The 72089-nt window shown below is 48.7% G+C and overlaps 2 protein-coding genes across 5 annotated transcripts; both read right to left on the bottom strand.

Annotated features, from left to right (window-relative positions):
- Nucleotides 1-33700: 33700 nt before the first annotated feature.
- Nucleotides 33701-42632, bottom strand: LOC133355967 (uncharacterized). Of its 4 annotated transcripts, XM_061573429.1 has the most exons (9): nucleotides 42540-42632; nucleotides 41322-41650; nucleotides 39969-40058; nucleotides 38792-39151; nucleotides 38148-38227; nucleotides 37057-37096; nucleotides 36374-36514; nucleotides 34993-35096; nucleotides 33701-34095 (listed from the first exon to the last, which is right to left on the bottom strand). In XM_061573429.1, the coding sequence occupies exons 4-9, from the start codon at nucleotides 39051-39053 to the stop codon at nucleotides 34057-34059; spliced, it is 666 nt and encodes a 221-aa protein (XP_061429413.1). In that variant the 5' UTR covers nucleotides 39054-39151; nucleotides 39969-40058; nucleotides 41322-41650; nucleotides 42540-42632; the 3' UTR covers nucleotides 33701-34056. The 4 variants fall into 4 exon arrangements, with proteins under 4 accessions (XP_061429413.1, XP_061429414.1, XP_061429411.1 ...); XM_061573430.1 differs by lacking the exon at nucleotides 42540-42632 and having other exon boundaries at nucleotides 34993-35050; nucleotides 41322-41785; XM_061573427.1 differs by lacking the exon at nucleotides 42540-42632 and having other exon boundaries at nucleotides 41322-41785.
- A 7497-nt stretch (nucleotides 42633-50129) lies between these two features.
- RABIF (RAB interacting factor) lies at nucleotides 50130-56428 on the bottom strand. The gene is made up of 2 exons (XM_061573328.1): nucleotides 56143-56428; nucleotides 50130-52708 (listed from the first exon to the last, which is right to left on the bottom strand). Exons 1-2 carry the CDS (start codon nucleotides 56263-56265, stop codon nucleotides 52448-52450), a joined length of 384 nt encoding a protein of 127 aa, XP_061429312.1. The 5' UTR covers nucleotides 56266-56428; the 3' UTR covers nucleotides 50130-52447.
- Between the last annotated feature and the right edge of the window lie 15661 nt (nucleotides 56429-72089).

The following is a 72089-nucleotide window of genomic DNA, read 5'->3' on the forward strand; positions in this document are numbered from 1 at the left end:
CACTCATTTCCCCCCCCCCCCCATAGAGCTCCGATTATCGTAAACTGAACGCAGTCACGCTCGGCGACGCCTTCCCCATACCCCGCATCGACGACACTTTTGACAGCCTCGCCGGAGCGCGATATTTTTCCACCCTCGATCTCGCGTCCGGGTACTGGCAGGTGGAGATGGCGGAGGAGGATCGGCCGAAAACCGCATTCACCACCCCGATGGGACTATTCGAGTTTCGAGTACTCCCGTTCGGACTCACCAATGCACCCGCGACGTTCCAGCGGCTGATGGAGTTGGTGATGCGGGGTTTGCAATGGGAACAGTGCCTGATTTACTTGGACGATGTGATCGTGTTCAGTAGATCTTTGTCTGAGCATTGGTCCAGGCTACGAGAGGTGTTCCAGCGACTGCGAGCGGCTCATCTCAAGCTCAAGCCACGTAAGTGTTACATCGCACAACGCGAGGTGGGGTACCTCGGGCATCGCGTCAGCGAGGCAGGCGTGCGTACCGATCCGGAGAAGGTACGCGCCGTAGTGGAGTGGCCACGGCCAAGGAATCTGACGGAGATCAGATCATTTTTGGGGCTCGCCACCTATTATCGTCGATTTGTAAAGGGATTCAGCGAGATCGCACGCCCCCTCACCCAACTCACTTCCCCTAAGCACCCCTATCAGTGGACGGGGGCCTGCCAGACGGCCTTCACCACTCTCAAAGACCACCTCACCCACGCCCCCACCCTCGCTTTCCCCGATTTTACCACCGATTTTATTTTGGACACCGACGCCTGCAGCAGCGGGCTGGGCGCGGTGTTGTCACAGGTACAGGATGGGACGGAACGAGTCATCGCGTACGCCAGCCGGACCTTGAGTGGGGCCGAGCTGAACTATTGCGTGACCCGCCAAGAGTTGTACGCCGTGATTTTCGCATGTAAGCAGTTCCGGCCGTATTTGTACGGCAGGAGATGTCGCGTACGCACTGACCATTATGCTCTTCAGTTCCTTTTTACATTCAAGGAGCCGCGGGGGCAGGTGGCCCGTTGGTTGGCGCAGTTGCAGGAGTACAACCTGCAAATCGAGTATCGGGCTGGCCGGACGCATGCAAACGCGGACGCCTTGTCGAGGCGGCCCACGGTGTACGCCGAGACAAGGGCGGAGGAGGCCTGCCCCTGTTTCACGGGGGGACGCTGCCGGCAGGCAACGGACCCCCGAGAGGCCGCGGCCACTGACCCCCCCCCAGCGAGAGAGAGTGCAGTGTGCGCCACAGAGACCCTCACAGGTGGCACCGAGGATCCCGTCGACCGCCCGGCAAGCGCGGGACCCGCGGCTCGGGACCCGATCGGACGGATCCAGGAGGACGTCGGCTGCGCCTTCCCGGGCCTGAACGACGAGCAGCTGAGACAGACCCAGCAGCGAGATCCGGATCTGGCGGCCGTGGAGGCGGCACTGCGGGAGGAAAAGAGCGCCCTACCAGGACCCTGGAGCGGTTTGTATGCCCGGTTGTGTGTGCAGAACGGAGTGGTACGGGAGTTAACCGAGGCCGGCCAGCCGGGGTGCATCTGTGTTCCTGCCCAGGTGCGACCCCTGCTGCTACGGCTGGTGCATGACCACCCACTCGGGGGCCACGATGGGGAACGACGCACTCGAGAGACCCTGCGTCGCCAGTATCTCTGGCCCAAATTGGCACAAGACGTGGCGGCCTGGGTACAGGGCTGCCGCGCCTGTCAGCAGTGCGGGCCGAAACCGGCACGATACCAGGTACCCCTAAGGCCGTTCCGCGTCAGCCGCACGAATCAGCTGGTCGGGATCGATCTACAGGGGCCATTCCCACGATCCCATCGAGGCAACCGGTATATTCTAGTCGCAGTAGAGTATTTCACCCGCTACCCCGTGGCAGTGGCCATCCCTGATAAAACGGCCTTGGTGGTGGCCCGGGCATTCGTAGAACATTACGTACTCAAGCACGGGATCCCGGAACGAGTCCTCACCGACCAGGGTAGCGAGTTCGAGGCCGAGCTGTTCCAGGCACTGTGCCGAGAATTCGGAATCCAGAAGGACCGAACCACAGCGTATCACCCCCAAGCGAACGGTATGGTAGAGCGCATGAATCAGACCCTAGCGGGGAAACTCAAACGTATGGCGGCCGCAAATCAACGGGATTGGGACGAACACCTCCCCTACGCCCTTTTCGCCTACGCCACCACCGTACACACGTCGACGGGACAAACCCCGTTTTTAATGATGTTCGGCCGTGAGTCTCGTTTACCCGCAGATCTGCTATTCGGCGTCCCTTCCCCCCAGCCGGAGGAGGGAAGCCGCCCCGTGGAACACCTGTTGGAGACCCTGCGAGAAGCCCGAGGCCGAGCATACCCGCAAGGGGAAGCCGCGCATCGGCGGCAGGAACAGGGCACCCGACCCCGCATGGAACCCCCCTTATTCCTGACAGGCGCTAAGGTGTGGCTACACACCCCTCGCGTCGGGGCCGGGCAGGTGGGGAAACTGACGACCTACTGGCGGGGACCCTGGACCGTGGTGCGGCAGATATCCCCCTGGACGGTACTAATTTACGGCGGGGAGAGGGGTCGAGAGACGGTGGTCAATGTCCGCCGCTTAAAACCATGGAAAGCGGCCCCGGCGAGAGAGGACTCCGTCACCCGAAAGCCCCGAAATCCCAGAGTACCCGCACCCCTCGTGTTGGGGGGCCTCGCACACTACATGGGCCCCGCCGGGTCCCCGAGACGCCCCGATCCAGTCCGGAGACGGCGCGGACGACGGCCACTAAACCCTTCCGCTGCTGAGTTTGTGCCCCAGCCCACAGGTGCCGGGGGACGGGGAGAGCCGCTGGAGTGGAGGAGGAGACCGCCGCAGGAGCTACAGAGGACGGAACCACCCGCCCCGAGGCCAGCCACCAGGTCCGGACGGATCCCCCGGACCCCGCAACGTTTCCTCGTGGGCACGGCCCAAGCGAGGTGCTCCAGTCAACCCGGGACGGGGACTGGCACCTCGGGGGGCTATGTGATGCCGCCGCCATGAAGCCGTTCGGCAGGCACCAAATCCCCGACCTCGCCACCACCAAGCAACGGAGCCGACCCCGCGTCCCCCTCACCTCACCTCACATGAACACACCCGCACTCATTTCCCCCCCCCCCCCATAGAGCTCCGAGGGGAGGTCGCCTGGCCGACCGGTTTTTATCCGAGAGACCCTTATCGGGATTAATTCTCACGGTTTCCGGCGATCAGGGAATTGGATGACCTCCCTCGTGCTACGTGGCACCGCGGCGCTGCGGCCGGCCTTAATATGGTGTGGTCGCGGCGTGGGGCATTCGGCCACCGCGGTTGAGGCGCATTTCCCCCCACACACACTCCCACGGGTCGACGGGGCAAGCAGGGGAGGCACGGGACAGCATGAATAGCGGGGTCACAGGGGCTGTTGCGCATAGTCATGGAGGGTTGGGATAATTGCGCTTGAGCGCGCAGGCCCCATTGTTAGGAAGGGTAAGGGAGTAATTAGGATGTACGCCACCAACGTCGCTCACTGATTAGCATATCAACAGCGCCCGGGAACCGCCGTGCGCGGGCTTGGGGTGCACGAGCCCATTGTTCAGCGCAGCATCCCCTTTGAGGTAGGGAGGATAAATAGAGGAGCGCAGAGGGGAAATCGCTCTCTTCTCTCCAGCGCCAGGCGACAGGACGCTCTCCAGTCCAGCGACCCGATCGTCCGTGAGACGCATCGAGGTACGCTGCGAGCACGGGATCAACGAACCGCCGTGGGCATCCAGCAGGAAGTAAGTAGGTGAATTAGAATCATAGCAGATAAATCGGGAATAGGTATAAAGGTATCAGCGTAGGCCAGCCTCGTCGACTCACTGATTTAACATTAAATTACCAGGTATCAGATAATAAATCATTAATAGCGAAGCGTGGTCTCGCGTGATATTGTCGTGCAGTGTGAGCGTGTGGGTGCGCGTGTGTACACTGTGGTTCACCACGTGAGTGAGCGCTGCGTAGAGCGGCGCACGAGTGGGTGTCGCGTGTGTGCAGGTGTGTGCGCTCGTAGTGTGGGTGAAGGGGTCGGTGCGTCCGCAGGTCCCCGATCCGTCTGTCGCCGCCGGGACTCGCGCAGTGTGAGGGCAGCGTCGTTCGCCCCCGACCCCCGTTTAATAGCGCGTGATCCGTGGAGAGACAACGCAGCGTCTGCAGGTGAACGAGGGCGTGCGGCGAGCTATGCCTCTCACACGAGCTCGCGGAGGGACGGACCAGGGAGGGGAGCCGTCGGGCGATGAGCCCAGCGACGGCAGCAGCTGCTCGCAGAGCAGCGAGGGGTCGGCGCACGGCGGAGCCCCTGCCATAGGCACGGAGCAGGGAGGGACTCCGGGGACCAGCGGCCCCAACAACTTGGTGCCAGAAGTGGGACGAACCCTCACATCTTCACGGGAAGGTGGCGCGCTACTCCACGCAAAGGTAAGGCATGTGTTCACCGGCCAGGGGACCCCTACATGGAAAGCGTTTTCCCGTAATATCATAGGGGCTAAAGAGCTTAATGGCTGGTCGGACGCGCAGGCGTTGCGACATCTTACGTTAAACTTAGACGGGCGGGCAGCCGACTTTGTAGAGGCACTACCCGAAAGCGCGCAAACCCAACTAGAAGAACTAATGCGTAGATTAGACCTGCGTTTCGGCACGCGCAACGCGATACGGGCGAAGACCGCCTTAGAGGCGCGCCGACGCCAAACTGGCGAGGACTTCCGAGACTACGCTGAGGACGTGCGATCACTAACCCGGATCGCCCGTCCAGAGTTCTCGAAGGAGGTCATTGACGCGCTAGTTGCAGACAAGCTACTCAGGTACCTAGCTCGCACCGCGTGGTGGCAGCCCAAAAAGAGTAGCGCAGGCCTCCCTTTCGATACCCTAGTCGAGCAAGCGCTGGAGTGTGAGGAGCTCTCCAGCGAACGCGCGCAGCTCCGAGGGTCGGGACAGGAGTACACCGTGGCGAGCCTGATCCCTGACGAGAAGGAGGATGAGGATGAGCCCGCCAGCCCCATGGGGAGACGGGCAAGAGAGGCCCAGAAACCCCGCGAGACAACCCCGGGTTGGGTAGCTGGGTTACAGACCGGCATGGGAGATATTGCTGGCCGAGTAGACCGAATGGACGGTAAGGTAACCCAAGTAGGGGAGAGGGTAACCCACGTAGGTGAGAGGGTAACCCAGGTACGCGAGGAAGCGAATAAAAATATGAAGACCCTCCAGTCTGAGATGGGGGAACTACGCTCGACCGTAGGGGGGCTGGCCGGGAGAGTAGCCCAATTAGAGTCCGATGTGGGACAACTGCGTACTGGGGGAGGGAGAGGGAGCGGACAGGGGACCCGCTACGGAGCCGCCCCCCCTCCCCGGGCATGTTATATGTGCGACCGCCGAGGGCATCTAGTGAGAGACTGTCCTGAAATCACCCGAGCTAGGCAGACGCGGGGGTTAAACTCCAACGCCCCCTAGAAAGCGGACCAACTAGGGGTGCAATCGACGCGGTCCCGATACAAATAGACGATAATGAGAATAATGGCGAGCGAGTGATCTCCACACAGGTTCCAGCAACAACGCCCACAGAAACGGTGACTCCTGGCGACTGGCTACGGGAGCTGGTGGCGGGGATCACGGGGGCCACGTCGCTGGTGGAAGGGGAGGTAAACGGAGTGCGTACCCGAATCCTGCTGGACACGGGGGCGGTGGCCTCGCTCGTGAGCGCAGCGCACTGCAGCACGATCGGGGTCGACGTGCGTCACCTGCAGGCACCGGACCGCGCGCTGCACACGGCGAGCGGAGCCGGAATGGGGCTGCTGGGGAGAGCCACCTTAGAGGTCCGCATAGGCAGCCAGGGGTGCACCCAGGAGTTCTACGTGTCGAGTGCGTTGTGTCACGAGTGTATCGCAGGTACCGACCTCTTAGAACGGCTGGGACTCAACGTGCAACCCCGCCAGCGATGCGCCACCGTGGAGAGCAACGGCGAGCGGATACCGTTCCTGGGACGAGAACCGACGCGCCCCCGCTTCACACCTGTGGCCGCTATCCTGGCGACGGCAGTCACCATCGGGCCGCTCACCGAGATGCTGGTGCCGGTGGCAACATCCCCCACCGACCCCGCGCTCCGACCATCAGGGGAGGTAATGCTAACTCCTCACCCGGAGTTGGCAAAACGGTATGGGGTTGTGGGATCCGCCACGTTGGTAAACGCAGATGGGGACCGATTGTTTATGCGGATGTTTAACCCCCACAGTTCCCCAGCGATACTGCGACGGCGCACCCCGATAGCCACAGTACACCCCCTGCACGCACGCCACTCTAACGACTCGGTGTTCGCACTCTGGGCTGAGGACCCCGGTCGTCCTGAGGGTGAGCAGGACCTGGCCTGGCGAGTCGGCCCAACTCCCCGAGCCGAAGTCGTTCCCCTGCTCGACGCGTTACATGTACCATGGGCGGATTTACCTAAGGGAGAGGCCGATCGGCTGCGCGAGTTACTGCGGGAGTATGCCGACGTGTTCAGCGAACACGACTCGGACGTGGGTCGGACCGACCTTGTTAAGCACCAAATTGACACCGGTGCAGCCCGACCCATCAAACTCCCTGCATACCGAGTGGGCGCACCCGAACGCACCCAGATCAAAGAGGCGGTTGGGGACATGCTTCGCGATAACATAATTCAGCCCTCGGCGAGCCCCTGGTCAGCCCCGGTGGTACTAGTAACGAAAAAGGATGGGTCAACCCGGTTCTGCGTCGATTATCGTAAACTGAACGCAGTCACGCTCGGCGACGCCTTCCCCATACCCCGCATCGACGACACTTTTGACAGCCTCGCCGGAGCGCGATATTTTTCCACCCTCGATCTCGCGTCCGGGTACTGGCAGGTGGAGATGGCGGAGGAGGATCGGCCGAAAACCGCATTCACCACCCCGATGGGACTATTCGAGTTTCGAGTACTCCCGTTCGGACTCACCAATGCACCCGCGACGTTCCAGCGGCTGATGGAGTTGGTGATGCGGGGTTTGCAATGGGAACAGTGCCTGATTTACTTGGACGATGTGATCGTGTTCAGTAGATCTTTGTCTGAGCATTGGTCCAGGCTACGAGAGGTGTTCCAGCGACTGCGAGCGGCTCATCTCAAGCTCAAGCCACGTAAGTGTTACATCGCACAACGCGAGGTGGGGTACCTCGGGCATCGCGTCAGCGAGGCAGGCGTGCGTACCGATCCGGAGAAGGTACGCGCCGTAGTGGAGTGGCCACGGCCAAGGAATCTGACGGAGATCAGATCATTTTTGGGGCTCGCCACCTATTATCGTCGATTTGTAAAGGGATTCAGCGAGATCGCACGCCCCCTCACCCAACTCACTTCCCCTAAGCACCCCTATCAGTGGACGGGGGCCTGCCAGACGGCCTTCACCACTCTCAAAGACCACCTCACCCACGCCCCCACCCTCGCTTTCCCCGATTTTACCACCGATTTTATTTTGGACACCGACGCCTGCAGCAGCGGGCTGGGCGCGGTGTTGTCACAGGTACAGGATGGGACGGAACGAGTCATCGCGTACGCCAGCCGGACCTTGAGTGGGGCCGAGCTGAACTATTGCGTGACCCGCCAAGAGTTGTACGCCGTGATTTTCGCATGTAAGCAGTTCCGGCCGTATTTGTACGGCAGGAGATGTCGCGTACGCACTGACCATTATGCTCTTCAGTTCCTTTTTACATTCAAGGAGCCGCGGGGGCAGGTGGCCCGTTGGTTGGCGCAGTTGCAGGAGTACAACCTGCAAATCGAGTATCGGGCTGGCCGGACGCATGCAAACGCGGACGCCTTGTCGAGGCGGCCCACGGTGTACGCCGAGACAAGGGCGGAGGAGGCCTGCCCCTGTTTCACGGGGGGACGCTGCCGGCAGGCAACGGACCCCCGAGAGGCCGCGGCCACTGACCCCCCCCCAGCGAGAGAGAGTGCAGTGTGCGCCACAGAGACCCTCACAGGTGGCACCGAGGATCCCGTCGACCGCCCGGCAAGCGCGGGACCCGCGGCTCGGGACCCGATCGGACGGATCCAGGAGGACGTCGGCTGCGCCTTCCCGGGCCTGAACGACGAGCAGCTGAGACAGACCCAGCAGCGAGATCCGGATCTGGCGGCCGTGGAGGCGGCACTGCGGGAGGAAAAGAGCGCCCTACCAGGACCCTGGAGCGGTTTGTATGCCCGGTTGTGTGTGCAGAACGGAGTGGTACGGGAGTTAACCGAGGCCGGCCAGCCGGGGTGCATCTGTGTTCCTGCCCAGGTGCGACCCCTGCTGCTACGGCTGGTGCATGACCACCCACTCGGGGGCCACGATGGGGAACGACGCACTCGAGAGACCCTGCGTCGCCAGTATCTCTGGCCCAAATTGGCACAAGACGTGGCGGCCTGGGTACAGGGCTGCCGCGCCTGTCAGCAGTGCGGGCCGAAACCGGCACGATACCAGGTACCCCTAAGGCCGTTCCGCGTCAGCCGCACGAATCAGCTGGTCGGGATCGATCTACAGGGGCCATTCCCACGATCCCATCGAGGCAACCGGTATATTCTAGTCGCAGTAGAGTATTTCACCCGCTACCCCGTGGCAGTGGCCATCCCTGATAAAACGGCCTTGGTGGTGGCCCGGGCATTCGTAGAACATTACGTACTCAAGCACGGGATCCCGGAACGAGTCCTCACCGACCAGGGTAGCGAGTTCGAGGCCGAGCTGTTCCAGGCACTGTGCCGAGAATTCGGAATCCAGAAGGACCGAACCACAGCGTATCACCCCCAAGCGAACGGTATGGTAGAGCGCATGAATCAGACCCTAGCGGGGAAACTCAAACGTATGGCGGCCGCAAATCAACGGGATTGGGACGAACACCTCCCCTACGCCCTTTTCGCCTACGCCACCACCGTACACACGTCGACGGGACAAACCCCGTTTTTAATGATGTTCGGCCGTGAGTCTCGTTTACCCGCAGATCTGCTATTCGGCGTCCCTTCCCCCCAGCCGGAGGAGGGAAGCCGCCCCGTGGAACACCTGTTGGAGACCCTGCGAGAAGCCCGAGGCCGAGCATACCCGCAAGGGGAAGCCGCGCATCGGCGGCAGGAACAGGGCACCCGACCCCGCATGGAACCCCCCTTATTCCTGACAGGCGCTAAGGTGTGGCTACACACCCCTCGCGTCGGGGCCGGGCAGGTGGGGAAACTGACGACCTACTGGCGGGGACCCTGGACCGTGGTGCGGCAGATATCCCCCTGGACGGTACTAATTTACGGCGGGGAGAGGGGTCGAGAGACGGTGGTCAATGTCCGCCGCTTAAAACCATGGAAAGCGGCCCCGGCGAGAGAGGACTCCGTCACCCGAAAGCCCCGAAATCCCAGAGTACCCGCACCCCTCGTGTTGGGGGGCCTCGCACACTACATGGGCCCCGCCGGGTCCCCGAGACGCCCCGATCCAGTCCGGAGACGGCGCGGACGACGGCCACTAAACCCTTCCGCTGCTGAGTTTGTGCCCCAGCCCACAGGTGCCGGGGGACGGGGAGAGCCGCTGGAGTGGAGGAGGAGACCGCCGCAGGAGCTACAGAGGACGGAACCACCCGCCCCGAGGCCAGCCACCAGGTCCGGACGGATCCCCCGGACCCCGCAACGTTTCCTCGTGGGCACGGCCCAAGCGAGGTGCTCCAGTCAACCCGGGACGGGGACTGGCACCTCGGGGGGCTATGTGATGCCGCCGCCATGAAGCCGTTCGGCAGGCACCAAATCCCCGACCTCGCCACCACCAAGCAACGGAGCCGACCCCGCGTCCCCCTCACCTCACCTCACATGAACACACCCGCACTCATTTCCCCCCCCCCCCCATAGAGCTCCGAGGGGAGGTCGCCTGGCCGACCGGTTTTTATCCGAGAGACCCTTATCGGGATTAATTCTCACGGTTTCCGGCGATCAGGGAATTGGATGACCTCCCTCGTGCTACGTGGCACCGCGGCGCTGCGGCCGGCCTTAATATGGTGTGGTCGCGGCGTGGGGCATTCGGCCACCGCGGTTGAGGCGCATTTCCCCCCACACACACTCCCACGGGTCGACGGGGCAAGCAGGGGAGGCACGGGACAGCATGAATAGCGGGGTCACAGGGGCTGTTGCGCATAGTCATGGAGGGTTGGGATAATTGCGCTTGAGCGCGCAGGCCCCATTGTTAGGAAGGGTAAGGGAGTAATTAGGATGTACGCCGCCAACGTCGCTCACTGATTAGCATATCAACAGCGCCCGGGAACCGCCGTGCGCGGGCTTGGGGTGCACGAGCCCATTGTTCAGCGCAGCATCCCCTTTGAGGTAGGGAGGATAAATAGAGGAGCGCAGAGGGGAAATCGCTCTCTTCTCTCCAGCGCCAGGCGACAGGACGCTCTCCAGTCCAGCGACCCGATCGTCCGTGAGACGCATCGAGGTACGCTGCGAGCACGGGATCAACGAACCGCCGTGGGCATCCAGCAGGAAGTAAGTAGGTGAATTAGAATCATAGCAGATAAATCGGGAATAGGTATAAAGGTATCAGCGTAGGCCAGCCTCGTCGACTCACTGATTTAACATTAAATTACCAGGTATCAGATAATAAATCATTAATAGCGAAGCGTGGTCTCGCGTGATATTGTCGTGCAGTGTGAGCGTGTGGGTGCGCGTGTGTACACTGTGGTTCACCACGTGAGTGAGCGCTGCGTAGAGCGGCGCACGAGTGGGTGTCGCGTGTGTGCAGGTGTGTGCGCTCGTAGTGTGGGTGAAGGGGTTGGTGCGTCCGCAGGTCCCCGATCCGTCTGTCGCCGCCGGGACTCGCGCAGTGTGAGGGCAGCGTCGTTCGCCCCCGACCCCCGTTTAATAGCGCGTGATCCGTGGAGAGACAACGCAGCGTCTGCAGGTGAACGAGGGCGTGCGGCGAGCTATGCCTCTCACACGAGCTCGCGGAGGGACGGACCAGGGAGGGGAGCCGTCGGGCGATGAGCCCAGCGACGGCAGCAGCTGCTCGCAGAGCAGCGAGGGGTCGGCGCACGGCGGAGCCCCTGCCATAGGCACGGAGCAGGGAGGGACTCCGGGGACCAGCGGCCCCAACAAATACGCGACAACAAGAACAATTATCCTCGACCTGAACGTGTTTTGTCATTCTGGGATGACACGACCAGAAGGAAATATTCAACACGATTTGAAATTCCCCCGCCCCCCTTCCCGCCTCGAATATATCTCCCTATTCAACCCATACCTCCCTGAACTCAGCGTTCTCTTCACTGCAAGGCCCACGGGCCACTGGCGGCACCTGGTTGCCCTTCAGTGCGGCCCCATGACAATACACAAACGGCGAAAACAACCCCCATCGTCATGGAGCTGCTGTCAAACCCCCATTGGTTTCAAATGCGTGGCGGCACCCTCACACACTGATGAAGTCTTGTCGGCGAACGTGCCCCCCTCTGAAAATAAGTGAAGAACACTTCACATGCGTGAACGGATGTTTGCCCAACCACGTGTCTGACTACTCACGACGGTTCACAACTTGCAATGGCTCCGACACCCATGCCACGTGCACGCAATGGACAGCAAACTTAAACTGCCGTGACGCGGATGGTAAGTAAAAAACAATGGGACGGAAGCACGCATATTTGCCACTGACTTGTGGCCAGAGGCGTAACGAGCGTGGGGGCAGGTAGGGGGTGCCTTGCCCCCCCCCACCCTCCCACCAAAGCTACGAGTTGGGGCTCCCCTTGACAACCACCATGAGATTTGTTTTCAACAGCAGTGTTTAAAGAACCAAAACTGATTTAAAACGCGGTTTAATTGCAGCAGTGACGTAATATTGCAAAGAGATACTACAGAGCTGGAGTGGCGGCACTTTGCGAAGACGGAGCGCCCCTCTACAGCGTTAAATGTTCGAGACCGTGAGCGTAACGACGATGCGATTGGGCAGGAGGAGCCGCGATATAAAATAGCCTGGGTGCGACCGTGCAAAGAGACCAATCAAATATTGTGGCCCCACCTGACCGATTGTCGCACCCCCCTTGAGCTGATAATGTCGTTAGTCCGCTACTGTTTGCTGGGCATTAAAACTTAAACGAGACACAAATAGGAACACGTGCATCAGAGAACAAGCACCACTTGGATATACTTCACGTCGTATTAACCGCTCGCTACAGAAGTTGCCTCGGGCAGGACGCGTCGTCGCTGGCAGCAGGAATGGTGGCCGATGGAAAAAACTGGTGATGTTAACTACCTCGCCTGGTATACAGGAGGTCGTGGGTTCGATCCAGACCCTGACACCTGCTGTATATTTGGGATTGTTTGCTTAACACGTAGGCTTTCACGACCAATATTATCCATTATAGAGGTTTTTGGGCTACGTCACATAGATATAAATGTGTCATTAAACCCGCCACCACCCGATACAGCCAATTATGAAGGTTTATCACGCAAAAAAAACCGTGACAATTAGTTTGCTAGTTCAGCACACCGGTGTGTTGGAGAGTAAACCCACAACATTTACAATTTGAGTACGACGTGTTGCCACTTATTACAACTAGCATCATCAGGCGACAGCCAGAGTTGTGGATAAATCTTCCCGTTTTGGAGTTTGCGTATCTCCCTCCCCGTGGTCATGTGGATTTTTCTCCGGGTCCTCCGGTATTTCCCTCCACATTTAGAATCAACATCACACGTTTAGAGTATTTGGCTACTGCTATACATTTCTACGTGACAAGTACCTTCGTTGGGCTATAATTTGTGATCGTCAGGTCGCTTCTGAATAAGAGCTACACAGCTCAGTGGGCTTTACCTGGTAAAATAAAACAATTGATCACAGAACGGCAGCCAAAGGATGAAACGCGCCCGAGAGGCTGAACACGGCAGAGATGAAGCCACGGGGATCTTCCCACGCGCCGGCGGCGAGACGGATGATTTTGGCATCGGAGGATCACGAGATCTGACGGCGGCGTAGTAATTCATCCAAAATTGGATAGATGGCTGATGATCAGATTGAAAACCCATTTCTTCAGAACTTATTTTAGTGTTTAGTTTGTTGTCCTTCCCTCGCAACTCCGATTAGCACTGTTGGCTACGTACGGTGAGAAAAAAGTTCACCATATACATACATAGCCTCAAAAAGAGACCCATAGACTCACACAGAGACCCATCGTTTGTTGCCCCCCCCCCACACCTCCGATAAGTGCGGTTGGCCACGTACGCTGCGAAAGAAGTTCAACATACCCACGTGACGACGGCTCGCAAATGGCTGCGTGTAAAAGTGTGTGTGGGTTGCGCCTCAACAACTGCGACGTCTTAAAGAAACAGAACGTCCGTGCGGCTCAAGATGTTAGAATTAACTGCCAATCACTGGTGACAATACGAAGAGCGGTTGTTTCTGGGTTTGAGCCTGGACAGTGCTTGGATGGGCGACCACTATTCTCAACAGGTGCTGGAGGCTGCTTGGAGACTCCCGAGCGAGCAGCAGCCCCTCTAGGGCCGTCCCTCGGTGGGGGATGAGGGGCTCGGGGCAAACCCCACCGCGTGGGACCCCCCCCCACCACCACCACCACCAACGCCTTCAAACTAAACCGGAAGTATGACATCCATCTGGCACCGTGACGTCAAAGCGCGCCCCACACCTCCCCCCCCCCCCAAAGCGCGGGGCCCGGGGCAGTCTCCCCGATTCGCCGTACCCTCGAGACGGCCCTGCTCACCGACACGCGCTGACCGGTGTGGTGAAGCATGGTCTAATAACCCCGATTAAGACCCACGCTGGGGGTGTGGGGGGAAGCCCTCATCCAGCAGTGGATTGACAATAATGACAGTGCGTGGACGTGTAAACTTCAGCTACCATGCGCTTTTGCAAATAATAAAAGGCAACGCACTGCCCGTCGCAAACGAAGCCGAGTTATAGTAGAGCACGGAGCATTGAAGATTGTGAAGTTTGAAGGCTCGTCTGTCCGATCTGAGAGGCATTCACAGTCAACGCAGTGGACCTCCGCTGTGAATGGCAACTGTGAAATCGGAAGGATGATACGCGCACACGACAATCACGATTGCTTATTTACCCCCGAAAGCCGCACCGGGTGCCAAACACCCTTTTGCAGGAGGGCACTTGGATGGTTGGCCAGCACCATTCTCTTTGGTTCTTTCGGTAAAGTCACGTAGGTGAAATTTTTTTTAAATCACGACGTTTCGGAGGCAACACAAGCTTCCGTCATCAGGTGGGGCAACTACAGTTGTGTGTGTTTTTAGCTCTGAGAGGCAGACAGTGAACCCGGAGTAAACCCATGCTGAAGAGGAGGAGAGAGTTGCAGAAAAACGTAACGGCTGCCCCCGGTGAGGAATCGAACCCAGCTCCTTCTCGCTGTGCGGCACAAGCGTCGTACCCCACTGCAGCACACCGACGATGCCTCTGATGACGACGATCCATCTTTTTTTTTTTACAAGGGAGACTGATAATCACAAACAACAATTGCAATTCTCTTTGGTTCTTTCGGTAAAGTCACGTAGGTAGAAATAAAATAGAATAAATCACGACGATAGCTGGTATTCATCTTCTTGGTTCTTTCGGTAAAGTCACGTAGAATGGAAATAATAAAATAATAAAAATAAAACTTGCGTTGTGGCCGAAACGTCGTGAGAATAGTTTTATTATGTTTTATTTTTATTATTTTATTATTTCCATTCTACGTGACTTTACCGAAAGAACCAAGAAGATGAATCCCTGCAGTCACGAAAGCTTTACATCGAGATAGCTTGTATGTCTGCTGCAATGGTAAGTTGCTTTGGCGCGAGACACGAATAGCTACAAACAAGATAGAATTAAAGCACAAACGCTTGGAAGGACACGCTGCTTTGTTATTAAAGGAGAACAGAGCGCATTTCTAGCAACCATCAGGCCAATTACAGCGAAACGCCGGCCTCTTTAAACATTCATGACGCGCCATGTATTATCCATGCCGTTGCGAGGCTAATGCCTCCTGCTCCTCCTGCTGCTGCTGCCAGTGTAATTAGTTGGCCGAGTCCGCGACTCGTTCGTGTACGAGTCGTGACCCCCAGATTCTTCCGGTGCCGTCGGTATTCACGTTGATGCATTAAGAGAGGGCAAAGTGACCCCCCCCCTCCAACCGCTCCTCCTCCACTCCCCGGCGATCTCACGAGGCCTCTAACCCCCCACCCCCCCCCCCCCTTCGCAATCCACCCTTGCCGGCGTCAGACCCCATCACTGCTTTCTCATCTCGCAAATTGCGCTGTCGACATAAAGCGCTGAGTCGGACGCCCCCTCCCGCCCCCCCCCCCAAAGCAAATGCATTTGTTGCTCACCACCCACCCACTCACCCCCCCTCCTCGGCTTGTGTACCGAGTCCCATGGGCCTGACAGCATGAGTTAGACTCCAGTGTCAAGACAAGCCACTGGCACTTACTCCGGGGCCAAATTAGGCGAAATGAAATCAAAGGGGGGGGGGGGGTTCCCCCGTCCCCCTGGGCAGCAGGGGGTCCATCTCGGGGTCAACTCGGCCCAAATCGCCGCTCACGAGCCTCGCGACGTCTTCGGTCGAGAGATCGAAGCCAGCGCCGCTGAGAAGCCTCGGTTTGAGTCCGGGCCTCCAGCCACTCACCGCGTGATCGATCAAGGTCCTCAGCTGTCGGGAGTTTGCCCAGGCTCGGATACAAATGACAGTAGCGAGATAATGCAGATATGTTTTGTATTCTCTGGATGATGATTCCACTTTTTTCCCCCCAGTATTTTAAAAAAAATTAATGCGTCCCCTAAGCCGGTTGGTTGTGTGTGCGTGTCTGTGTGAGACCACCACATTCGTCTGTACCGCAGTTGTTGACAAGCATGCCGGCACAAGCTTCGGGTGCGTCTGCTGCGCTTCTGCGGTCGTCCAGAACGCTCTTCCTTCCGATAATGGGAAGTCACTGGTGCTCTGCACTTTTAAATCATCTAGTTTGACAAACTAATTTTTTTAGAACTGCTTTTTGTGTTTAGTTTGTCGTCCTTCTCCTGCACCTCCGATTAGCGCGGTTGACTACGTACGGTGCAAAAGAAGTTCAACATACGTACATATTTTCATGAGGGTCTAATAATCCGGAGAACACGGCATAAAGTTCAGTGCGAGGAATTACGCGGAAATAAAAGTGGCGTGAGCTGCAGTGTGGTGGTGGTGGTGGTGATGATAGAGTTGACATGCTGTGTGGTGGTGGTGGTGATGATAGAGTTGAGCTGCAGTGTGGTGGAGTTGAGCTGCAGTGTGGTGGTGGTGATGATGGAGTTGAGCTGCAGTGTGGTGGTGGTGATGGAGTTGACCTGCAGTGTGGTGGAGTTGAGCTGCAGTGTGGTGGTGGTGATGGAGTTGAACTGCAGTGTGGTGGTGGTGGTGGAGTTGAGCTGCAGTGTGGTGGTGGTGGTGGAATTGAGCTGCAGTGTGGTGGTGGTGGTGATGGAGTTGAACTGCAGTGTGGTGGTGGTGGTGATGGAGTTGAACTGCAGTGTGGTGGTGGTGGTGGTGATGGAGTTGATTGCAGTGTGGTGGAGTTGAGCTCCAGTGTGGTGGTGGTAGAGTTGAGTTGCAGTGTGGTGGTGGTGATGGAGTTGAGCTGCAGTGTAGTGGTAGTGGTGGTGATGGAGTTGAACCCAGCGCTGGATGAGGCGACACGGTCAGTGTCCGCTATGGACCGAGTCTTCTCAACATGGGAGGCGGTATTAACGATTGAAGTCGCTCAGTTCACGGGAACAGCGGTTTCGGGCGGTAGCGCCAGCCTGTTGTGGGGCTAAACCAGTCCCCGTAGAGCAGCGTTTATTAACCTTTACTGCAGCCTTGAACCCCTTTGCTTAGCAATCGTAAAAAAATGTGATGTTAATAAATAGGTAGGGTTTGATGAAACAAAGTAGTTGCATGATAATAGGTTTTTCCCCTTTTTCTGGCAACAAAACAGGTGTTAAGATGTTAAAACACCAAACTGAAACCTTTTACAAGGAATCATGTCTGCATTAACTACAATGCTTGTGGTCAGAATGCAAACAAAAAACGTACCCTGATAATATATTCATTGTCCTTCAAACTGATTGGTCCACACCAGAGACAGCTTTCTTTTGAGCCTCGTCTCAAACGCCTTTTGGCGACCTCTGGTCTAACACCATTTGAGACGAGGCTCAAAATAAAGCTGTCTCTGGTGTGGACCAATCAGTTTCAAGGACAATGCATATATTATCAGAGTTTTTTTTTTTTTATTGAATTCTGACCACAAGCATTGTGGTTAATGCAGACATGATTTCTTGTAAAAGGTTTCGGTTTGGTGTTTTAACATCTTAACACCTGTTTTGTTGCCAGAAAAAAGGGGAAAACCCTATTATCATATTTTGGTACTAGCAAAGGATGATGATGAAAGTAGTTGTACTTAATTTGTTTCCATGATTTACCTTCCAAAAAAAACCTGCCCATGTCTCGCACTCCCAGAAAGGGCATCTCGATCCCCGAGGGAGTGCTGCGTGCCCCCCAGGTGAAGAAGAACCACTGGTTTAGAGTAATTCAGACAATGTCGTGTACTGTTGCTGCCGAGTCTGTCGATATCAGAGTATATAGTTGTGCTGCAACGGGGGATTTGGCATAAGAGCAACTGATCTGCCTTCTTGCCGAAACACTGATAACAACAACGTGGAATCTAATTGACAAATGACATGGGTGCTTTGTGCTGCTTGTTAACCATGATCGGATTAAAGGTGAATGAATGAAAAGCACTTCAGGGACTCCTTTGGCAAGTGGCGTCCATGCAAAATGTTTTCTATGTAATCTGAACAATGGCTTTTGCCAAACAAAAATGTGTAATGCTATACTGTAGTGTTCAGTATTCGTTCGGTTACAAAGCAGTGCGATGACTAATGGCGTGCTATTTAAAGTGATCTTGCGAGTCACTGCCAAATGACTTATTATTTAAATTTCACTTTTTTTCTTTACCAGGCAAGGCCCACTGAGCTGCAACAGAGCTCTTTTTCAGTAGCGACCTGGCTATCACAGGCGAGAGCTCAACGAAGTGACATTTATAGCAGCCAATTTCTCTCTAAACGGTGATGATTCTAAATGTGTAGTGAGAAACCGGAGGACCCAGAGAAATCTCCACGCGACCACGGGGATAGAGACGCCGCAAACTCAAAAATATATAATAACTAGCTTCTTTGCCTGTCCTAGGACGGAAGCTGTAATATTTACGAAAATTTTTAGCAGAGTATAATTGTAGCTTGTGTAAATTTAATGGCAGTGAATCTTGCACGGAAGTATGTCATCAAACACTTCGCTGAATTTCACTGTAGCACTGTATTAATGGCAGTAAATCTACCACAAAAATACGTCATAAAACACCTCACTTCATTTCACTGTAGCACTGTATATAACTGACCTTCAATTTGTTCAAATTCACCGCTTTGATACTATATTCTCTTCTGCTTTCGGTCGCCGGGGTTGAAATAAATTGGAAATCGATATAATATCTGGAAAATCACCGAGAAATGTTTATTTTACCATAATGTAGAAGCATAAATTAGACTTACCTTTTGTCTCAAGTGCTGAATAAATAAATAAAGATACAAAATCCACTTTGTTGCTGCGTATAATTATTTATTAGATTCACTTTCAATAAAGAAACGTCAAACTTAAAGCGAATTTGCGAAAAAATGTATTTCCGCTCGACCTTCTTCTGCGTGAGTGTAAAAATCCACCCGCTCATGAATATTAATGAGGGGGGGGGGGTGTGCGGCATGTGGAGTGACGTCACGCGCGGGACACACAAACAGACATTTTTGGCTCATTATAGTAGTAACAGTACAGACTGTAATGATGACTTGACAAGTAGGCTTTCGCATGCAATATAATGATTCATAATTAATTATAGGTATATGTTTTGCTGAATTTTGTGAGATCATTCTCTGACACCACACCGGTGGTGCTGCCGAAGCAGTGAACCGTTCATAATCAACGTTTTTGGGTTTAGATCGCGTTATTTATAAATGTGTCGTAACCCTCCACCACCCGACACGGCCAATCAGTAAAAAAGTGTCACGTTGACAAAAGACAAATTAATTTAGCCCACCGGTGTGTTGAAGCGCGAAACCACAACATTTACAATTTGAGTACAACGTTCCGCTGGTAATTGCAACCAGCATCATCGGGCAATTCGCCAGAATGGTGAGGCTCTGCTGTGTCTCCCGTTCTTATCTTATATAAGAACGGGAGACACAGCAGAGCCTCACCATTCTGGCGAATTGCCCGATGATGCTGGTTGCAATTACCAGCGGAACGTTGTGTCTCCCGTTCTTATCTTATATAAGAACGGGAGACACAGCAGAGCCTCACCATTCTGGCGAATTGCCCGATGATGCTGGTTGCAATTACCAGCGAAACGTCGTACTCAAATTGTAAATGTTGTGGTTTCGCGCTTCAACACACCGGTGGGCTAAAGCAGTGAACTAATTTGTCTTTTGTCAACGTGACACTTTTTTACTGATTGGCCGTGTCGGGTGGTGGAGAGTTACGACACATTTTTAAATAACGCGATCTAAACCCAAAAACGTTGATTATGAATAATATTGGTCGCGAAAGCCTACATGTTAAACAGTGAACCGTTGCCCATGTCTGTCACTTTATGAACTGGCTTTGTCGGGTGGAGGAGGGTTCACGACACAATACATTTTACTTACACGGTGATCTGATCTAAACAGTGCCACATAAGAGTCCCAGATTAACTTTTCCAGGAGGGCCCTGCATTGGGATGTACGTATGTGTGCATGTTGAGGCTTCGTTCGCACTGTACGTAGCCAACTGCGCCAATCGGAGGTTTGCCCAACACCAATGACAATCTACAGGCGTTGTCCAGATGTCTTGTAACCCACCCAATAAATTTACCCCTTATCATTTGTTTGACCCTATGCATATTCATTTCTGTTTTAAATAAACCTTTTTTTTAAATGACGTAACGTTAAAGAGAAATAAATAGGGGGGAGGGTCACAAGACATCTGGACCACCTGTATACATTATATGTTTATAGCTGTAGGCCAGGAAAACAGAGAACACGGAGGACACCCATACAGAACAACGGGAAGGGGGGGGGGGCACATACAAAGTACACACACAAAAGTGCCCGAGTCAGGAATCGAACCCAGGTTTGTTTCTGCTGCGAAATTCGCGTGGGTACCACCGTGCCACCGATGTGCATCGATACCACTGATTCCTATTCACCTTTACTGGAACCTTGCACCCCTTTGGTTAACAATCGTTACAAAATGTATGTTAATAAATAGGTAGGTTTGATGACACAAAGTAGTTGTACTTAAGTGCCCGTGCTTAATTTGTATTTTCGATTATTTACCTTTAAAAAAAAATCTGCCCATGTCTTGCACCCCTAGAAAGGGCATCTCGCCCCCCCCCCCCCCCCAGGGGATCCGTACACCCCCGCTAAAGAAGAAGAGCCACTGCTCTACACTGTGCAACGGTTCTGTATCTCGAGATGAGCCAGACAGCAGTCGGAGCAGCAGCAGCAGCAGCCGGGGCTATTATCCAGAGCACGACAGCTGCCCGGCAACCGACGGACAAACACAAACACAGGCGAACGATTTTTTGTGTGCGGTGTGCAAAAACAAAGCCACTGAAGAGATACACAAATGCATAACAGCTCGGTTTATCATTTTTAAACGGCGTAAGTTTACACACACAAGGGCGCGCGCAAAACCTCCAGTGTAATGCTGTGCATTATCCGTAACTGTAATGTAGAAAACTAATAAAAATGTATACAATCACAGCTGTTATTGCAATCCACTTCTGGATAAAGGGGGCCTTTCCCACGCCTGCATGACTCCGATTAGCGCGGTTGGCTACGTGCGGTGCGAAAGAAGTTCAACATACACAGACTCATACAGAGACCCATAGACTCACAGAGACCCATAGACTCAGAGAGACCCATAGTTTGTCCTTCTCCTGCACCTCCGATTAGCAGGGTTGGCTACGTGCGGTGCGAAAGCGATTTGAAGCATGTTTTATTGGGGGGGGGGTGGGGGGCAGAGCTTTGTGATGTCATATTTGAGGGGGGTCTGACTTTTTGTGACGTCGTGTGACGAAGGGGGGGGGGGGGGTCAAAAATCGTCCAAAATCGCGTGACTTCATTTATGGACGGCCCTACTGTGATAGTACGCTCGCTCTATGCTCCGCTCCTTCGACAGAGCCACGCGTGATGGATTAAAGAGCCGCATGCAGCTCGGGAGATGCCAGCAGGCCACCGCTGTGACAGAGGGTCACCACCAGGTCGACGAGCAGAGCTGCAGTGGCTGCCTTTTGCCAAGACGGAGCGCCCCCTTACAGCGTTAAATGTTTGAGACCGTGAGCATAACGACGACGATGCGATTGGCCAAAGCGGAGCCACGATATACGAAGAGCCTCTCGGTGCGGCCGTGCGAGACAAATCAAATACCGGGGGCCCCATCTGACCTATTGCCGCACAACCCCCCCCCCCCCCCCCCCACCGAGCTGATAATGTGGTTACTACCCCACTGCAACTTGGCTTGCGAGATGCGACGAGACCGGCCGATGTGGTCACACACACAAAGACACAGAGAGGCTGGCGGCACACGCGCGTGCCACTCCGTGTATGAATTCGACGGGGATATTAGCGCGATGAGATGAAGTCACGAACGCTTGCTGTGAACAACAACAAAAACCCACATCCCCCCCTCCCCCATCAGAATCCACCGACCATAAACATCAATTCGCTCCCCCCCCCCTCTCTCATCTCTACATCACACATCACGGCCACTTTAATGTGACAGCCGCGATATTGACGTTGACGCGTTGGCAAGCACGCCAAGACGTGATAGCTCTTAATAGCTCCCCCTCCCCTCTCGCCACCACTCGTCCTGCACTCTCTCTACTCGCCATCGCATCGCCACAGTCTTGACCCCCACCCCGCCTCCCCCCATATACCCATCGCGTTTATGTAACTGCTGTACGAGAAACGCAATCTCAACTCAATAACATTAGCCGTATGAAGGCAATGATGTATTTATTTAGAACGCTCGGACGTGGAAATGGGCAAGGATTTATTTTTTATGTTGAGATCTGACACATTTATGACCTTTTAATTATGCAGTTATGGCACTCAAATAAAATGAGAATTTTTCTCTTCTACCCGGCCATAGACAGCTGCTGTGTAGCAATTCGCGTACAATCAAAATGTGAGCGAGGTTTACGATCAAGACTTAAACATGCCCAGGGATCGCTTATAGGAGGACACTATTGAAGAAAAAAACACATCCAATGATTGGATTTAATTTCCACAAGAAACGAACAGTAAGTATGACATTAACACGTACTTAAATGTCAATCGATCATTTGTGATGCGTTACGTTTCTGCATTCTCGGAACTAAACTTGGCGAGGCGCAAAGAGGAGCACGTGGATTCGAGAGCACGACGCATCAGGTCAAAGGCATCATTATAACCGTCGAGAAAAGTTCCACTCGCTCTGTGCGGGTTTGGTTTGTGCGATTTGGCGTATGAGCGGCTGACCGATTTCTACCCAAACTTCGTTCCAGTGGCGGCTCCTGCAAAATCTCTCAGGGGGGGCAAATGTCTGGATGATTGATAAGGATAAGGTCCACCCATGCAATGGATAATTTAACAGCTTAAGCATGTAAAGGCAACTTCACTTCTTTAATATTAATGAAAAATAAAGTGACTCTTACAATACATCTTGTTTGTTTCTATACTCACTATTAATACAATCCACTCAAGTTTCTTTTATTTAAGATTCCACTAGGTGGCGACAAATTATATTGTTGGATGAAACGTGCTTACGTATGATGACGTAAGCACATTAGGGCGAGCCGTCCCGGAAGCCATAGAGAATGCATTGCAGCGCCCCCCGGTCGAAAAAAAACATCTTTGAATGTAAGTCTATGGGGCCACTCGGGGCGATTCTCAGCCGGAGTGAAATCGCCCAAAAAGAGGCGGTACTCCACAGAACGTGACATGACGCTGATTGGACTATATCCAGAGGCACAGTGACGGCTAGCGTGACTCTGTGGTTGAATGACATTGGTGGTGCGTCGCCCAATCGCCCTAATGAAGAAACCGCCCCTGCTTCGTTCTATGAAGCGGGTTGAATTCACTCAACGTGCGCCTACTCCAGGGGCCGCCAACCAAAATAACAAGACACATTTTACTTTTCGAATTCTGTAGTAAAAACAACAACAACTCAAGTATTTCAAGAGCCACAATGCGTTGTGGTGGTGAATATGGTGAGACGGTGGTGGTCCTTCATGAATGACGTCACAAAGCAGCAGCCATTGAAGAGCCGCCGGCACGCGGCTCCGGAGCCGCAGGTTGCCTACCTCTGGGCTATGCGGTAGGAAGTAGGACAACATTGTGTACAGTGTGTGTGTACAGTGTGCTGTGTGTGTGTACTGTGCGTGCTGTGTGTGTACTGTGTTTGTGTACAGTGTAATGTGTGCGTACTGTGTGCATACTGTGTGTGTGTGTGTGTACTGTGCGTGTACTGTGTTTGTGTACAGTGTAATGTGTGTGTACTGTGTGCGTACTGTGTGTGTGTGTGTACTGTGTGCGTACTGTGTGTATACTGTGCGTGCTGTGTGTGTACTGTGTGTGTACTGTGTGTGTACTGTGTGTGTGTACTGTGTGTGTACTGTGTGCTATGTGTGTGTACTATGTGTGTGTGTACTGCGTGTGTACTGTGTGTGTACTGTGTGCTGTGTGTGTGTACTGCGTGTGTACTATGTGTGTACTGTGTGTGTACTGTGTGCTGTGTGTGTACTGTGTGCTGTGTGTGTGTACTGTGTGTGTACTGTGTGCGTACTGTGTGTGTGTACTGTGTGTGTACTGTGTGTGTACTGTGTGCTACTCGGCAGCCAGCTGTCCCCTCGTGCGGTCTCGCTTTGTGCGCCACCTTTTTTAGAACGCATCTACTACTTCTACTACCGCATCGCATAGAGCGAGGGGAACCTGTAAGTGCGCTTAGGCAAGACACAGCTCGGGATGGGACGATGGGCGGATGGTTCAAAAATCATCACAGTGACAGCCAAAGAATGGAACTCGTCCTATTATATCACATCCGCCGCGGATATCTATATATATAAAATCGTGCATGTCTGTCTGTCTGTGTATGTGTGTGTGGATTTCGGACCATACGCACTTTCATTGGACGGCGGTTGCCCCTGGCAACAGCTAACGACGCCTTCGCCGCTTTCATTGGACGGCGGTTGCCCCTGGCAACGAGTAGCAACTTTTCGCCGCGGGGTGGACGTCATTTTTAATAGCGCGGGGGGGGGGGGACCGGCACCCGTACCCAGCGTTCGCCGGGTGGGAAAATCAGGCAAGGCGTGAGGCTCTGCACGGTGCTAGGCCTCGACACCCAACACGCCACTCTGAGGTAAATTCATACAAATTTCACGTCCTCTACAGAGTGGCGAGGGAGGCAGAGTGGCGAGGGAGGGAGAGTGGCGAGGGAGGGACTCAGCCTCAAAACGAGTAACTGGTGTGGCGTATTAACATCGCCACTGGGGAGACAAAGGCGGCCGGGCGTGGTGGATACAAGTCCCGGGCAAAGCCGGGTCATGACTATGTGTGTATGTGTTTATGTGTATGTCTGTGTGTCTGTATGTATGTGTGTATGTATGTGTCTGTATGTGTTTGTGTGTATGTGTGTGTGTATTGTGTATGTGTTTGTGTGTATGTATGTGTGTGTTTGTATGTATGTGTATGTCTGTGTGTATGCATGTGTGTGTATGTGTTTGTGTGTATGTGCGTGTATGTATGTGTGTGTCTGCAGCAAGCGCGTGTATGTGTACCTATGGACGCGCGCGCGTGTGTTGTGTAGGGGGAACGGTAGTGTAGTGCTTAGCGTGCTGCCTGTGTCTGTGTGTCTGTGTGTGTGTGTCTGTGTGTGTGTGTCTGTCTGTGTGTCTGTGTGTGTGTGTCTGTGTGTGTGTCTGTGTGTATGCGCGTGTGTTGTGTAGGGGGAACGGTAGTGTAGTGCTTAGCGTGCTGCCTGTGTCTGTGTGTCTGTGTGTGTGTGTCTGTGTGTGTGTGTGTGTCTGTGTGTCTGTGTGTGTGTGTCTGTGTGTGTCTGTGTGTGTGCGCGTGTGTTGTGTAGGGGGAACGGTAGTGTAGTGCTTAGCGTGCTGCCTGTGTGTGTGTCTGTGTGTGTGCGTGTGTGGTGTGTGGGGAGCGGTAGTGTAGTGGTTAGCGTGCTGTCTGTGTGTCTGTGTGTGTGTGTCTGTGTGTGTGTGTCTGTGTGTGTGTCTGTGTGTGTGTCTGTGTGTGTGTCTGTGTGTGTGTGTCTGCGTGTGTGTCTGTGTGTGTGCGCGTGTGTTGTGTAGGGGGAACGGTAGTGTAGTGCTTAGCGTGCTGCCTGTGTCTGTGTGTGTGTGTCTGTGTGTGTGTGTCTGTGTGTGTGTCTGTGTGTGTGCGTGTGTGGTGTGTAGGGGGAACGGTAGTGTAGTGCTTAGCGTGCTGCCTGTGTGTGTGTCTGTGTATCTGTGTGTGTGTGTCTGTGTGTGTGTGTCTGTGTGTGTGTGTCTGTGTGTGTGTGTCTGTGTGTCTGTGTGTGTGTGTCTGTGTGTGTGTCTGTGTGTGTGTCTGTGTGTGTGCGTGTGTGGTGTGTAGGGGTAACGGTAGTGTAGTGCTTAGCGTGCTGCCTGTGTGTGTGTCTGTGTATGTGTGTCTGTGTGTGTGTCTGTGTGTGTGTCTGTGTGTGTGCGTGTGTGGTGTGTGGGGAGCGGTAGTACAATGGTTAGCGTGCTGTCTGTGTGTCTGTGTGTGTGTGTCTGTCTGTGTGTCTGTGTGTGTGTGTCTGTGTCTGTGTGTGTGCGTGTGTGGTGTGTGGGGAGCGGTAGTGTAGTGGTTAGCGTGCTGTCTGTGTGTCTGTGTGTCTGTCTGTGTCTGTCTGTGTGTGTCTGCGTGTGTCTGTGTGTGTCTGTGTGTGTGTCTGTGCGTCTGTGTGTGTGAGGAGCGGTGGGTGTAGTGGTTAACGCTACGCTGCGCTACCAACCCGGCGAACCGAGTTCGATTCCCGCTCATGGCCACCACCGGTCAAGATTATTTGAACCTCCCATAGGTCGACTCAGCCTCAAACGAGTAACTGGTGTGGCGTATTAACATCGCCACTGGGGAGACAAAGGCGGCCGGCCGTGGTGGATACAAGTCCCGGGCGAAGCCGGGTAGTACAGCTAGTGGAGTGATAAAAAGCGGCACGCGTGTAGGTGCTAGCCAGGGTTGGATGGATGTTCTTGTAGGTCCGAGACACTTCTGATTCATAGGCCTTTGGTGATAACGTTCTCCAGTTTGTCCTGCTGCACCATACCGCCGCTCTCACTCGCTCGTTTCACGCGTAGCACACCAACGCATTGTCTGACCTTGCACTACTCTCTATTGAGAATGAGATTGTGCGAAAGACGCATTTGTCCCTCGCCCCTTATCTTTCGCCCCACCCTTCCCATATAAAAAACGACGCTCCTGCTCGTAGTCCCGATGTGTGTGGGGCAGTAAAGCCAATATTGCCCCACGTGTGTGGAGCAGTGAGGCCAATTTCGTCCCACGTGTGCAGGGCAATGACCCCAATCTCCTCGTCATCCTTGGACCCAGGGAGTATCGAGTTCGGGACTGAGGGCCGTGGAGTTCCCGTCCCCTCCTCCCCCTCCCGACATCGCAGTTTGTGCTCTGGACGAGGTTCCTGATTTAAAAAATACGTGTTTTTATTATTTGGCGACGCCGCTGGTGCACAAATCCAACTAACAACGAGACTCAACACATCCGTCAACAAAAACTGTGTGGTCTTAAAATAAATATGTATAAAATAAGCGACGTTTCGGGCAATGGGCATTTATTTGTAGTTCCCTGATTTGGTTAAGAAGTATAAACAATAACACGAATTCTGGTCAACCTCACAGCGGCTTTTGGCTCAGCCATAGAACAAAGATGCACTTTTAAATAATCAAGATTGAAAAGTAATTTCTTAAGAACTCCTTTTTGTATTTAGTTTGTTGTCCTTCCCCCCGCACCTCCAATTAGCACGGTTGGCGACGTACGGTGCAAAAGAAGTTCAACATATGTACTGACGGCAAGGAGCCGAGATCTCCCGGCTGAATACAAACTATTAATTTAAACCAACCCCGCATGGAGCAGCTCTGCTTGTTTCTTCGATAACTTTTTCAAAACAAATGCCTCTTTTTCACTTCATTGACAGCAGATTTTTTTTTTTGGATGAACGAGCAGACGAAGCCATTTTTAAACGAAACCATATACAGTACGTACATACATTGCACATACGTGCACTACAAAAATGACATTTGCTCAAAAAAAATGACACAATTTATTTGTATATATCTTTGAAGGCCGCACAGTGTTATTCGCGAGTGCATTGAGAATGTTTTTTTTTCTTAAAAACGACTGGAAACCTCTTCACTCAGACCCCACAGCAAGAAGAACCACCTCCACGTGTTGTCCACGGCAACGGTTGCGAAGCGATGCAATTCAATTGCGCTGAATTCGATTCCTAGAAGCGGCTTTTTGCACAAACCCATCGCCGTTTAATTCCACTAACAGCGATTTCTCAAAACAACCCTCCATCCAATTTCGACCAAGATCAATTTATAGAAATCTATATATATTAAAAATTCAATCCCATTAGCATAACACTAACCTCTGTGACAAAAGGCGAGGGTCAGCGGAAAGGAATTGATTGGGTGAAGTGAATAGCTGAGGCCGTCCAAAATTGAGTGGTTTTGCTAATGCACACCACCAGATCGGCCCCCAAATTGCGTCGTAACACAAACACCCGGACATGTTTAGTGCTCGCACAGCCCTCTTGCCAATCCGCTGCTGGACAAGGGGCCTCCCAATGCCACGCAGGTCACGTGGGATATTTGACCTCACTTTAACCACGCTGGTTATCGTGGTGAAGAGTACCTTAAGGACGTTGGTGCATTCTGCAGTACAACATTGAAAACTCATTTCTTTCATCATCATCATCACGATCCATGGGCAGATAGTCCCGTTGGTGTGCTCTGCAACATTTCGTGATGTTTCCACTTTCCTCTCTGTCTTGTAGTGCCAATATGCTCAAGTAGTGGCCACATCTTTCTGGCACCAACCTCTTACGATGTCGTCGTCAAACCATTCTCTGCTAGGTCTCCCTCTCTTTGTGGTTCCTTCCATTTTTTCCGAACACATTTGATTTTTTTCTGTTGTTGTTGTCCATCCTACATATGTGTCCATTTCTTTAGACCTGCTGTTGGTGTATAGTTTGTCCTTACCACGCACCACCGATTATCACGGTTGGTTACGTACGGTGCAAAAGAAGGTCAACATACATACGTACATACACTTGATTTTACTTCACTGTCCTATGATGCCTATCCATCCTTGCGGTTGCAGCCGAAAGCGCCTCTGTTGTTATGGATGGTGGTCGCCCATCTGAGCACTATCCAGGCTCAAACCAGATGTAGGCCAATCATTTTCAAAGACAATGCATATATTATCAGGGCATGTTTGTTTGCATGTTCAGTTCTCGTACATGTGGTTAATGCAGTACTTAATTCCTTGCAAAAGGATTCTATTTTGGTGTTTGAACACCTCAACACCTCCTGTTTTACTGCTAGAAAGGGTAAAACACTTCTTATTTTTTTTAATACAGACGTGGTCCTGATGTCTTGTGACTCCCAATTGATCCCTAAATGTCGTTTTCCTTTGCTTATTAATTTATATTCTTGGTTCTTTCGGTAAAGAAAAAAAAATGTTTCGGTAAAGTCACGTAGAAGGGAAATCGTCATCAGGTGTGAAATCTTGCTGTGGATTTCACACCTGATGATGATTGCTTATGTTGCAGTCAAAACGTCGCGATAATTTTTTATTGTTTTATATTTATATTATTTTATTATTTCCCTTCTACGTGACTTTACCGAAAGAACCAATAATATGAATCCCTGCAGTCACGAAAGCTTTAAATAAAAATTTTTAATTTATGTTTTCACACCCATTGGTATACAAAACATATTTAAGTTTTAGAGAATTGGGCGGTCACGAGACATCTGGACCATCCTGTACATGTGTTCAGCGAAAATACGTGAGGCCTTAACTCGCCCGGTGTTGCATTTGTTGGAGGTTGCGATACGCGTTTGAATGCACGGCTTCAAAATGCAAAAGTTATCTCTCTGAAAGACCGTTGGCGAAACATGATCAACTCGGTGCACTGAAAAGTTAAATCGCCCCAAGGCTTTCAGAGATAAAGTGACAGCACAGATTGGGGCCACCTTGTACATGAATGAGAAAAATAGTATTTGGCAAGAGCAGGTTGTCGGCTTTAACAAATATATTATTAATACATTTATATTTGCATGATTAGGGTGCTTGATAAAACGTGCCGTTCATCTCGGCTCAGTAGTACAGCAGTAGAGGGGCCGTCCATAAATGACGTTACACGATTTTTGACCCCCCCCCCTCGTCACACGGCGTCACAAAAAGTCAGATCCCCCCTCAAATATGACGTCACAAAGCTCTGCCCCCCCCAAAAAAACATGCTTCAAATCGCTTTAAACTATTGTCATTGTAGTGCGTATTTAATGTGGTGCTGCACTCTGATGTTGTAGGAGAAAACATTTATTAAAAGTCTATTTCATTAAGTGGAACGTGTTGTCTATATTTATTAAAAGTTGATGTGACATCACATTTCTCAAACTCCCCCCCCCCTCGTCACAAACGTCTGACCCCCCCCTAGGTGCGTGACGTCATTTATGGACGGCCCCAGAGCAAGTAGGATCTCTGACCCATCAGTGTGATTTCTTGCCGCACACAGCACTGAAAAATAAATTAGAAAATTAAGACAGGAACCTGCAGAAAAAAATATTGCGAATGAGAGGATCTCCTTGGGGTAAAATCCGATTATCCGCAATGCTTAGGAATACAAGGTCGTGGATAAGGAGATTTGCGGATATGACAAATTGTGTGCACATTTAAAATGTGTTGCCCAATGTTTTGGTGAGGTGAAGGATGAGGCGCTCCTGAGCATCGGTCTTTGTTTTTTTTGTTACATCAGCGTGACCTCGCGTGACCCCACGATGCCGCAGAGGATGAGCAATGGAAGCTTCGTCTCAGTTCTGTCGCACGGGAGGAACGAGGGAATTGAACCAAGTACAGGCAGTCCCCGACTTACGATGGTCCGACTTACGCTATTTCGATCTTACGATGGCGATATGACAAAATTGTAAAATATTTAACATTTCGCGCTGCAGGCAAACGCAGCAGCGTACGAGGTACGATGCTGTACGTTTTTTTTATAGCAGATAGGATTGTTTCCTGAAAAAACTTTCTATTAAATTGCAGTTCACATAGGTAGGCTAAGAATTGACCTTGTTTTTTTTACTTTACATTTTACTGTGCAATACAGTATTGTAATTAATACATACAGTACTGTATATAGTTTATACAGTACGCTACTGTAAATTGCTGTTTTGATAAATGATCACCATTCTTTAAGACTCCTGGGTAGGCTAGGCCATCTTCGACTTATGATATTTTCGACTTACGATGGGGTCGTCGTAACGCAGCTCCATCGCAAGTCGGGGACTACCTGTATTTACGTGTGTTGAACTTCTTTCGCACCGCACGTAGCCAACCGTGCTAATCAGAGGTCTGGGGGCAGGACAACTATGGGTGTCTGTGTATATGGGTCTCTGTGAGTCGATCAGTCTCTGTGCTAGTCTATGTAGAACTTCTTTCGCATCGCACGTAGCCAACCGTGATAATCGGAGGTGCCGGGAATCTCCCTCAAAGCGGGAGATTAAAAAAAAGTAGAATGGGTTGAGGTGTAAAGTGCGAATAGTTCCACGTTCGAATCACTAAATTCAAATGCAACCCTTTCTGCAAATGATGAGGAAAATCCTATCCATCGCTACAGGAAAATTCGCCGTACAATGGCAGGCTGGAAAGAGAGAAATTTCACAACACGCAAAAGATGTGCTGCTGACAAACCGCAGGTCTGACTCACCCGTACGCCCCTTGCTGCATGCCATGAATTCGCCAGTGCTGCTCTCAGCCTTGTCCAGGCCACCGGTTCAGTAGAACTGGGCACGCAGCTGTATTTGGCTACAGACCCCCCCCCCCCCCATGCGTTATTGCCATAGGCAGCCCACAAATCAGCGCGATCATCGAGGTGAGACAGGGTTTTGTGAAGTCTGTGATCCCAGTTTGGTGTCCGACAGATTGGGGAGGTGAAGGAAACAGAAATGTGGATTGCAAAGAACCCATACACAATATAAAGAATTACAGTATTTATCTCGCAAATAAATTAACAAGGTAATGATGTATTAATACAATTGAATCCACGCATTCACTCACATAAGCAGTGTTACTGTTAATCTTGTAAGTTATTTTTAAACCTTGTGGTAAATTTGTTTCACATTGGCAAGTGTTTTAGTTAAGGAATTTTCTCGAGAAACATCATGAAGCTACCTTAACTATAATTTACTTTGTAGTAAAAAAAATGTGAAAAGTAGAAATATAATCACAGGGCCCTTATAAACAAATCTGGTAGATTAACACCCGATAGAAAGCCGCATCACGCACAAAGCTCCCCAGTATAGCCTTAGTAGACTGTTGGCGCAAGTGTGTTAGCAAACACCGATGTAGGCCAGCACGGTACACGAGGGGATGGATGGCCAGCACCACACCCGGCCACCTTTGTATCCCAAGTGCCGATTTTAACACACTGCACTAGTTACTGTACTCATTTGAGGCTGAGTCGACCTAGGGGACGCCCAGCACCGGTTCACTGGTGTGTTGGTGGCCGTGAGCAGGACCCGAACTCATGTCGCGGGAGTTGGTAGCACAGCACGCTCACCGCTCCCCACAACCCCGCCTTAAGCTACAGACAAAACCCAGCGTGCGTTCCGAACCTACATCAGCCCATCAGCTGGCTGCCTTAGAAAGCTGTGGCCCCATCTTGCGTCGGTCTCGCCAAAGTGCAGGCAACAAAGCCGTCTCGATCGAATGGTCCACTCTCCAGCATTTCCGCGAACGTATGTAGATGTTGCTCACGAACTACTCTACCCCACCGTATGAATAAAGTCGAGGACTTGCACACACCTTCAACATATCAAACCTCGGGCTCGGCAACGATGCTCGTGTGCACACGTGATCAGAGCAGAGTGCCGGGCGGTGATAACGCAGCAAGTTGGTACAATAGGGGGCACAGGTGGTGCATCCTCCAGTCATCTCAGTCAACCCATGGCACCTGAATCTGTCCCGTGACCTCCTGCCGGCAGCAAGCCTTCAACACTTCACGTGGCCTCACAGTGCACCGAGCCTGGCACAGACGCCATGTTGGCGTCACCGCCACTTAGGTGACAAATGGTGGTTGTTTTAAGATTAACTTAAATGTTTGTCACGTGAACTCCACTCTTCTACAGCTGTAATTCATCCCCTTCTTGCAGGCAGGATTGGTGGACTACACAGCGATGAGGCCATCGCTTGCGTGAGATGCACACCTCCAGGACAGTGATGTAGCACAAAGAGTAGGAGGGAGTACAGCAAGTAGGGTTGGATGCACCGTGGGAGGTTTTCCTGCCTAAAAGGACATTTAGAAGGTGCCTTGTCTCAAAGAAAATTGAGATTTTTTTAAGTGCAGTTGGTGGATAGAATTTTAGGTGCTGTCAGGGCAATATCGCACAGCATTAGTTTTAGGAACCGAGGGAGTTGAATCTCCCAACCCCCAAAAATATTCAAACGCAAAAATGCATACCATGTTATCAATATTCTTGGTTCTTTCGGTAAAGTCACGTAGAAGGGAAATAATAAAATAATAAAAATATAAAATTCTCACGTTTCGACTGCAACACAAGCAATCATCAACAGATTGCTTGTGTTGCATCAAACGTCGTGAGAATTTTTGTTGTATATTTGTTTTATTTTATTATTTCCCTTCTACGTGACTTTACCGAAAGAACCAAGAATATGAATCCCTGCAGCCACGAAAGCTTTAAATCAAAATGTTATCAATACTTGAAGCAATAATCAAATGGATCAAACATGTTTTTACAGAAGGAATGGAGCAGGGTTATTGGAGGATTAATGACACAAAATTAGAAATAAAAACTCAGATCCGTTGTAAAAACACTTCAAATTTACGTGCAGAAACCAATGTATCATACTATGAGAATAACGTTTTGCTGGCTGGCTGACTTCCCGGCTAGGGTGAGTGGAGGTCACCCACATCCCACAGCGGTGGGCCGGGTTCGATAATGGCACTGAAGTCGCACCTCCACCCCACCCACTCTCCACCCTAGCAGTGTCCGACATCATACTAGATGAGAAAAGTTTTGCTGACTGGCTGGCGAGCGGGTCACGTACAAAGGACGTGCAAGGCTGCTAGTCTAGTATAAAATAAGATATCTTTCTTCATTTTACAGCAAATTATCTAACACATTTCCTCACACAAGTCTTTTTTCTCAAGATTCACTTCACTCAGTAGTTTGTTTTTCGGCGACGAAACGCGAAATTCCGTGCCTGTGCAAATAGGCAGGGAAATACTTAAAAGTTACAAAATAACGCAGAACGCTCACCCGAATGTATGAAACGTACGCCGCAATTGAAACGAGAAAATAATTCTAAACTCAAGCAACGCATGCGGTTTTCACAAGTTTCAATATAAACCATTTATTATGTTTTGTCACTTCCATGAGGCATAAAACAATTGTGTTCCAACAAAAAAACACAAAGCAAGAACCACTACCAAAAAACTGTAGCTGTAAAACGAAAAAAACACGGCACTTTGTATTTCCAAGAAAAAATTAACTGTTGCAGCAAAGCATTCGGCAAACTTACGTTTTCAACAACAACTTCGTACATTTTCAGTTCTAAACTAGGATATGGGATTCGAACTAAACGGCACAAAAAAACGTGAGTCAATCTTATCCACAAAAAAGCTTCACCTTTACGGGAAAACGTGACAAAGCAAAGCGCCACACCGATGCACACTGGTGTGGACCAAACAGTGCAAGTGTTCAAGAGCTCGAGTCTTTGATCTTCAGTGCATGACCATGCTGTGTTGGAAGACATCATAAAAAATATATATATACACATCAATTACATCAACTTCAAGAAAGCCACACACTCTTATATCAGGAGTAAACTACAGCAAAACACGCTTTGTTATCTGTCACTTTACCATTCGGAACGCTCTAATAACCAGCATGTCATAGACGACAATACAATTCTTCCTTCACGTATCCGTAAAAATTCCAACAGCCATCCGACATCTTGCCGTGCGCTTATCGTAGATCTGTTGTTTACGGGATCTTCAGGATGCTGCAGGAGTGGTGGTGCTAGCGGCAGACTGTCCATACAGTACTGCACTACTGTATATACTGCACTTTAAACGACCCCACTGCTTCTCTGCAATCAACTTAGAATGCTCTACAACTCACCTTTGTAAAACAGTAGATTATTATTTCTTATATCATAGTTGAAACGTAGGCTTAGTTTATTTCTTGAAAAGTTGTATGTACTTGGTAAATGTATGTTGAACTTTTTTGCACTGTACGTATCCAACCGCGCTAATCGCAGGTGGGGGGGAAGGACAACAAATTAAACACAAAAAGCAGTGAAAAAAATAGTTTTCAATCTAGATTTAAAAGTGCATAGGTCTAGTGGCTTCTTAATAAAGGAAGAGCGTTCCAGACGGGCACAGAAGCGCATCTTGAAGCACGTGCTGCAGCGAATGCCTTTGTTCAATAGCCAAAAGCCGCTGCGAGGCTAACCGGAGTTCGCGTGATGGTTTATGCTCCTTAATGAGATGAGCAAGGTATTGTGGTTAATTTGCGGCAAGTACTTTGTGCATACTAAGCGAGACCTCATGTAATCTATTAGTTCGGCAACTGAAAGCCAACGCAGCGCGGCAGCATCATCGCATGACGACGGGACTCGATGACGACGCTCACCGGCTTGTCAAGCACCACGTCGTACTTGGGCAGGGAGCGCTTGACCCAGCAGAGGGGGCTGTACAGATAGTTAAGCAGAAGCTCACGCGAGTAGACGATCCTGCCTTGAGAAGGCAATCGCACAGGCACGCAGCAGCAACAGCAGCAGCAACACAGAAGGGTTTCAATAGAGAAGTTCGGTGAAAAATCTTTCCGCAGCCTCTTTTGCAAAAGCATAAGGCTCTATGCTGTGAGATTTCCAAATAGCACGATGCCAATAACACAACTAGCATAAATTGTGGGAGATGTTAACTACCCCGCCTGGTACTGTCATGGATTCAATCCCAATCCTGACGCCTGTGTAGTAAGTTGCAAGAGGCTTGGACGACGGGGTCGGAGGCACACTTATTTATTAACACCAACTTGTGCACAGTAACGGGTACACACAGCACTTAAAGGGGTATCGTCCCCTTCACTCGTCTAACAGGGAGACACAACGTCTAACCCCGCTAACCTACGCCCGAGTCCTCCACTACGGAGCTAGGGGAGGCTACCTATCCCAGCCCTGGTCAAGCTGGGATCCCGGCACCCTGAGTCTCCAGACAGGCTCTTATAAGAACGTCAGTCTGGGCTCTCGGGGCCACGCCACCGGCTTGCCCTGGTCGGCCCTGACAAGGACAGCGAGCCAGGGGAGCTCCGGGGCCTATTCTAGCAGGTCTTCACTCTTCGCTGGTTAAAGCTAACACTCGACCTCGAGCCCTCCGGCTCACCACCTTTTATAGCACTCGGCCCCCGGGAGGGGCCCGTGGGGGGGGATGCAGGTGCGGACGTCGGTTTGAGCACCTCCTCTGTGTACGGCCCTAACCACGCCCCTTGTGTTTGTTAGCTATCCGTGCCCATACACAATTACACCTCTACACCTGTATTATTGGAGTTTGTGTATTCTCCCCGTGGTCGTGAGGGCTTTTCTCCAGGTCCTCCGGTTTTTCTCTCCACATTTAGAATCAATGTGCGCTTAAGAGTATTTGGCTGCTGCTATACATTTCCACATGATAAGCCACTTCATTGAGCTATCACTTGTGGCCAGGTTGCTTCTGGAAAAGAGCCATTTAGCTCAGTGGGCCTTACCTGGTAAAATAAAAGAAGTTTTAGTTCATATATTAAAATAACAAGTGATCGCAAGGTCACATTGAAGCACATGCTGCTAGTCATCGCACTGCTTTGTAACACGAATAGACAGTAAAGTATCACAATTTTTGGCAAGAGCTATTGTTCAGATAACACAGAAAATATTTAGCAAAGTTTAGTTTTTAAAACATTTTGAAATAATCCTATGCTGTTGTTATTGCGTTGTTCTTTTTGGTGTTGTTAAACACGAGGACCTATAAGGAGGGAACTGTACCATTCTTTGTGGGAATGTCTTCCGGATCTGCAGCCTGCACCGGTGCCGTCGCCAGGCTCAAGCAGCCGTAAAGGGAGTGCAGCGGCGACGCGAGACCCGGCGTATTGCGGGACGCGCGGTGCTCACTGGGAATCGCAGCTCCTGTACGTCAACACACATTTACAAAACAGTAAAAATAAATAAAATTACAATGAATTCAGCAAGGGGGTTCACTGTGCTTTACATGATATGTAAAAACACACAATACACGTAGAACATGAGAATATATTCAGCATTCACTCATTATCCCATCAGCCCATCATCAACTCTGGTGATGACTAAACAAGTAACACTTTGTGGGTAGTCAACAGCCACTCTTCTTTACAGTATAACAGGAATAAAGTTAATCATTTTTACAATTAGCATAAGGCCAGCAACAGATATGAACACAACCGAATGCTTCGAGCTTTACCGATATTGAAAAAAACGAGACAAATGTTAAAACAAATTCGATCATATAAAAAGTGTAAAATAAACACATTCTGATTACCGTCACGTGAAATAAAACCCAATTGAAATGTAAAAAGTCACGTTTAAAGCAGAAACGTTTGTTTTTAATAAAATATATGGAACATTAGGAAAGCGTTTTGTAAAATTCAGCTTAGGCTTGTGTGTGTTATTGGCTTCAGATTTGTGTTAATTACCTTCCTGGGCATCTCTGAAGCAGTTATGGGGGACCAAGGCCTGTGAACGAAAAAAGATTCACGTAGTTTTGCCGCGAATGTGAATACAAACCATTTTTAACGTACGGTCCACGATGTCCCATAGATGTGGACTGATATTGGGATCCAAACGTACAGCTGGAGTCTTAAAGTGTATTTAATTTAACTTAGGAAAGCCTCATCGCTGAATCAAAACACTCCTTTAGGAGGGTCCTACCAAGTTTTTTTTGCAACAGGGGAACACGCAGGTAATTGTTCATCAATGGCAGGCTCTGGCCCATCAATGGCAGGCTCCGGCCCTTGCCAGAGACACTATATTGTTCTTTAGCTATGGGAGGAAATCCGGAGAAACCCATGCAGAACATGGGGGGGGGGGAGAGAATGTACACACTCCACACGGAAAGGCACCTATACAGGAATCCCTCGATTTACGGAAGGGATGCATTCTTCAAAAAGGACACGCGTAAAACAAAATGTCGTAAATCTTAACGACTTTTGCCATCCTCCGAGTACTGAAAACTAGGGATGTGTTTCAGACCATTATTCCAACTATACCCCTTGCCTAAAATTATAGACCTATATCACTTTTTACAATACAAAAATAACAATAATGAACAAATATTAAAATGATTGAATAATAGTTAATACTAAAAATCCTCTTCAGGGAACTCACCAAAAGATCAGCATTTTGGAATGACTGGCAAGGTGCTGTGGAGGTGTCGCTGTTGCACCGTGGGGACATCGTGACGCTGTGGCTGATCGATGCCGCAGCCTCCCAGGTGGTTCATTTAATGATCTCACGGCGCGTGGCCGCAGTGAAATTTCGTAAATGCAGAAATTCAATTTCGTTAATCGAAAAGTGTCTGTAATTTGTCAATTCGTTTACGCGAAATTTCCAAAACCCAACGTTCGGGAATCAAAGAATACCTGCATCGGGAATAGAACCCAGGTCCCTTCTGGCCGTGAGGCACAAGTGTTACCGCCACTGCGGCACACTGCCACCCATTGCGTTTCCTAAATGTGTAATGATTTGACAGAATATTTTTTTTCACAAGAACAATACTTTCAAGCACCTTAGCTTTTGCCTGCTGATCCATGAATATTTTCAGTCGAATGTCTTGCTTTGTGTAAACACATTCCTCCAAGGCTGTGTCTGTTGATTGGAAAAAAGCAAAATATCAAAACTAAATTCAAAATACTGACCACCACCATTCTTACACACTGTGCTGTGAGATTAGTGCTTCTTGCATGTAACCGTGAAAGTGATATTTTTAATGCTCAGAGCTGGAATTTACCCAACTTAAGCACGGAACCAAATTTGTAGGTTTTTTTTTTCGTGCAGTCATTCGTGACCCTCAACTTACGACAAATGAGAAGCGCGTTTTAATCACAAGTGGCTGGGACCCATATTTAAAGGTAGAATTTCAGCGCTGTTGGCTCAGCACTACGAGCCACCTCAGGAAATTACAAATTCCTACCACAGAGACCAGTTTCCATTGGATAACAGCTGTTGTTTTTCCACAAATTGGTAGCTATTTTATCGAAGCCAGAGGGGTTATGAGCATAGTTGAAACTTGAACCTGTCTGAAATTACAAGTCACATGGTCTCCCACAGCAGCAGTTGATCAGGCACGAACCGGAAATGTTGTCATGAATTGGAGAACAACATTTTTATCATTCCCAAAGACAATTCAAATGTCGATTGCCACACTCCTACCAGGGGACACTAGTGGTCCCTTGGCGTCTGCTGACGCGTTGTTCTTCACTCGAGAGCCGTCGGCAGACGATGGTGGCTGGCAGCCGCTTGTCTCTGGACGCGAGAGCAGCCGCTGGCGATCATCCGCGAAGTTCCCATTCCAGGGGCGGGAACACGGCAGCCGCTGGCGATCATCCGCGAAGTTCCTATTCCGTGGGCCGGAACACGGCAGCCGCTGGCGATCATCCGCAAAGTTCCCATTCCGGGGGCGGGAACACGCCATCGCCCGACGCAACAGGGACTTCGGCTAGCGCTCCGGCTAGAATTCCACGGATTGTTACTCCCCGATCGAGCGCTGCTGAGTAATTCACGTTAACCGTGCTAGGGACAACAAAACCAAAAAAAAAATTTGTCAGCTGATAACATCTCTTCGCTGATAATGAGTGGGCTGGTGTCTGTGTCAATTGAACCGGCAATGCAAATATCATGAGTTCTAATACTGGGATAAGTCGACGATTTTAAAGACACTGGCATTTTTTTTTTGCTTTGTTCACAATTACAAATACTTAGGGACCCTGCACTTATTGTCTGCAACATTGATATTTGTCTTTGTTTTGTTGTTGTTCTGTTCACAAGGAACCACGGATCTCCCTTGTAAAATAGCCAGGCAAGCTGGCTAAACAGGATCATCCGGCTAACAAATGAAATACAAGTCAAACTAACTCTCTGTCGTCTGCTAAAGTAGGGGGCACTTTCGTAAAGATGATTAAATTTCAACAAAACCTCACCGTGAAATTGTCGATATTTTGGGGAAAATGGGCCTAATTAATCGATGCGCCGTGTAAATAGCAAGTAAAACGTGGACAAAGGTGAAGATGAAAGGAAGTTATGAATGGCCAGATAAACTATAAGAATCACCCGTGACCGCACTGCCAATGACAATGTTAAGGCTTCACATGCATTGTATAAAATACATCAAACGTTACTTATATAAACACCCTTAAATGATAGGGTTCTTCAATGTTTATTTATGTGCCAATATCTACCTCAATAAAGTAGGCATTCAGTGCACATTCTTAATACGTTTAACGTTGCAGTAGTTTCATAACCGGTTTAAAAAACACACGTAAATTAAGGAATAAATAATACTATAAACCGATATCCTGTACTGCCATCGAAGGCACATTGTCAACATCACCCGGAATGTGGCCGATCTCGGAAGCGAAGCTGGGGCCGAGCCTGGACCGCGTGTGGATGTGCCACGCGCGTGCGTTCCAGGTGCTACAGGCTGCTGCGGGAACACGTGGGGGGGGGGGGGCGGGAACACGTGGGGGGGGGGGGGGCGGGAACACGTGGGGGGGGGGGCGGGAACACGGGGGGGGGTGGGAACACGTGGGGGGGGGAACACGTGGGGGGGGGGCGGGAACACGTGGGGGGGGGGGGCGGGAACACGTGGGGGGGGGGGCGGGAACACGTGGGGGGGGGGCGGGAACACGTGGGGGGGGGGCGGGAACACGTGGGGGGGGGGCGGGAACACGTGGGGGGGGGGGCGGGAACACGTGGGGGGGGGGGCGGGAACACGTGGGGGGGGGGGGGACCACGTGGGGGGCACCCACGGGGACAGTGCCGCAAAGCCATCATTCTACTGTACTCAACCTCTTAAAACTACCAACGCCAAAATGCGCCCGCAAATATATATACAGTATTTAAAAAAGATATCACACTCGACACATTCATCAAGAACACTTTGTGTGTGAGCTTCAAATAAATGGCGACGTTTCGGGCAATGACACTTCGTAGCACAAATGTTTCGCGGGTTTACTCTCCAACACACCGGTGTGCTAAACTAGTACCTGCCTATGGCGGGTTTAACGACACGTGCATATTTATATTTAACCACCCCCCCCCCCCCAAAAAAAACCTCATTAATATTACTATTTGGTTTTTTCGGTAAAGTCACGTAGGTAAAAAAGAAAATAAATTAAATCACGACGTTTCCGAGGCAACACAAGCTTCAGGTCACAGCAAAATTACTGATACAGTAATTGTACCGATACAGTAATTTTACCGATACAGTAATTTTGCTGATACAGTACCGATAGTCATTTTACTGATACAGTACCGATAGTCATTTTATTGATACAGTACTGATACAGCAAAATTACTGATACAGTACCGATACAGTAATTTTACTGATACAGTACCGATACAGTAATTTTACTGATACAGTACCGATACAGTAATTGTACTGATACAGTAATTTTGCTGTGACGGCTCCATCTGAAGACGGAGGCTTGTGTTGCCTCCGAAACGTCGTGATTGAATAAAAAAAATTACCTACGTGACTTTACCGAAAAAACAAAGAGTATGGACCCTTGCAGTCACGAAAACTTCAAATCTAGAACATGTATATTATTAGCGAAATCCCACGTGTTAAAACGAACAAACACAACAGTAGTTTGAACCCCAAGCGTAAACATTACAACCTTGTAATACATACAAAAAGTAACGTTTACACGTTTGTTTCGCAAAGAGTCGTTTCCTTACTCACACGTTTCACTATTCTCGCCTTCGACGTTAACAGCGAAGTCGTCCAGGAGATGGCGGTGCCACGTGGTCTGCCACGACGGCCGGCGTCGTTTCGCCGTTCCCGCTACGCGAGTTTGCAGGGCCACGGATCGCAGCTCTTGAGGCTCGCCTCGAACGTTTTCTCGACGAACTCATCCGTAAGCGTCTTCAAGAATGTTTCCCCTTTGCGAGTTTACGATGCTGGTGCAGAAGTTTGCAACGGTTGCGAGGCCAAAATTTTCGCACGAACGCGTCTCGACGTTTAACGTCTCCGTTGACTTCACTTTATACGGCTCCGCTGGTTGGGTTGCGCTGTCACAATTATACGGTAAAAACGTTATTAATTACTTTAAAATTCCGTTCACAATCAACACTCGGGAGGATAAATTCGTGCAGGCGGGAGCCTGAAAACACCGCGCGCCTCCAATTCAATAATGGCGGCAAATGTTTGCCCCCCTCAGACGTCACCCATTGGGTGAAGTCGCGTCACGTGATCGTTTTAAACTTGGGGAGGGGGAAATAATGGGGGGGGAGGAGGGGCGAGAAATGGCGGCGGCGGGGGGAGGGAGGGGGACAATGGGGGGGGAGGGGGAATTGGGGAGGGGTGAGAAATGGCGGCGGAGGGGGGCAATGGGGAGGGGGGGCGGGGAGGGGGGGAGGAGGGGGTTAAATGGGGGAGAGGAGGGGGGTAAATGGGGGGGAGGAGGGGGGTAAATGGGGGGGAGGAGGGGGGTAAATGGGGGGGAGGAGGGGGGTAAATGGGGGGGAGGAGGGGGTTAAATGGGGGGAGGAGGGGGGTAAATGGGGGGGAGGAGGGGGGTAAATGGGGGGGAGGAGGGGGTAAATGGGGGGAGGAGGGGAAAATCGGGGGGAGGGAGATAATGGGGGGGGAGTGGGTAAGGGGGGAGGAGGGGGAATATGGGGGAGGGGTGAGAAATGGCGGCGGAGGGGGGCAATGGGGGGGGGAGGGGGGCAATGGGGGGAGGAGGGGGGCAATGAGGGGGGGGGGAGGAGGGGGAAAAATCGGGGGGAGGGAGGCAATGGGAGGGGGGCAATGGGGGGGAGGAGGGAGCGGTGGCGCAGCGGTTAGCAACTCGGCCGACCCGAGTTCGATTCCCGGCTCGCGTGCCCAAACACCGGTGAACGATTGTCTGAACAGGTCGTGGGCCTCCCCTAGGTCGACTCAGCCTCAAATGAGCACCTGGTGCGGTGTGTAGTTCAAAAAAACATCGCCACTTGGGAGACAAAGGTGGTCCGGCGTGGCCTTCATAGGTGCTGGCTTACAGCACTTGCCCCAACAGTCTGTGAAGGCTATAACGGGGGATCTTTGTCGGGGGGGGGGGGGGGGGGGTCTGCTCTTCCTTTGCAGCGATTGGATTAACGGCGGCCGACTCTGAGCCAATCAGCGGCACGCACGCGCCGGCTGCACGTGCTGGCGCCCGCTATCAAATGGCGGTCATCTCCATGTTGGGCTCCCAGACGACGCTTGCGGTTTAGACTTTGGCGGCCAAACTGATCGCGGTAAGTTGGTCCATTGGCTTTAATGGCAATTGCCACCAAGGATGGTTGTCATCGCTGGGGATCGCCCTCAGCGTCTTAGAAGGCTGGGAAGGGAGTTGTAGACCTTCACCGTGGCTACTACATCGACGGCTCGCCTATAGGGAGTCGGCTATATAGTGAGCGTAGCAGCTCCATCGAGTCACCCAGTTGTATATCGTCAACCTGTGTCCACCTGATAACATGTCATCGAGTCGGGTGGACAACTTATATAATAAATATATATCTTAAGCAAAAATGCGTCTCTCTGAGTGCTACACTACACATACATCACCCCATGCAGAGTCTTCGAGATTGGAGTGTTAAGTACGGTGCACGAAACAGTGTAACTTTTTACAGTAGGATATTTATTGTTGTCTATTTGTATGTTCATGCTAATTTCATATAGTAAACAATTTTAAAACATATACACAACACCTAGAAAGATAACGTTATACAAGAATATGCAAAATAAGCTATTTTAAATAATGATGTAGTGATTATCAGGCGTTTTTGAAAATCCGGCAATCCCTTCCCTCCAAACCCACCGGATAATCGATGGTCTGTATTTTTATTTTACCTAGTAAGGCCCACTGAGCTATACAGCCATTTTTCATAAATGACCAGGCTACACGTGATAGCTCAACAAAGTGGCTTATCATGTGGAAATTTATAGCAGCTTCGGGGCCACTTCCTGGAATCGTAGAGTTTTGCCATTACTCGTACGGTACATTTCATTAAAGCGTGTTTAAAAAAAAGTATTTTAAAATATTACTTTTTGTGTGTTTAGCTTGTCCTTCTCCCGCACCTCCGATTAGCGCGGTTAGTCACGTATGGAGCAAAATAAGTTTAACATACCATTGGAACCTCATTTGCCAGTAGCAAAATATGATAATTGTTTTTTACCCTTTTAGCTGGAAACAAAACTGACACCTTTTTTACAAGGAGTCATGTTTGCATTGACCACAATACCTGCAGTGGAATGCAAACAAAAAACATAACTCTGATAATGCATGCACTGTCCTTGACATACACCCGTACAAGTGAAGCGAGTTGCTGGTCTCAGCCCCATCACGAGTGATTGCACTCAATAAAAAAACCATCACATTCAATTTTGTTCCGGCTAAATTCTGAATCAACTCTTAACAATTAAAATATCGAATTGTCATGTGAGGAGCCCTCCCTCTCGTGTACAGGGCAAGTGCTGCCCTCTACTGTGTGCGGACCAGAGTGTCACCGGAATAAGGGATCTGAGATGGAGCTCAGTTCAGTTTCATGTATTAGGTATAGCCCTGTGAGCCATTCGGCTCTTGAATCGGGTGCAAGCGCAACAAACAAAAACATGAACAAGAAACATCTTAAAGTGACTATGCGCAAACAGAAAAATCCAGGAAAAAATAGCAAAGTATCGATTCAAAGCTTTCGTGACTGCAGGGGATCATCTTCTTGGTTCTTTCGGTAAAGTCACGTAGAAGGGAAGTAATAAAATAATAAAAATAAAACATAATAAAATAAAATAATTCTCACGACGTTTCGGCTACAACGCAAGCAGCCGCCTTCAGGTGAAGAATGAGACACTACCAAGCTAGGAGCTTATATATAAGCTGGGTTGGAGGTGGAAGAGCGCCTTAACAAAAATAATGTGCATATGAAGAGGAATTTAGCATTTCCCATGAATATGCTAAATTCCTCTTCATATGCACATTCTTTTTGTTAAGGCGCTCTTCCACCTCCAACCCAGCTTATATATAAGCTCCTAGCTTGGTAGTGTCTCATTCTTCACCTGAAGACGGCTGCTTGCGTTGTAGCCGAAACGTCGTGAGAATTATTTTATTTTATTATGTTTTATTTTTATTATTTTATTACTTCCCTTCTACGTGACTTTACCGAAAGAACCAAGAAAAAAATAGCAAAGTCTTCTAGAAAAAGCACCGTATATCAATGCTGTGTGCAAAAATCCCAGTGGGATGCAAGTCAAACAATAACAACCATAAGACATTTTGATTTAAAGCTTTCGTGACTGATGATGATTGCTTGTGTTGCAGTCGAAACGTCGTGAGAAGTTTTTATTGTTTAATCTTTTATTATTTTATTATTTCCCTTCTACGTGACGTTACCGAAAGAACCAATAACAACCATAACTACCTCACTTGGTATGCAGTAGGTCGTGAAGTCGATCCCGATCTTGATGTGTGGATTCGCCACTGGGGAGACAAAGGCGGTCGGACGTGGTGCTGGCTACCCACCCTCTTGTGTGCCGTTGCCGGCTTTCATGAAGTGCTACTCGCTAATAGCACTTTCCCCAAGTCTGTCAAAGCTATATGGGGGATCTTTGAGTGTGTGTGGAAGTGTAAGAGTTTACTGATAATAAGTAGCGCTCTGCTCATCATAAAATCCTCGCGTTCGTTCCGCCGGTTCCTGACAGTAAATACATATTCTGACATTCTGATTCCTCACCTTGTTACACGAAATCAATCTGAGACTTGAACTCACTCATAAGCTCATTCAATGCTGTACTCGAACTTACCCAGTTACCCACCATCTCACTTGTTCATTCACTCACCATCTCATTCACCCACTCACGCACACCCGCGCATTCACTCACCATCTCATTCACCCACTCACTTATCCACTCACCATCTCATTCACCCACTCACTCATCCACTCACCATCTCATTCACCCACTCACCGACCCGCTCAGCCACTCATCATCTCATTACCCACTCACTCATCCACTCACCATCTCATTCACCCACTCACTCATCCACTCACCATCTCATTCACACACTCACCGACCCGTTCAGCCACTCATCATCTCATTACTCACTCATCCACTCACCATCTCATTCATCCACTCACTCATCCACTTACTATCTCATTTATCCACTCGCCCACCACTCATCCACTCACCATCTCATTCACCCACTCACCCACCTGTGGTGGACATTTCACGATCCTCTGACAGGATCGAGTCCACCTATCGGACAAGCACCGTTGACTTCCCCACAAAGTGGTACATATTTGATCGACCCCGGAGGAATGGTATTTTTTTTAAACAGGAACTGCACATTTAGTCCTTGAGCCAGACGAGATATCGGTACCACACAAGGTGGCACCACTTCAATGGTGCCATTTTATTTGTGACACCAACAGAAGTAAAATAATACACGATAACCTTTCCAAATGAGCAGCTGTTTAATTTTTCTCGCAGGAAACCTGTTTTTGCACCTATCGCAATCACGCCTATTTGCCCGGACGTTACAAATAAAACATTCCAACACCTCTGCTGTTAATTAAGACAATGAATAATTTACTAAATGGATGTTTATCCCCAAGGCATGTATGTCATACATATTCTTGCATTTATTCACACTTGTTCTTCAATTGCAGTGACTTAGTGAAGTCTGGAATAGATTGGCGCTATCTGTTTTCCTTCCGTTTCTAGCAGCTTGTTTGCTCATGATCATTTGCTGGCAGGTGAGGCAAGTACTGGTGGTTCTGTATATTTTCTGTTCAGTAAAGATAGCTAAAGTGATAACTTTACCCTCAATGTATTGTTAATGTACCTGTTGAGATTATTAGTTAAGGCCAGCTACTACAGGCAAATATGATTTTTGTTAAGTTTGTCAATTTTTATATTTTTTTATATTTGCTTCTATAAATTGTAAACTTTCGTTACATGCACACAATTATTAATTCATGATTAAAATAATAAAAACTAACTATTAATATTTTATAAATAGTTAGTTTTTACGATTTTATACAGATTTCGCCAAGTAAACAAAGCATTTTTTGCATCTTTCAGCGCAATTTTTCTCCGCATCTTAAGAAATAACCTAGTTGAATTGCCTATCATTGGCAAGCTTATTCTCTGGAGCAGATGCCTAGCTGAGTCATACATGGCTATTTACTTTGCTGTCATGGCAATAAGAGGGGGAACACACAGGTAGACCTCTCCAATCTCATTGCTACGAGCATCACAATGCCAGAACTGGCATTGCGATATTCTCAAACTGGCATTTTGCATGCCGAGTTTGACAACTCATGAATCATAATAGGTAAAGACACATAATTCTACATACTGCTTCCTACTTGGAATATCTCAGAGGGATTTTTTTGTCATTAAAATTTTATGTGGTATTATATCTAAAAAAATTGGCGAAAATCTGTTTTTAACATCTGTCAAATGTCCATAATCAACGTTTTTGGGTTTAGATCGCGTTATTTATAAATGTGTCGTAACCCTCCACCACCCGACACGGCCAATCAGTAAAAAAGTGTCATGTTGACAAAAGACAAATAGTTCACTGTTTTAGCCCACCGGTGTGTTGAAGCATGAAACCACAACATTTACAATTTGAGTACGACGTTTCGCTGGTAATTGCATCCAGCATCATCGGGCAATTCGCCAGGTAGAAACCTGTTCAGCCACATGATCCTGGTGACTGAAAGCAGGAACGTGAATATGAAGGATGTCCTTGCCCACCCACTGGGCCCACTGCCATGGGCACTGGCAAATGCTGATTGGTCCCTACGAAAAACAAGACTGCACTTGCCAGGGAGCTTGAAAAGAATGTGTCTCCTGCAGAAGACATCCCAACCCCATCTACTTCCATCATTGATGGGATGAGCCTGGTCCAAAAAAATGAATGGCAACAACAAAACCTTTGTATAGGTGGCAGAGTCAGCCTTGACCCAGGTCCTCCACGAGGGGGCACAGAGTGAGATTGATGTTGTTTTTGATGTCTACCTACAGACTTTGATCAAATATGCTGAACGACCGAACCGGGGTGCAGACACCACTCTCCAGTACAAGAACCTTGCAGGGGGACACCACGTCCAGCAGTGGAGAAAATTCCTGTGCAGTCCCTCCAACAAGACCAGTCTCATCAAGTTTCTGGTGGAAGAGTGGAAACTCCCACGAGACAGAGAGATGCTGCATGGAAAGGTGTTGTACATGACCTGTGAGGAAACCTGCTACAAGTTGACAGAAGATGAGTGTGAGGAAGTATCAGAGCTGCACTCCACGCATGAAGAAGCTGACACCCGTCTGCTCCTGCATGCATTGCATGCAGCAAATGTGGGCTCACAGGCAGTTATCATCACAGCTGAGGACACTGATGTCATGGTGCTTTATCTTGGCTTCCAGAAGGACATCACCTGTCCGATCTACCAGAAGTGTGGGACACAGAACCGCATACGATTTGTCGATATCAGCAAACTGGCAAGGTTACTTGGGAGACAGCATCTGTGACAGCCTAATTGGCTTACACGCCTCCACAGGCTGCGACACTGTCAGTGCATTTGCCGGTCGAGGGAAGCTGAATGCCCTCAAGATGGCGAGAAAGGACACTTCCTGCCAAGAGACTTTTAGTCGACTGGGGCAGTCATGGAATGTGAGTGATGAGCTGTTACAGAAAATTGAACAGTTCACCTGTCGCATGTATGTTGCTAATAGCAGCACTGATGAGGTGAACCAACTGCGCTACCAGCTCTTCTGCACCAAAAGGGGAGAAGTCGAGTCCAGCCAGCTGCCACCATGTAGAGACTGTATCTTCACGCAAGTTCAACGAGCAAACTATCAGGCAGCAATCTGGAAGTGCTGTCTGCAGGCTGACCCTGTGGTGCCAAGCCCTACTGAGTATGGATGGACAGACGATGATGGCAAGCTGGCCATTTACTGGATGCGCTCCCCACCGCAACCAGATGTGGTCTGGCAACGGCTAGCATGCAAGTGTGTGCGTTCATGTAAAATGCCAAGCTGCACGAGCCTGTCAACCTGTGCAGGTTACAGACCTGCAGTAACCAAAAACTGCAGGATGATCCAGAACCTGACTTTGAACTCGGTGAGTCAGATGGCGGGATAGACGAGCAGTTTGATGAGTGACACAGGGTGGGGGATTCTAATGGTATTACTATCTACTTAGTCAATGATACATGTAATCCATATATATCGTTAGTGATGGGTATATGTGAAGATTACATTATTGTTATCAAGCTCTGTGTGCACTTATATGGTGTTAACAAGGGTAACCAAGTCCAGAATCACCACACTGTGCATCAATTGTATAGCAGCTCCCAAGGTCGGTAGTTGATACAGATACACGTGTGTGCAGAAATGTGTAAAGTGCTTAACTAAATGTTTTATTTTGACCGGGCAAAGCCCACTGAGCTGTAGACCATTCAGAAGCGACCTGGCCTCGAAGGATGCCTCGACGAATTGTCGGCTTGTAATGTAGAGATTTAGAGCAGCCACAAACTCCAAACGCAAGTTGATTCTAAATGTGGAGAAAAATCCACGCGACCTACAGGGAGAGAGACATCGCAAACTCCAAATACACATCAGCAGCAGGCGTCAAGGGTCGGGATCGAACCCACGACCTCCTGCACACCAAGCGAGGTAGTCAACATCTCGCCATCGTTATCAATGCCAGTATCGTGGACACGCGCAGTGCAATCACTCCCCTCTTGTCCCACACTGCATTTAGACTCTTACTATGCACCGACATACTTCACCACGCCGGTCACGAGTGCGGCGGGTTGGTGAAGGGGGGGGGGGGCACACACGAGTACAGTACAACGCGTCTCGCGAGGAGCTACGCGGCGAGGGGCTTGAGGCTTGGCAGGGCGATCGGGTGGGCGAGAGACGCCGACTGGCGCCGCAGGAGTCGCGGTCAGTGATGATTTCCGCCACCCCAACGTGGCCGACCAGCGGCCAGGTCACGGCCAACCATCTCCCACGGCCTGCAAGGCGCGGTGTGGGGTGGGGGAAGAGGGCCCCTCATCCAGCAGTGGATTGACCAAAACAAACAAAACAATGAAACCACCTTGGCAGTGTCACCGGCGTGCGTCCTTTGCAAGAGTCCTCACTTGCGTATGGCTCTTAATCTGTGGACTGTGCCAAACCCAAGGGCCCTCATTGTTACTGCCCCAGCTTGGGTCACTCAGCCAACACTGCCATCGTCACAACCACCACCAAACCAGCGGCCACACCTCGCCAGCAAGTGTAATTATTTTCTTCTGAGTAGTCTTTTTCGACAGTGTTACATGCAAATGTACAATAATTATTCGTATTTACGTGTTTAACAATGCTTTCCCTTCGTCGTTGAACCGTAACATATTTCAATAACACTGGGAATTTAAATACAGTATTGTTCGTCAACAAGTAAAGCAGTCACCACCGATATCATAAATAAATCTTTGCCGTATAAACGTGCACCGACATCAGAACAATTTACTCCAACACAAAGGCGTATGTGTTTTTATTCAGCTTCGCTTAACTCACCGTTGCACTCTTACACGGTCAAGTTGGTGGCACGACTGTTTTCGCCGACAGGATTGAACTTCTCGCCTTTACGGGTAACCACCATGCGATCAAACAGGTGTTATAGGCTGCTTGCAGGGCTACGTCAACAGAGGGCAGTGCATAAATATTCATTGTTGTACCGTACTATGCTCCAACGTCTATGCACCATCCCACCACGCATTAACCAGCGTGGTGATGTATGGTCAAATGACCGCCGCTGCCCGCGTGGCATGGGCCAAGCCCATGCCAATCTCCCAGTGTCACCCAGTTGTATAACAGAAGGGATTACATATCAATAACATTGGGTGTATGTGTACACCTTTAAGATTCTGTTTTCAAAACAGTTTTAACTGTCCTTCATATACAGCATTATCATAAACACACCAGATTTCTTTAATACCGTGGTTTGCTCAGTGAGTAACGAAAAAGTACAAAACATTAATATATACCCTACTGTTTCAAATGAATACTGCAGAAGTTTCATTTTTTATGTAAAACAGCAGTCAGCTTTGTTAGTGCGCTCCAAAAAGTGGAAAGGGACTCCCCCCATTACACTCTGATGAACATCCCAGCCTGGGTTTTCCTTATAGTACCCACTTTAATAAATTAATCAACTGACCTGGCAGATGAAAAATGTGTCACTGGCAACAATCATGCCGTTGGAGGAGTTGCCAAGCCATACAAACCCCACATTACCCAGACTCCAGTTCTCACACGCCGACCTAAACAGAATGCAGGGTGAGCAATGTGTACGTAAAATAAAAACGTCCCAGTCTCCACTAATCTAACCAAGGGGAAGACCTGAGCAGATGGTGCGTGACAAGAAGGGCAGATCTTTGAGATTGCATGTCCACTGCGGTTCAGCAGCTGCGGTATCTGGTAGAGGGTAGAAAGCATTTGCTGTGGCATCAATGGCTTTGGCCTTGATGACATCTTGATGCTTGAACGGAGATAAGAGCACTTTGCTACATACATCAACCATTTCCCCGTACACACGTTGAACTTCTTTCGCGCCGTGCGTGTGCAAGGGTCGTTCCACGCTGCAGATATAGCGCGATTTGGTAAACACGGCAGTGTGCGTCGAGATGGGGAGGAGCGACTGGAGTTACTGGAAGACCTGCCACACAATCCTACGCGTCTTAGATGTTCCGTTTCAAAAATGCACACAACCAAGAAAAAGTTAAATAACCACCCTTCATGTACGAGTCGGCGAATCTTCCCTTTAAGAAGGGATAGTCAACTCCAACGGGGTGTTTTTCACGGTTAAATGAAAGCTGACGCAGATTCTAACTGGCGGGGAGGGGGGTGGAAGATGAATTTGCATGACTGTGTTGGGCACAGATATGCTCACACGTGCGCATCATTAAAAATTAAAAACATTATCACGAACATTCGTGTTCTTCTTGTCACGTGTCACGTTGTTACACTTCATCTGAAACTCTCACAGCACGTCGTCTTAACATCACATTGTGCCAGGAAATGGCCCCAGAGGAGGAGGTGTCAGTCACTGCAGTCTCCCTCCCACATATCGTCAGAGCGCTCTTGTATGCCCTTTTCAATGATGCAACAATAAAACTTCACTTTCAGTCTCCAGCTCGGGAATATGATGACGTTAAACCCCATTTTTATTCCCCCCCACGTCAATATATCCTTTTCGTGCTCTCGGCACAACGTCACAAGACAAAGTATCCATTGAAATTTCATACAAAGCAATGCCACCCTTCATTTTGGGAGAAAGGCCCGTGGAAGCGGATACCACAGAACTATTTCCAAGATCCCTTCAAGTGGACCTTTGGTCAGCACTTTTCCCCACCCACCCTGCTACAAAGAGCAATGTTTGTTTCATGAGTTAATCTGAAACTTTAATCTTCAGGAAATGTAGTCAAATCGAGTACGGAACCAATTTAGCCTTTTTTTCCCGTGCAGTCACTCATGCTCGAGCAGAGCCCATCAACTCACTGCACTTGAGAAGAATGTGGTTTAACCACAGCCAGCTGCCCGGATTGGAACCCGAGATCTCAGTGGTGCCAGCTCAGCCTCTAACCTCTGACATCTGAGCCACTCCACCAAAATGGAATCACTGGTGGCCGTGCCATCGCATGTTACTGGGCTGAAGCCATCGACTCAATAAACCCCCGAGGACCAGCAAGTGGCAAGCTAATCAGACTCAAACCCCCGCAGACTTTCAGCTCAAGAGTCTCTGACGGGACGTTTACAATCTTCCCCCACCGCCGCCCTCCCCCCATCCCGAGCCGCGCATCGCGTCGTCACGCGTGTTTGACGCGCCCCAGCGCGACGTAGTAGCTGCTGCAGTCGTCCAGGCAGTGCCAGCCGATGGGACCGGCCTCGCAGTCGGCGCACGCCAGGTACTTGACGTTGGCCCCGGCGAGCGTGTGCGTGAAGCCGACGTTCTCGAAGGCGTACATGTCGTTCACCACCCAGTGCTGGTTCAGGAGCTCCGGTTCTGGCGCCACACCTGCCTCCGCCGCCGCCACCACTGCCGACTTCTTCATGCTTGGCAGCGTCATCTGATAATTATAACAATGATAATAATCTTTGCATTCATACAGCGCTTCGATACACTCCGCATATCAAAACCGCTTTATGTAAATTGCTGCAAGTAGATGTATTAATGGCAGAGCGCGCGAGACGCGCGCCTTGGGGGTGGGCGTTTAAATGCCCTCCCGCGACAGCGTCCGAAAAGAGACCAAATTTAGCATAGGGGCGTCTTGGCCAAAAATTTGAAAATGACAAGACCCTGCAAAAATATCTAACTGGGATTACACAGCAATATCAGCAGCCCTACTGTGAATCAACTGGAGACGATGTCTTTTAAACGGCACCTTGTGCTCTACGAATTACGTGAATTAAGAAACATGCCCTATTATCACCTCATATGAACAAAAACAAGGATAAAGATGGTGATTACCCATCAAGGTGGGGAGTGTCTCGTAAAGCTGTAAAAATCATGGAAACCAGTGAAGAAACAACAGGACTGGATTTCAATACCTTGATAAAAAAAACACTCAGCACAAATAAGTAAGCAACCTTGCTGCCTTCTAACTCATTCTGAATGAAACTAAATAATGTTCAGTGTGTTAGGGAGGAACACCCCAAGGAAATTTCGATTTAAAGCTTTCGTGACTGCAGGGATTTATCTTCTTGGTTCTTTCGGTAAAGTCTCGTTTTCACCTGAGGACGGCTGCTTGCGTTGTGGTCGAAACGTCGTGAGAATTATGTGATTATGTTTTATTTTTATTATTTTATTACTTCCCTTCTACGTGACTTTACCGAAAGAACCAAGAAGATGAACCCCAAGGAAAGTGTCTTCATGCTCAAACAGCCAAGAAGTCAGAGGTGGTGCTCATCTATTTACAGCCCTAAGCCAGTGGTGGAAATTCCACGGTAATGTGCCAGGACCGAGTCTATCTATAGGACAACCACGGTTGAATTTGCCACAACGGGGCACTCAGAAGTTACATTGACCCCGGAGGTCGATGCAATGATCGGTCGATTCAAAGCCCTCAACCCCCCCCAACGAGGATTTTAACTCACAAACTTGAGATTGCGAGCCGCTGACAATCTCGCAGTGGAGATCTTGCAATCAGTGGAGAGCTACAATCTCACGGTGTAGAGTGACAATCTCGTGGTGGAGAGTGACAATCTCGTGGTGGAGAGCGACAATCTCGTGGTGGAGAGCGACAATCTGGTGGTGGAGAGTGACAATCTCGTGGTGGAGAGTGACAATCTCGTGGTGGAGAGTGACAATCTCGTGGTGGAGAGTGACAATCTCGTGGTGGAGAGTGACAATCTGGTGGTGTAGAGTGACAATCTCGTGGTGGAGAGTGACAATCTGGTGGTGTAGAGTGACAATCTCGTGGTGTAGTGACAATCTCGTGGTGGAGAGTGACAATCTCGTGGTGGAGAGTGACAATCTGGTGGTGGAGAGTGACAATCTCGTGGTGGAGAGTGACAATCTCGTGGTGGAGAGTGACAATCTCGTGGTGTAAAGTGACAATCTCGAGGTGTAGAGTGACAATCTCGTGATGGAGAGTGACAATCTCGTGGTGGAGTGACAATCTCGTGGTGGAGAGTGACAATCTCGTGGTGGAGAGTGACAATCTCGAGGTGTAGAGTGACAATCTCGTGATGGAGAGTGACAATCTCGTGATGGAGAGTGACAATCTCGAGGTGTAGAGTGACAATCTCGTGGTGGAGAGTGACAATCTCGTGATGGAGAGTGACAATCTCGTGGTGGAGAGTGACAATCTCGTGGTGGAGAGTGACAATCTCGTGGTGGAGAGTGACAATCTCGTAGTGGAGAGTGACAATCTCGTGGTGGAGAGTGACAATCTCGTGGTGGAGAGTGACAATCTCGTGGTGGAGAGTGACAATCTCGTGGTGGAGAGTGACAATCTCGTGGTGGAGAGTGACAATCTCGTGGTGGAGAGTGACAATCTCGTGGTGGAGAGTGACAATCTCGTGGTGGAGAGTGACAATCTCGTGGTGGAGAGTGACAATCTCGTGGTGGAGAGTGACAATCTCGTAGTGGAGAGTGACAATCTCGTGGTGGAGAGTGACAATCTCGTGGTGGAGAGTGACAATCTCGTGGTGGAGAGTGACAATCTCGTGGTGGAGAGTGACAATCTCGTGGTGGAGAGTGACAATCTCGTGGTGGAGAGTGACAATCTCGTGGTGGAGAGTGACAATCTCGTGGTGGAGAGTGACAATCTCGTGGTGGAGAGTGACAATCTCGTAGTGTAGAGTGACAATCTCATGGTGGAGAGTGACCAATCTCGTGGTGGAGAGTGACAATCTCATGGTGGAGAGTGACAATCTCGTGGTGGAGAGTGACAATCTCGTGGTGGAGAGTGACAATCTCGTGGTGGAAAGTGACAATCTGGTGGTGGAGAGTGACAATCTCGTGGTGGAGAGTGACAATCTCGTGGTGGAGAGTGACAATCTAGCAGTAGAGAACTGACAATCTCGTGGTGGAGAGTGACAATCTCACAGTGGAGAGTGACAATCTCGTGGTGGAGAGCGACAATCTCGTGGTGGAGAGTGACAATCTCGTGGTGGAGAGTGCCAATCTCGTGGTGGAGAGTGACAATCTAGCAGTAGAGAACTGACAATCTCGTGGTGTAGAGTGACAATCTAGCAGTAGAGAACTGACAATCTCGTGGTGGAGAGTGACAATCTCGTGGTGGAGAGCTGACAATCTCGTGGTGTAGAGCTACAATCTCACAGTAGAGAACTGACAATCTCGTGGTGTAGAGCTACAATCTAGCAGTAGAGAACTGACAATCTCGTGATGGAGAGTGACAATCTAGCAGTAGAGAACTGACAATCTCGTGGTGTAGAGTGACAATCTAGCAGTAGAGAACTGACAATCTCGTGGTGTAGAGTGACAATCTAGCAGTAGAGAACTGACAATCTCGTGGTGGAGAGTGACAATCTCGTGGTGGAGAGCGACAATCTCGTGGTGTAGAGTGACAATCTAGCAGTAGAGAACTGACAATCTCGTGATGGAAAGTGACAATCTCACAGTAGAGAACTGACAATCTCGTGGTGGAGAGCGACAATCTAGCAGTAGAGAACTGACAATCTCGTGGTGTAGAGTGACAATCTCACAGTAGAGAACTGACAATCTCGTGGTGGAGAATGACAATCTCGTGGAGAGTGACAATCTAGCAGTAGAGAACTGACAATCTCACAGTGGAGAGCTGACAATCTCGTGGTGTAGAGTGACAATCTAGCAGTAGAGAACTGACAATCTCGTGGTGTAGAGTGACAATCTCACAGTAGAGAACTGACAATCTCGTGGTGTAGAGTGACAATCTAGCAGTAGAGAACTGACAATCTCGTGGTGGAGAATGACAATCTCGTGGTGTAGAGCTACAATCTAGCAGTAGAGAACTGACAATCTCGTGGTGGTGGTGGTGGTGTCGCGCCACTCGTCAACCTGCTTGTGGACGATGGCGGCGGCGCGCGGCCTCAGCACTTGCGAGTCGCACCGCGGACACAGCACCGCCTTCGCGTTCCGGCCGTCCTCCGTGAGCACGCCGCTCAGATCTTCCGCGTCCATCGCTCGTACGCGACTGGCACACGCAACTATGAGAATGGCTCCCTTCAAATCGTCGTCGTCGTCGTGGTCTGACGGGGAGTAAATGGGGAGACGAGCGAGAGACGGACACGGCAGGGCCCAGCTGTGAACCCAGCAACGCTCACAGCCACAACCACATTCCCTACAACGCATAAGGCCGCACTCACCCCCCACCCCCCCTCCACGGCACCCTCTGATTGGTTGCCTCCGCGCGCGCCCTCTTATGTGGACTACGGAATTCGTGGGTCTCGTGATTCCTCCCCCCCCCCACCTCCAGTGCGCGGAAGCTACGGGTCGCCGCGAGGCGCCGCGCGCGCAAAGAACGCGTTTTTTTTTTTAACCCCGAGGGCCTAATATTGTCACAGCGTCAACGGCCGTGGTCGATCCACTGCTGGATGAAGACACCCCCCCTCCCCACCAAGCCGTCGCCTTTAAATCGGTCTATTTATTTTTAAATCGTCAAGTTAGCTGTAAGTAATAATGATCCCGATTTAAAGCTTTCGTGACTGCAGGGATTCATCTTCTTGGTTCTTTCGGTAAAGTCACGTAGAAGGGAAATAATAAAATAATAAAAATTTTACATAATAAAATAATTGTATAATATTTAATTTGTATTATTTAATAATAACTAAAAGAATGTTTTGTTTTATTATTTATTATTTCCATTCTACGTGACTTTACCGAAAGAACCAAGAAGATAATGATCCGTTCAGCATTGCGGAAAAGCATCGCCGTCCATGGCCTTGAAGTTGAAGTTCATTTATTAGGTATAGCCCTGTGAGCCATTCAGCTCTTGAATCGGGTGCAACCGCAACAAACAAAAAACATGAACAAAAAACATCTTAAAGTGAATATGTGACTACGTGCAAACAGAAAATCCAAGAAAAGACAGCAAAAATATTGCAGAAAAAACACCGTACACCAATGCTGTGCAAAAATCCCAGTGGGATGCAAGTCAAACAACAACAACAACCACAAGACAACTTAGATTAAGGCCATCAGTCTAACTCTGTACTACAACAACACAAACATGGCTAAACCAATACACTTTTCGAAATCACCAAAATAAAGCCATGAAAGCAATGAAAAAGCAATCATAGGAACTGTGACGGAATTTTCACAATAAATGGCATAAACAACATGTACTACCAAAACCCTGCAGCCATAGCTGGCTGCATGAGTCACTCCACAACAGCAGGAGCATCAATCGGAGTATTATAAATTTTCAATGCACCTTTAAGATCAGCACACTAAATCAAAACACAGGTCATACTTTGTAGCGATCATCCAGAGCGAAACATTTTATTTTAGGTCACTGAATAGCACTGGCAGCTAGGGGTGTACAACTCCTCTAAAGCAGTTTTGAGTGAAGATCTCATAGGTAGTGACTCAAGTTTCAATTTATTTGCAACAGCATTCCAGACCCTGGGGGCATCAATAGCAAAGGCCCTTCCTCCAGTATATGTACGGCAATAGGGAATATTAAGCTGGTAAATGAGTGTAGACCTTAGGTCAAATTTGTTCTTTGAAACAGAGACGAGATCCAGCAGGTAATCTGCAGATTTTTTTGCAAGTACATCATGAATAAATAAGATCTGGTGCACAAGCCGTCGAACATTCAGAGATGTTAAGTTTGACCCAATGTAGAGATCACAGTGGTGAGTCCTATATGGGCAGTTCAATGCAAATCTTAAGGCCGAGTGATACATTGAGTCAAGCTTCTTCAGTACAGTACTTGGGGCTGATTTATACACAATGTCACAGTAATCAAGTAGAGGCAGTATGGTAGCTTTAATCAATTCCAAACGGAACATAGGGGGGAAGCAGTGCTTGTGTCGATATAGAAAACCAATTTTAATTTTTGTCTTTTTCCCAATATAATCAATGTGATCTTCAAAATTCAGTTTTGAATCCAGGATGACCCCAAGATACTTATAGATCTTGACTTGCTCTATTTGATCATTATTTAAGGTATGTAATTGGGGAAAAATAACTTCCCGCTTTAGTCCTGGTGAGAAGCATAGCACCTTGGTTTTGGCAGGATTTAGGACTAGTTTAAGAGCAACTAGCTGATGTTGTAGTTTGTTGAAATCACTCTGGAGCTTAGCAATCACGTCATCCGGAGAGCGGCCAGCAGTAATTAGTACCGTGTCATCTGCAAAAAGATTTACCCTGGAATAATCCAGTTCAGTGCCCAAGTCATTTACATAAAGAGAGAACAAGAGGGGGCCGAGAATGGAACCCTGTGGAACCCCTTTTGTTATCTTAACACTGTTTGACCTCCAACCCTCTGTGAATAGTTTGGGTGCGAGAAAAGAGGTAATTTTTTAACCATTTTACTGTGTTTTCGGAAAAACCGAGGCAACTTATTTTACTAAGCAGGATGTTGTGGTCTACTGTATCAAAAGCTTTGGACAAGTCAAGAAAAAGACAGGCGCAGTACTGCTTATTATCAAGGCTACTGTAAATGTGATTCAGAGAGTCTAATGCAGCAGATGTGGTGCTGTATTTTTTTCGGAACCCAGATTGTTTTAGATGTAATAGATTGTTGGCGGACAGGAAACTGCTAATTTGGTAGGTCAATAATTTTTCAAAAATTTTCATCAACGGGGATAAAATTGAGATAGGTCGGTAGTTATTTGGATCATCTTTAGGGCCCCCTTGTGAAGTGGACGAACATAGGAATGTTTCCATTCTAGAGGAACTGATGCTTCTTTGATGGACAGGTTGAAAATATGGGCTATAGGTTTGTATATTAGGTGACCAACAGTTAGTAGAGCAAAGACGGGAATACTATCTGCTCCGGTAGAGGAGGACCCTTTGAGGTAGGACAGTTGTTTCAGAACATTACTTTCGTGGATTGGCTGAAAACTAAATTCGCTTAATGTTTGGACAGGAGTGTAGGAATTTGCATGAGCAGGGGTGACTCCCAATACATTATCAAATAGGGTACCAGCTTCAGAAAAATGAAGGTTAAAATTGTCAACTATTTTTTGGGGATCTGAAAAATATTCCCCATTTCGGTTAAGCTGAACGGGCAGATGATCTGTTTTGGATGCCTTTTCGATACATTTGATTGTTTTCCAGAAAATCCTGGCATTTCCATGAGATTCAAGGAGAGTGGAAGAGAAGTAGTTATTTTTTGCATGCCGTATTTTTTTGACGCATCTATTCCTTAAAATCCTGTATTCTAGCCAGTCATTGACCAAATTACTTTTCTGAGCACATGCCCAAGCCTTGTCCCTAGTTTTCATGAGCTTTGTAATCAAAGGATCAAACCATGGTGGACGGTTGCCTTTAGTTTTAAATTTAACCAACGGAGCATGTTTGTTAAGAATTTGGAGAAACGTGTACCTGAAGGTCTCCCAAGCCGTAGTCAGGTTTGGAATATCACAGACCTTGTCAATATCCGAGTGAAGCACATCATTAGTAAATGCCTGAGTGCTGAAGTGTCTCATGGAGTGCTTCTCAACCAATTTAGGGGGTGCTTTGGGTCTGGCTGATGATCTCACCCCAAAAATGAAGGAGTGATCACTAAGGTTATTACCTAGAACACCAGTCAGTGCGAAATTGTGAGGGGCATTTGTCAATAGGACGTCAAGCAGAGATGACTGTCCCGGATTTTTTAGGTTGGGTCTTGTGGGGACATTTATTAATTGAAACAGGTTAAATTCATCTGCAAAATTTGTGGCCACGGCCGGCGGGTTTAGCCAATTCCAATTTAGATCACCCACTAAAACTATTTCACCTTTAGGGAGGCCTCCAAGAAGCTCTCTCAGTGCAGATGCAGCTTCAACATCCTTCCCACTAGGCGGTCTATAGCAGCACACTACCAATATGTGTTGATTATTAGGGAGAGTTATTCTGAGAGCCAGACCTTCAAAGCAACATTTTTTAAACAAGGAGTGAGCTGGTGAACATGCAATAGTATTACGAACATAGATGGCAATTCCACCTCCTTTAGATCCTCGGTCAAGCCGAAAAAGATTGTAGTTGTCAATCGTAATCTGCAAGTCATTGACGGCAGGAGTGAGAAATGTTTCTGTTAGGCAAAATATGTCCGGGTCAAGATTTGCTACTTCTAGTTTTAGTTGACTTAATTTAATCAAAAGCCCTCTGATGTTGACATGTAGAACACCAACACCTTTTCTGCCAGAAAAATCTATAGAATTATATGAGTTCTTTACATTTGGTCCAGGATGAAGCTCAATACCACCCAGAAATAAGAAAAGTAGAATTAATAGTTTGCACAGGTATTTTCTGTGAAAGGATGAAGAGCGACGAACCTTGGACGAATAGCAGCAGCTCGCAGATGGTGTTATTTTTAAGAGCAGAATGAAGTTTGGAAGGAGTGCTGGTGAAGTAATGGGACAAAGATAGGGTTTAAAAGGATATAATGATGGAGTGTAGAAGTGTCTATAAGTTGTTTCATTAGCAGGTGTAGTTGCAAATTTAGCAATAAGTATTGACGCGAAGTAACGCGGGTAGCCGTTTGTAGAGTTGAGTGTGGCACTAGATATGGCCGGGAGGGACAGTAGTAAGATACACAGCAGGTGAATTGACATCTTTAAAACACTAAATTTAAACACACACACAGCTCACTCACACGCAGCTCACCCTCACCCACTCCCACTGCTGCATGAAGGCATCGCCGCCACGTGCTCCACCACGTGTTGTGTGTTATCGCATGGCACCTGCATTCCCACTGCAGCTGGCTCCGTTGTCATAATCGGGTGTTTCACCACACACGTACTTCTGTTTGTGCCAAGGCCGTAGCCATAGAGTCAACATTGGGGGGGGATCAAATCTTCCAGGGTGTCTGGGGGTCCCAACCCAGAAAAATATCTACATTTGAAAACGAATTTCCTGCCTAAAATATAAAAAAAATTCACTAACATTCTAGATTTGAAGTTTTCGTGACTGCAAGGATCCATACTTTTTGGTTTTTTCGGTAAAGTCACGTGGGTATGAAATAATAAAAGTTAAAAGTTATTACCCATTCCAACAGTTGATTCTGTCTGTGGTGATCCCACCGAGCGCTTGTGTTGCGCCCGAAACGTCGTGATTTAGAATTATTTCTTTACTTTTATTGTTTTTTACCTACGTGACTTTATCGAAAGAACCAAAGAGTATAATTCACTAACACATGGGATGGGCTTTTTATTTATGGGATGGGCTTTTTATTTATTTTTACATTGCTCTGTTTTAACTTTTTTACCATTTCTTGTTTCATTGTATGTAATGGCAGAGATTTGGGATTCATAAAGTACAACCATAACCACAATCATAAATAGAAATCTATGCGTTGATTTATATGAAGTCAAGTCCAGATATTGTGGCCAATGTTTAGCGAATTGTTTTTATTTACATAACATAGCATTTTTTAAAATATATATAGCAATATATTGGGGGGGACATTTTGAGCATATTTAATATTATAATTACGGCCTTGGTTTGTGCATATGGTTTTCATGAAAGATTTGGGTTGTGAGGGCTTCTTAATTTATATGACTGCATGCCGTGTCGACCCGGACGGTTAACCCCGTATTCTTGTACAGTACAGGGAAATTGAGTTTGCAGGTCCTTATGGCGGACAGCCGTTTCAATACGGGCAAAACATTGTGTTTCTCCCTTGTGATGGGACTTTGGAGGATGAACGTTGAGATTGATAAGGGGAATGGGGTGACCTTAGGTCTGAATCGGTCTGTAATAAGGCACTGATAAGGGGTTGACAGGTATGCATTTACACGGAATCAAATGCTGGGTGTCTCGTGGTAGTTTATATAAAAGGCTGTATCGTTGTATTTGATATCGATTCGTGGTTTCTGGGATCTGATACGTTCCTGGTAAAATGGTAGTTGGCGTCAAAATTGTCAATGATGCGATTCCCTCTGAAATTCTCTACCAGGGTCGAATGAGGCCCTCGGTCGCCTGGGACGCCAAAGTTGAAGTGGGGGGGGGGGACAAATTAAATAACGAAGATTTCATTGTTTCAATTCCTTATGTGCGCGTATAAAATGAATATGAATTGTAATTAATTTCTCAACATTTCTGAGAATGTATTGGTGGGACAGGCGCACGGACAACCCGAATAATTAGCCATCTGTTTAAAAACAAAAATACGCTTACAAAAACATTCAACGGAAAATAGGGGCAACATGTTTCCATACCTGTCAACCCCTTAGCAGTGCCTACCTTATAGACCGATTCAGACCTTACTAAGGTCACCCCATTCCCCTTATCAATCTCAACGTTCATCCTACAAAGTTCTATCACAAGGGAGAAACACAATGTTTTGCCCGTATTGAAATAGCTGTACGCTGTAATGACCGGCAAACTCAATTTCCCTGTACAAGAATACCGGGTTAACCGTATGGGTTGACAGGTACGTATTCAGGTACGTGTTTCCCAATTTACCAAAAAACCTCAACCCAGATTTGGCCTTGGGGTTTGGGGGAGCTGTAATACGATACAATCGTATCCGCTAATATCAACCAGATCGGTGATTTTGTCGCAGTCCACTTTGATTGTAGCCATAGCGCCAGTTGCTGGCAACTAGTCTCGGGCCGCCCCTGCGAATTCTCTCCCCCACTTTATTCTTAACGCATCTGCTGATGACCAAAATCAGCCGCCCGTAAATTAGGTTGCCCACTCTGAATGTATTGCAGGACATTTTAGTTTGATTGATTTCATAGCTAATTTATTTTCTTAAATCTCCTGTTATTATAAATGTACCGGATTTGCTCTTCAATGAGTCTTCGGGAGGCAGATCGATGCCAATTCCGGACTAAATGTTTGGATAGGTGGCAGACTTGGAGCCTGGATTTGTGGCCAGGTCGCTTCTGAAAAATAACTTAGTGGGCCTTTACCTGGTCAAATGAACAAAAGTTTAGTCGTAGTTTATTTACTTGTATTTAGTTATTTCCTTACGTTTCCTATACTTTGCACTTCATAGTTTTTTTTGTACTATTTGTTGTTGTTACATTCTGACCCGCCCCGACTAGACATCTGTGAAAAAGCGCTTTATAAACTAAACTATGAACTTTTATTTTACCATGTAAGGCTCACTGAGCTACGTAGCTCTTTTTCAGACGCGACCTGGCCACAAATGATACAGTGAGGGAAAAAAGTATTTGATCCCCTGCTATAATTTTTATGGTGGGTTTATTTGAACAGTGAGAGACAGGATAACAACAACAAAATCCAGAAAAACGCATGTCAAAAATGTTATAAATTGATTTGCATTTTAATGAGGGAAATAAGTATTTGACCTCTCTGCAAAACATGACTTAGTACTTGGTGGCAAAATCCCTGATGGCAATAACAGAGGTCAGACGTTTCTTGTAGTTGGCCACCAGGTTTGCACACATCTCAGTAGGGATTTTGTCCCACTCCTCTTTGCAGATCTTCTCCAAGTCATTGTCTCTCACTGTTCAAATAAACCTACCATTAAAATTATAGACTGATCATTTCTTTGTCAGTGGGAAAACGTACACAATCAGCAGGGGATCAAATACTTTTTCCCTCACTGTAGCTGAACGAAGCGGCTTGTCATATGGACATTTATATCAGCTATGTAATATAAATCATCTAAACGCATGTTTCTAAATGTTGAGGGAATAACCCGAGGAACCAGATACAAAATCCACGCGAGCATGGGGAGAGAGACATGCAATCATGGGGAAATGTATAGCAGCCAAATACTCTAAACGCATGTTTCTATAGCTCATCGGATTCCTCCAGTGTCAATAAAGATGATAATTATTGATAACTGCTTGGAGAGGCTACCACCACCACCGTGCCATAGATGGCGCGAGACTGGGCTACATGGTAATGAGCAGCAGAGAGCACTGGCAGCAACATCCATTGTTGTACGGTACGTCAGAATCAGAATCAGAAACGGTTTTAATCGCCATGTAAGTTTGCACAGACAAGGAATTCACTATGGCGGGACGGCGCATACATTGAACAAGTATGAATCTTAACTTATATAAAAGGTATACACTCTAACTATACTAACGTTACAAAGTATAAGTAATACTAAAGGGCTAAAATCTTTAAAATTATGAATAAGTAGACCTTATAAAATGCGAAATGTAAAATGTTAATTAGCCGTATTAAACAATCTTAAAATACAAAAATACAAATAAAATTACACGTTGTAAGTATGGAACGGTGTAATTATGTAGATAAAATGTTATAGTAAGTGTAACAGTCATTTTAAGTGTAAAAGTCATTTTAAGCCCTTGGCCTTGTTGAGGAGGCCAACAGCAGATGGGAAAAAACTTTTTATGACGTGAGGTTTTGGTCTTGATGGACCGCAGCCTTCTGCCGGAGGGGAGTAGCTGGAACAGAGAGTATCCAGGGTGCGAGGAATCGTCCGCAATCTTCCTCGCTCGCCTCAGGGTCCTCAAAGTGTGCAGGTCCTCAAGGGTTGGTAGATTACAGCCAATCACCTTCTCAGCAGTGCGGATGATACGCTGCAGTCTGCTCTTGTCCTTGGCAGTGGCAGCAGCGTACCAGACGGTGATGGAGGAGGTGAGGATGGACTCAATGATAGCTGTATAGAAGCACACCATCATTGTCTTTGGCAGATTTAAATTTCTTCAGCTGCCGTAGGAAGTACATTCTCTGTTGAGCTCTCTTGATAAGGGAGCTGATGTTCAGTTCCCACTTGAGGTCCTGGGAAAGAATAGTGCCCAGGAAGCGGAACGACTCAACATTGGTGACTGGGGAGTCGCACAGGGTGATGGGGGTGAGTGGGGCTGAATTCTTCCTGAAGTCCACAACCATCTCCACGGTCTTAAGAGCATTAAGCTCCAGGTTGTTCTGGCTACACCAGGTCACCAGGTTGTCAACTTCCCTCCTATAGTCAGACTCATCCCCATCAGAGATTAGCCCAATCGATGATCTTTACACATGTCCCCCCCCCCCCCCCCCCGCGCATTGAACCGCGTGGTGAAGTATGGACAAATGACTGCCACACGAGCTGCGCAGCGTAGGGCGACCTTCATCCAGCAGTGGGGCTGTGCGGGTTACTGCACTTCCTAAATGGGTTTGAGCATTTCGATTTAAAGCTTTCGTGACTGCAGGGATTCATCTTCTTGGTTCTTTCGGTAAAGTCACGTAGAATGGAAAAATAAAATAATAAAACATAATTAAATATTATATTAAAGTCACGTAGAATGGAAATAATAAAATAATAAATAAAACGGTTTAATATATATAATATACTTTTATTATTTTTATTATTATTTTATTTCCATTCTACGTGACTTTGCCGAAAGAACCAAGAAGATGGTTTGAGCAGTCCCATCGCAACCCGGATGCCGAGGCAATGCTCGTCTCTAGCTCCCATCACAACCTCCTGTATTATTTACGTAAAACAATGTCCTCTTCCCATGATTTTTTTCGCTCCACATGAAGCACTGCATACACGTATTTTTCACACAACTCATTCTGCGTTCTGGGAGTGCGTCTCATCAGCAGTATTAGTTCCAACGCAAGCAAAACCCAGGATCCGTTTTGCCATTCGGCGTGTCATCACCGATGCCAAAGAACTGCCCATTGTTTAAAGGCAAGGGCCCCTTTCTATATAAATTGGGTCCTAATTCATGACCACTTAAATTCACAAAGACGCCCACTTACCTCCTCCACATTCTCACTGGCATCGGTGATAAAAAAAAAAGAAATCATTCAGGAACCCCGTGTCGAAACCAGTGCTGTGAACTTCGTTTTAGCACAGTTCACCTTAATCCTCGGCTCGGTGTATTAACATTGCCAAAAGCTGCAACACTGCGCCAAGGTCACAGCTAACAAGCCTGAATCATCACCACTCGCCAATAGTTTGGAGCATATTGCTATGAGCCGTGGATTTGTGTTATTTTTGTGATACTGTGTTAATGTTCGCAAGCACAAATTAGAAACACTCGCCACATTATTTGATGGCAGAGGAACAACTGCCCCATAGATGAGCTAGTTTTTTTTTGTTTTTTCTTTCAATGGAGGCATTTCTGTTGACAAAAGTGTTGAGTTTTTGCATTTATTTTGTCTATGCTTTTTAGTATGTTCCTTATGCATTGGACGCTTTGCTCTTAACCAGCCTGAGCTTCTGTTACAATAATATCCTCCTTCAAATGTGCTCTTCGAATCACCTTTACATATATAAACATACTGTAAATCAAAGCAATCATTTTAAAATCAAATTATGTTATACTGCTGTTGCATTGGTAGGGGTGCAGAAGCACAATTGACGAACTGTAACACACTCAACAACAATGTCTGAAAACCAAAAATCAAGTAAATGTTTTATTAGTAATTCATGTGGTGGTTATTTGGCATCTGCCATCCAAGGCGCGCATGTGCAATGGCCATTGCCACCTAAAATTAATGGGTCGGAACATGAACGTATTGGTGGTACACCAGTGCGCGATAAAAAAAAACAACACATTTTTTTATTTTCTCGCGATTCGCAAATCCGGTCAGATGTGTGCATCAAAATCAGCCGAAGCGGTCAGAAGACGAATGTTTATGAGCGGCCGAACACGAAGTTTCACAGTCCATTCCCGCATGGAAGCACCCAGCCCTGATGACGATTGGCTGCTCCGTGTTCCAAAGTCAGATTTGACTCCTCGTGCCCGAGTCGGACGGTTCCTCGATTCATTTCCGAAATCATTTCTTGTCGGACATTGACATCAGAGGATAACCTCCCTGTTCCTGATGACGACCGCTTGTGTTGCGATCGAAACGTCGTGATATTTATATTATTTTTTATTCAGTTTATTTTCATTATTTTTTTATTTTTTATATCTGCGTGACTTTAGCGAAAGAACCATAGAATATGAATTCTTGCAGTCACGAAATTTAAAAGTCAAAATTATGACTCATGTCACACTGTTCGAATGGGAAATCGAAGGCAACTTGTAATGGAGAGTCCTGGAGCTCACTCAAGGATGCAACAGCGACGTCGTCAGACTGTTTTACGAGGATCAGTGTGTTGTTATGCTGCACCGGTGTGCCGCCAATACGTCCACATGCTCAGTAAAAGTAGTCAGATTACTCGGATACATTAATTAACAGACGTGTATTTTATTTCGATTTAAAGCTTTCGTGACTGCAGGGATTCATCTTCTTGGTTTTTTCGGTAAAGTCACGTAGAAGGGAAATAATAAAATAATAAAAATAAAACATAATAAAATAATTCTCAAGACGTTTCGGCCACAACGCAAGCAGCCGTCCTCAGGTGACGGCATGTCTGTCGGGAAGACAGCGTCTTCCCGACATGCTCTGGATGATGACCGGTCACGCTCACATTATGATGGGCCACGCCAAGCTGAGGGTCATCCGCACAGTGGCACGTGATTATCTCAAGTTTGGTGAGTTTATGGTCTCAGGCAAATCACCAATGACCGCACAAATAATTACCCATCACATCAACTCTGTTTTTGCACTTGATTGAGCAACATTCCAGCTCCATTGATCGCACACTCGGGTTGAAATTGGGGGAATAATAATGACGATGGTAGTAACATTTGTTTTGATGTATATGTTAGCTGCTGAAACAGACCCGTGTGTGTCCCTTACGTATTATTATCAGCGCGGGTGTTTCTTCCCCTGCATCTTACGCTCCGCGTACACACGTACAGCACTCTACATACACACACACACGGTGCGTGGGCGCGTAGCTTGGCCTGCGGGTGCCTCCTCTCCCTATCCACACCCCACACCACACTGAGTCATGTCCTCTAGGCTGTGATATTGACGCTTCGCCGTTTCGTCTCTGCCGGCGTCCCAGAGGCTCGTGACAGTGGCGCGTCGCGTGGAATAGAAACGACGCTGCCACCCTCCCCCATCGCCACACTCTGGCAGAGCGAGAGGAGATTTGTATCCGCACGGAGGCGGAGTTGAGTCTTCTCTCGCTTGCGACCGTGGGCATCCGAGACGCGGTCATTGCTGCATTAGATTCACAATGGCCTGCTCTTACCTATTAAACTACATTTTAATTTGACTAGGTAAGGGCCCACTGCGCTATATATCTCCTTTTCAGATAATAGCTCAATGAAGTGGCTTATCACGTGGAAATGTATAGCAGCCAAATACTCCAAACGCACGTTGATTCTAAACGTGGAAGGGAAAACCGGAGGACAAAAATCCACAACGACCACGGGGAGAACACGCAAACTCCAAATATACAGCAGCAGGCGTCGGGTTTGGGATCCAATCTACGACCTCCTGCGTACCAGGCGAGGGAGTTGACATCTCCTGGCCACAGCGCCGCCCTCCACCCACCGCCTGCGGCCACGTCGCCCGCAATGCGCCCAATCTCGTGAGCAAATCAGGGATGAGCCTTGGGCAGTGCCCGGATGGGCGACCACTGTGCATGAGCCAGTTGTTATAGACTAGACTACACACTCCGGGTGGGTCACCACTGTGCATGAGCCAGTTGCTATAGACTTGACTACACACGACGGGTGGGTCACCACTGTGCATGAGACAGTTGTTATAGACTTGGCTATAGTGTCCACTGTGTTCTGGGCAGCAGAGGGCAATGCTGTACTGTATTTCTCTGCTGACACATCTATGCTCCCCGCCTTCAACCCGTGTTGGCCAACCGTGGTCAAGTCAAGTATGACCCTCGCCACCCAAGGCTTAAGAGGGGCTCTCATCCAGCAGTGGATTGAATTAAGAGCTGTGCGTGCCCCGTGTCTTTTTAGGTGTACGCAGCCATGCGGCACTGTGGTTCGACGGCTCATCTCACAGTCGGAAGGTTTTTGAGTTGAAATCCCGGTCAGGGGGGTCTGGTCTGCCCATCACACATCTGGAGTCCATTGGGCATTGCTTTGCTGGCCGTCAACAGTGGTCAGCCCACGGAGAGACTGGCCCCGGCAGTGGGAATGTGGAATTTCCACCGCTGTTTTAGTACGGGTGCTGTTGCAGACCTGAGTGGAAATCCCGTTGCACATTTGAGTAGAGAAACACATTTCCTCTGCCCTGTCCGTCCCACAGACGTAGAACCTTATTCCGTTCATTCATTTACACGAAGTGTTCACGGCAGTACAGAAAGTAAGTTGGCAATCTATTTGAGTGTTTTTTTTAATTTGTTTGTCAACTAAAATTTAGTGCTGTGTTTTGTTAAAGTATTTTCTTCCCATGGTATTCACAGCGCTACTGCTAAGGCGGTCACGGTACAGGCGCAGCCCTGCAATAGCTCACTCACGCCACTGCTCACGGACAGGGTCCTGTGCTCGACAGAGTTCTCGACAGCCCCACCCAGAAAGATACGTTGGCCTACTCTTCCGCCCGGACTATACGTCTCGGAGCAGGGGGTGAGCTACCCGCACTTTAGCCCACCACAAGAGACCTCCCGATCGACTAACGGTGGTTAACACATTTTTTTTTACTGCTGAGTGGACAGGTGGAGGTAGTGGGAGGGGGGTGAGTGCAAGGCTGGATTATGGACTGGGCCAGTGGGGCCAGTGCCCCGGGGCCTCGGACTGCCAGGGGGCCTCCAAGCCTCAGGCCGTGCACGGTGCGTGGCCCAAGACTTCAGAAGGAAGTTGAACGCCAGGGCCCTCAGTGCGCACAGCGCAAGCTGACCACTCGGCCCCTGGGTGCTTATCGCGTGAGCTAACCACTAGGGCACCCCAGACCCCGCAGGGCTTACATTGTGAGGGTCCCCCAGACCTCTATGTTTTTGAAACGCGAGCTGACCACTATGGACTCTGGGCCCCTAAGCACTTACAGTGAAAGGGTCCCTTGGTGTTTAAAGAGTGAGCTGACCACAAGGGCTGCTAGGCCCTTGGGGCTTAAAGCGTGATCTGGCCACTCGGGCCCCTGGGCCCCGCAGTGCTTACAATGTGAGGCCCCTTGGTGCTTACAGTGTGAGCTGACCACTAGGGCCCCCAGGCCCCTGGGTGCACACATCGAACGTAACACCTGGGGGCCTCTTGGTACATACAGTGCATGCTTAAAACGAGAGCCTCTCAGAGAGTACAGTGCTTCTGTACAACTGAGCCACTGGTTGGCACGCTGCAACATGCTGTGACACGACAACAATATTCACCTACAAGTCAGGGCATTTGAAGGGCGTCATATTATGGCAAGCCATTTGTTATTTCACTTACCGTAACTAGCTATCCCTTTTTTTGGCAAGCTGCCCATTTTCCCATGATAGCTGCCCACATGATTCAGCTTGTTAACAAATTAATTAGCTAGTTGCCATTTTTGCCAGCTAGCTGCCCTTACAACCAAATTGGCTGCACTAAAAAGCCAGCTCGTGAGACCGAGGGCTCGTCGTTTGTTGAGAGCTTAGCCGTTGACAAATCAATTATTAATAATACACCGCCGTATTGTGAAACATAAAACATATATATACCAAAAGCTATATTTTTTCATACACTAACGCATATATAAGAGACCCAATCTATACTCAGGATTAAGGAAAACCCCATTAGTTTTTTCCATAGACCGTCTGGTTTTAGAGCCACGGAAGTAGATCATGCTAACGTTGAAATGTAAATTGTCGACAGCTCTTACGAGGTCTTTTTTCCCCCTCCCCATCGATGGGATGTGGCCTATGTGCATCGTCTCCACCAAGTCATTTCGCTGACTTATCAGAAACCTTTGTTGGTTGTTCAGCCAATGAAAACAAGTTATCTTTTGAATTTCAAGCAACTTAATTATCTCTGTGCCAGGCAAGTATATAAGACATTTCTTGGTAGGAAAAGCCACAGACAGAGATGCCTGTTGTCTTGCACAGTATTATATTCAGATACTTTTTTTAAAAAATTCGAAAACAACAACCTTTTTAAGGGTTATTTCAACAATCCCTCCTAAGGGTTATTTTCTAGAAGCCTTTTTAAAGGGTTATGGTTATTTTATTTACGTGCTTTTCTATTTTTTTTATTTTATCTACTGAAAGCTGCCTTTAGGTACATATATAGACTATAAAATACTACCACTTTATTGTATTTTCCAACAACAATATTTGAAGGGTGTTGTCATTAATATGTATTAATTCAATAAGTATCGAGATATGCTATAAATTAATATAAATAGCATACTAGTTCTGAAATATGGACCACAAACGTTGGAATAGTGGTGCTTCCAAAAGGAAAAACAAAAATAAAAGGAGGCAAGAGAGGCAGTTTTGCTTCAAAGTGTTCCACTCATTGCCAACTTCTTTAAACAAAAACCTCTGATAGTAATAATGATGACAGCAGCACTATTGTCAGCTGTGAGGAAGGAGGTAGCACTAGTTCAGTTTGCAGTAATGTTGTCACTGCCCCAGAGCCATCCTTTGAAGGCTAACCCTCAACAGCTGATGGTACACAAGAACCATAATTTCTGCCTCAGGAGCAGTTGGGCAGTTCACAAGAATCAAAGCCAACCAAGCCATTCCTGGTGCTATGAGGTCACTAACCCTGCATTATGGCAAAGCACTTCCAGTGACATTGTTAAGTCGGTGCTTATTGTAAGAGGAGCAGTCCCCTTCCAAAACCGCAGTGAAAAACACCCAGCTTCAGTCCGCGATAGAGCGCTTGGTGGAAAGACTTACAGTTTCAACAATTAACTTCTGAAATGTATATTGACACATGGTCAGGTTTCTAGACAGTGTCTACTGTACTCACCCTCAACAGGTTGTGTGTTCTGTTTTGCATGCGACTGTTCTCCAGCAAGCTCGGTGGCTTTAGTCGCGGGTTTAGTAACTGGAAGGACTCTGAAAGAACAGGGGGACACGAAAAGAGTGCAGAACACAGATCATGCATTCTTGCCTTGCACCAGCGGACAAAGGGCAGTGCTTTAGA

The sequence above is a fragment of the Lethenteron reissneri genome, chromosome 52 (assembly GCF_015708825.2).
Source record: "Lethenteron reissneri isolate LAM-NWPU_2019-01 chromosome 52, ASM1570882v1, whole genome shotgun sequence".
Lineage (NCBI taxonomy): Eukaryota > Metazoa > Chordata > Hyperoartia > Petromyzontiformes > Petromyzontidae > Lethenteron > Lethenteron reissneri.

Excerpts from the sequence above, each read along its gene's own strand:
- LOC133355967 (XM_061573429.1), bottom strand. The coding sequence starts at position 39,053 with ATGGCGTGTTCCCGCCCCCGGAATGGGAACTTTGCGGATGATCGCCAG. Across the intron at positions 37,097-38,147 it reads ATCAGCAGGCAAAAGCTAAG|GCCTTGGTCCCCCATAACTG; the intron begins GTGCTTGAAAGT and ends TTTCGTTCACAG. Across the intron at positions 34,096-34,992 it reads ACGTGGTGCTTGACAAGCCG|CATGGTCATGCACTGAAGAT; the intron begins GTGAGCGTCGTC and ends CTTCCAACACAG.
- RABIF (XM_061573328.1), bottom strand. The coding sequence starts at position 56,265 with ATGGACGCGGAAGATCTGAGCGGCGTGCTCACGGAGGACGGCCGGAAC. Across the intron at positions 52,709-56,142 it reads CCGCCATCGTCCACAAGCAG|ATGACGCTGCCAAGCATGAA; the intron begins GTTGACGAGTGG and ends TATAATTATCAG.